The sequence below is a fragment of the Camellia sinensis genome, chromosome 9, assembly GCF_055761805.1.
Source record: "Camellia sinensis isolate YWXY chromosome 9, ASM5576180v1, whole genome shotgun sequence".
NCBI classification, from domain to species: domain Eukaryota; kingdom Viridiplantae; phylum Streptophyta; class Magnoliopsida; order Ericales; family Theaceae; genus Camellia; species Camellia sinensis.
In genome coordinates, this window is record NC_138969.1 from 192,473,620 (window position 1) to 192,545,708 (window position 72,089).

The window sequence follows — 72,089 nt, forward strand, 5'->3', positions numbered from 1 at the left end:
AAATAAATATATAAAAATTAAAACTCACATAAACAAATTCTTGTATTTTCTTATTTGGGTAGCAACATAGAAAAAATAAGAATAAAAATCTAGAAACGCAGCACGAAGTTTTTTGTCAGTGTGCCTAAGTCGGCAACGTTTTTGCTATAAACCAAAAAAAAATGAACAAAATAGTTAAATTTGAAAATGCAAATCATAGTAAAAAATAATAATAATAATAATAATAAAAACCTGATTGTCGGCATAGTGAATGTAGGAGTTGTGGTGGAAATAGGCAAGGCCATTATATTAAAGATAGCTGGTAGGACCATTTTTATAATTAAATACTTTGCCAGCTTCGTGACACTCAAACAATAAGTTCTTCAACCCGGTATACTGCAAACGCCATGTTCAAAGTTCATGATACTATCAAACAATGCAACATTCACCTAGGCGAAGTCCTAGGTTTTGAAAAAGAATTAAAGCCTATGGTTGCAACTGAAAAACGATGCATTTTTGTACACAAAGAAAGTTGTGTCCCTACATGTTAACAAAAAAATAAAATACAATCAAATAAGAAAGTTACGAAAAAATAAAATGAATTAACAAATAAAATTTGAAAAAACTAACAAAAATTATACCTCAACTCTTGACCCGACTTCAATTCGGCATCATTACATAGACTATAAAATAGGCTAAGCGCACGGGGATAGGCTTGATAGTTGGAAGGTTTGTGAATTGACACAACGTGTTCCACCATTCTTTTCAAAACTTTGATATCGTTCTTTAAGCCCTGGTCCAAATCAGCTCCGGAGCAAAAAATATGAAAATATATAATCATAAACGATAGGAAACTAAACAAGTAACAGTAAATGGATAAAAAAAATAAAATTAATCTACATACCATATTTGTTTTGGGTCATGAAACATAACTTTACTTGCTCCCCGTCAACGATTCCAACTCCCTCTACCTTTCACCATTTCACACACCTTTTTCATTTCTTTTCAAATCTCTCACCAAATTTCCAATCAAACCCTTAGGAGATTTTCATGGTACTCATTTTTTAACAAAGTTGCCAAGGCATCACCAATTTACCTATACAAGTATTGATAAACAATTTTAAAAAAAAAAATCATTAAATTGATAATAATAATATTTGAAAACACAAGAAAGATGCAAAATGTAAACTTGAAAACAACACGGAAATTAAATCTCATAGAAATAATCTTCAACATGTCGTAACTATACTTCCATATGGGTATTCCAAGCTTGGACATCAATACAGAAAATAGATCAGGTATCCTCTCAGTCACAGACAACGTTTCATTGCTCCGTATATCCAGGAAATAGGATTGAAGGATCATTATAGCTCCTTAGCCTTTGGTGATAATCAAATTGTCGAGCAAATGATGCCCTCTTGAAAACGTTGATAGAAAGTTAAGAAGGACGAAGAGTATGCATGTTATTGAACGAAGTGTATCCTTGCTTCCCTTTTCTCATTTATAAAATTCGACCATACTAAAAGAAATCATAAATATTACTATTGGTTCAATAGAATTTACATAAATACCAGAAAAAGAAAACAAAAATATAAAAACAAACCCTTCTTTGAGACCCTAAATCCACCATTAAAAGAGAAGCAACAATTGCAAGTTTGAGAACAATAGGATGGAGGGCACAATTTTGGGTAGACAAGAGACTTACACAGAAGATGCAGTGAATAATTTTCCGATGCTACACTGGCTGCAGGAACCAGGCGAAGAGGGAGAGAGTAACAGAGATGATGAAATGAGTTTGAAATGTTGACTGAAATTTTGGGCGGAGAAGAAGAAAAGAAGAGACTGAGGGTTTGAAATGTCTCTTTTATCTTCACTTCAAACTTCACTCATCCAAATGTTGACACAATTTTGGCTAGACAATAGTCTTACACTGAAGATGCAGTTGAGAGAGTAAGAGACTAAGGTATTTTTATTTATTTTATTTAAACATGTAAAACATTTATATTAAAATTAGCAAGTGAACAAGATTCAAAGTCCAAACAAATCATACAAAAAAAGGAAAAAAATAACAAAAAAAATAATAAATTCTCTAAAACGACTAGTTACGATTTTAAAAAAAAAACACATCAATCTTTTCAAAGATATGGTCTGAAAAGTAAAATTTTTTTGAAAACTCGCTATCCTCGTCGAAGTCTTCTTCGTCGCCGCTACCCATCTCCGCCACTGCCGCTGCTTGCTCCGCCAGAAGGTAGAGTTGAAAAGGAGATACACCCACAATGATATAGGAGAAGCCTTAAGAGAGGCATGAATCAATGTGAAAGTAAAAAATCTAAGGGTCTGCTAGTTTTAGTATTATGATTTGAGTGTGGAGTTTGAAAAGAGAAAATTTGTTTGATTATGAGTTTTGAAATTAGTTTTAGGATGATTTGTACTTTTTTTTTTTTTGTGAGAGGAGAGAAAAAGTGATTGATTAATTGATTAATAAATAAAATAAAATAAAAGAGAAGAAAGGAGTTTTGAAAATAATTTTGAATCGTATTTTAAAAATTTGTTTGGTTATAACTTTTGATTCAAATCATGTTTTGAAAACAAAATTGAGTTTTGAAAATTAAACCAATCGCTATTTAAATTATCCCTTCTCATTCGTACACATTCCTACAAATATTCACCTCATACGCCAACTCTCTCTCTCTAAACCAAATTTTCCCTTCTCTCTCAAGCTCATCTTTCTTATCCGCCAACTCCACCACCACCATTGACATCCATCGAAGCTGGTGTTGTCGTAGATTTAGGAATCGACGCCTCTAGATCCATCGCTCAGATCCGTAGCTCTAGATCTATCCATTTTCCATTGATACAGTCACACAGAGAGATTCGAATTTCCCTGAGAAAATTCCATGAAACCAATTGCTTAGTCTCTGATATTGAACAAGTAGCCGAAGACTTCAACAAAAGGCAAGAAAGAAACCAAATTCAGAGCAATAGCGACACTTAGTTTGGAATTGTCTCAAATTTGATAGTTTGATCAGAAACGGTGTTTTAAATCGAAATCATCGCCGTTCTTGGCAGTGATGAACGGTGGATTTTAGCCAAATTCCTTCGTTTAGGCCTTCAAATTGTCCATTTTGCCGTTTTAGGAAAGTTTCGTTTTAGGAATAACTTTATTTTGGGAAGTCCGTTTTAGTGTCATCTGTTTTTGCTCATTTCCAATGTTTCCTAGTATGCAGATTTGGACTTAACTCATATTTTCTATTTTTGGTAATTTTTTTGTTTAGTTTCGTGTCTAGCAAGGAATTATCCTTGTTTCCTTATAAATACGCATTGCCTTGGGGCAAATCATCTTTGATGCAATATAATTTAGTTCTTGAATTTATTTATTTTTTCTTCCTTATGGATTTTGTTCAAGGATTTTGTTCTCTAGCCTTGTGTGATTTATTCTGCTACGTCAAGTGGTATCAAAGCAAAGAGTCACCTGGCTCAATGGCACAAGACAGAGTAGATCATGCAAACCCTACTGGCGGTGATCGTGGGGTCGAAGCCCTGTAGATAGCATATGAGAAATAGTAAGAGCAGTTGAACAAAATTCATGATCTGCTTATTGGCCTAAATCTCAATGCCAACAACCTGTTAACCAGAACAGAGTGCGCACCAAAGGATTCGCCCAAGGTCAACCTGTTCAGAATGCTCCTAGACGTCCCTTCCGTTGTCTATCTGACAGTGAGAAGGACTCTAAACCACTTCCAACCAACTATCAACCTAGAAGGCAACAACAACAAGGGTTCGATGAATACCGAATAAAGATAGATCTTCCCCAATTCAATGGAAATCTGCATATTGAGGATTTTCTTGACTGGCTTTCAGAGATGGAGCGATTTTTCGGGATGATAGATGTTCCAAAATCAAAGATGGTGAAATTGGTGGCGTACAAACTAAAAGGAGGTGTTGCGGTATGGTGAGATCAATTGTAGAAAAATAGGCATCGATGAGGGAAAAAATCTGTACGGACTTGGCGTCGGATGAAACAACTCTTGCAAAACAGATTTTTACCACCAGATTATGATCAATACTTGTTTTAGTTGTACCAAAATTGCACCCAAGGAAGCCGATCTGTATTTGATTATACAACTGAATTTTGCTGACTTTCAAATCACAATAATCTGAATGAGACCAAAGGACAGTGTGTAACCCGGTATCTCAATGGGTTAAAATTAACCATTCAAGAAAAGATGGGAACTGTGGATGAAGCACATAATATGGCTCTCAAAGCTGAGCTAATGAAGCGCAAGACAACCTATTTTGGACATCGTCATTTCCTACTACAGAAAAAAGAAAAGGGGCTGCCCAACCAATAGTTCCAGTAAATCAGTAGAGGAGTACCGTTGGTGGAGGAGGAAAACAGATGACTGGATCAAGTAGTAAGGAGGCACCTCGAAACACAAATCCTTATGCTAAACCAGCAACGGATAAGCGTTATAGACCAGAAAGAAGGACTGTTAATTTAGTTGAAGAAGAAGACGAAATTGGGGATTATAAAGACACATAATATAAGGGTGATCAGTATGATGGTGCTGAATTCGCCAAAGAAGAGAGAGAACAAGTCAACTGTGCAATGAGGGCTCTATTTGCACCAAAAACTGAGGACCTCAGTCAAGGTCACAGTATTTTTCACTCTTGTTATACCATAAATCAAAAGGTGTGTGACCTTATTGTGGACAATGGAAGCTGTGAAAATTTTGTGGCTAGACGATTGGTAGCGCAGCTGAAGTTGTCTCCTAATCCACACCATACAATATCGGCTAGATCAAAAAAGGACCTACTGATCTTCAAAATTGCCCGATACCCAGAAAAAGTCATCATCATTAACGTCCTTATCCGGCGTGTCTTGTATTATCTTTTCTCTACGGCGGCGTATCCTAAGGTAATAAACCCAGCCATCTTCTTTGGAACCTATGGAGTACTGGTGGAAGATTTCGGCTAAACCGAGGTTCAGGCCTGCTTGGCGGTTTAGCTCGGCTATACCCATTATTATCCGGTATGTATTGGTGGATAGCTGAGTTGCGCATAGTCTAGTTTGCCTAAGAAACTCACAAATTAAAGACTGGACTGGGAACCTTAGTCCGATCTCTATTATTGAAAGCAGGGTAAAAGGTACAAAGCCTGCTTCGCCCCAGGGTATGATATCCGGCTTGGCTAGGGTAAGGTGTACATCGTCTGGAATGCCATAATCCCTTTGGAATTCGGCCATACCACCAGGGGTCTCTACTAGATACCTATACTTACCCATTTGTTGTATAATTTACGAATAAGTTATATTGGTGCAAAAATTGTACTCAGTAGCTCGGTTAAGCGCACGCAGGAGTGCCTGAGTAACCTAAGTCTGCAAAGTAGAAAACAAAGGGGTTAAGCACAGATCATTGGACCGTGCTACAAATTAAAAGCAAGGTATATGAGTCCTACTCCGGCCTAATGGACTGGTTCTACCTCGGTTCATCAAAAGGTTTGGTAGCTCGGTTTGAGCAGGTTAGACCGGTTCATCGTCTGGGGACAGCTTTTTGAGTTTGGTCTAAAAAACTGAGAAAGCTGGCTTAGCCCCGAAGACTTAATTCGGTTAAGCTATGTGTTTTGATACTTCGGTTGAGCCTCTAGGGGCAGCTTTCTAAGTTTGGTATAAAAACTAAGAAAGCTGGCTTAGCCCCAAAGGCTTAGCTCGGTTGAAGACTGAAGTTCCTAGTTTAATGTATTCCAACTTTGTTCGGTGATCTTATTTCGGCTAGGATAAAACAGAATATTTTTTAAAGCTGCTGTCATCTCTACAAGTTCTAGTTCGGTTACTGTCTAAGGTGATCTACCTATATAGGACAAACAGTATCCTAGTTCGGTTGCTACATCATTTTGGATCCAAGACTAGTTTTCTACAGGATAATTCATACACGCATGAGTTCTACTGGTTTTCTCATGAAAGTATAGAAGCAAAAACAAAAATGTATAAATATGTTTCGCAAAAACATAGAAAGTGGGATACAAAAGCAAAACAGAGGGAGAGAATGGATTGGCTTACCAGTTTGAAGAAGAGGGAACTAGAGATGGAGCAGTTGCAGCAATGAGAAGCAAGGGCTTGGAAGTAAAGAAATGGAGGCACAGAGAGAGAAGGCGAAGAATAGAAGAATAAGTGATTCAAAAGTGAAAGGGTAGGGATGTTTTGTGAAAAGGACGAAAGGAGAAAAGGCGGGACTGTTCAAAAATTTCGTAGTACGAGGGCGGCGTGACAGCTGCCCCCAGCCTATAAGAGCCCACCACGTGTCATTGGAAAGGGAAGCGTTACAGTCGTGATTGAAGAGACGTTTTGACCGGACAAAACAAAGCCCGGAGTAAAATTAGCTCGGCTGGATATGCTAAAGGGTTTTTAGCTCGGCTGGAAAGGCTTGAAGAACTTCAGCTCGGTTGGAAGACTTGTAATCCCAATCATGCTGTGCAGATGGAATTAAGGGGAAATTGAGAGGGTAATTTTTTGGAAAAATTGGGCCGAGCTGTGAATTGGGCTTTGTGGCCCAAAGTACGAACGACTGAGTAAAAAGGCCGTAATGATTACTCCAGCCCAATAGAAATAGTTACTCCGGCCCAAGAAAGACAAAGTTACTTCGGCTCAAGAATAATAAAGCTACTTTAGTCCGGGCAAGTTGGAGCTACGCCGGTCTCAGAGTTAGTCCGGTCGTGATGTATCTTGAATAGGTCGGTCTAGCCGTATTTTTGAGTTAGACCGACCTAGGAGTAATACCGGTCGCGATTTGTTAAGTTTGGTCCAGCTGTGCTATGGGTTGAGCAGAGAACCGAGATGAGGAGTAAAAGCAGAACCGAACTAAGAATAGTTCGGCCTACTCAGTGGCTCTGCATAGCCAAGCTTATTTCGGTCATATCGTAGTTCGGCCAAAGTAAAAACCATCCCACTTGGTTTAAACAGTGGGGGGGGTGTAAAAGGATAAGCATTATCCTTAGGAGTATGAATCCTAGGAGGACTCTGCATGGAGGAATAAAAGTCCTACTAGGATTGTGCCATTCGAAACTTATAAAAGCTCACAAACATCACCTTGGTGGAGGTAACACACAACTTTGCTTTCTGAATTCACAGAGCTTTGTCTATTTGTCAAGTTTGCTGACTTAGGCATCGGAGAGGTTTCCGGCACACACCCGCCGGCTAGCTCACGTTTGTGTTTTCAGGTGATAAGGCGATATCGTACGGAGGAGCACAGACTTGGTCAACAGGATTATACGAGGAAGTATATTTCTTTCCCGTACAACTGATAACGGCTTATTTTGATAAACAAGTTAAAAAAAATTTTTTTTTTTTTTTTTGCTTTTTAAAAAAAATAAAAAAATAATATGACTCAAAAAAGTCAAAAAAAAATTGAAAATTTAACTGTTAGCCGAGTTTTCAAAAACAATCTTCCCGACCACAATTTTTTTTTAATTTTTTTTCCCCTTCAATATAACTTACTTGGGTCCTTTCCTTACTACTGCAAGCAGCGAAAGAAATGGAAGGTTTCAATATGGAAGGATCAATCCATCATCATCCTCGGTGTGTCTTTGTGTGAGCACAACCAAACCTTCTGGTGAACAAAAAACGCGTTGGTTTATAATCAATTTCAATGACGCAACATCTATCCTTGGGCCCTGTCACAAAGAAAATGTCAATGGAAAAAGAAGCCAAGAGAAGAGCCAATCTGGTTAAGAAGATAACTGAGATGTTTATTAGTGGAAGGAAAGTGGAGGAGATGGAGGAGTTCTTCTCCACCCCGGTCGCCCTGGTGTGTGAGACCCCTAATATGGCAGCAATTGGTTGTTTTTGGACTACATTGGGATCGGTTGTATACTGCTTTGGGGACACACGAGGTAGTCACAAAGTCAAGTATTGGGACCTTGCAGAGATTCAAAAAGGCATGGAGGCATTAAGCCCTGGGGTGGTTCTAGCACCAACTGTGGTTCAGAGGCGTGGGCAGAAGTGTTTGATGCTTCCAATAATGAATGGAAACCATTGAAACAACCTTCCTTCCGTGTGCCCTCTATGTATATGTTTCTGTTACCCATGCATAATGAAAAAATCATTATTGTATGATAATGATCACTGTATAAGCACGGGTTGTATGCTTATCATGTTTGTCAAGATTCATGGGATGTGGTGGAAGAAAAATTTGAGCTCATATCTCCATATTGTGATCCAGTATTGGCTAGTCATGTTGGAAAAATTGGTTTATTATATGGCATATTTTGGGCAGACTGTGAGGCCAAAATTGAGTGGGCCCAAACGTCTTTTGGGGTAGGTCCAAAGAGGTAACGTGTTACTTGTCGCGTGGCAAGTAACACGATAAAGACGGAACGTCAAAACCATTTATGAGTGAATGGGAAGTTGACGTCGTTTTCGGGTCTAACATTAATTTTTTAGATAAAATTCTTTTGAATTTTTTCAATAAAAATTATTGTGGGAATTTAATTTAATTCTAAATTCAAATTTTGGGTTATTAAGTGGTTTCGTAAAGTTTGTAATTGTGGGAATTTAATTTAATTCTAAATTCAAATTTTGGGTTCTTAAGTGGTTTCCTAAAGTTTGTACATCTTTCTTTATTTATTAAACTATTTCAATAGTTTAATATATATATATATATATATATATTTTAAATAGTTTAATTAACAAAGTTCCAATAGTTTGAAACAGTTCCACTAACGGACCACTTTTCAATTGTTTGAATTTTAGTGTTCCTGTTCAAACGGTCAAAATTGTTTGAATTAAAAAAGTGCATCTGTTCATTCAAATGTGTTGTACCTGTTCGGGCTATTAACTGTCACTATGTTGCCTATAAATAGAGAATCTATTCCAGCAGTCTACATACTTAGAGAAATCCGGAAAAAAAAACAGTCTGAAAAATAAATATTGTTGTCCAGAATTTTTCCTTTGCATTTTATTCTTCATTCTAGTTTTAGAATAAATATTCAGAGAGTTAGATCACAGGTTAGGTTCGCCGAACAATTTGTTTTAGAGTGCTACTACAAATTGGTTAAGATCATTGTATCCTGGGAGATAGACGCCACTCAACCGTAAGCACGTAGCGGGGCGAATCTGTCTTAAGGATAGAGTGTCACACACTCGACTTGGTCTTTTATTTTTAATTCGATTCGATAAATAAATTCGGTACATTATTTATTTATTTTGCTTGATTTATTTCAATTTATTGTATTTACACAGAAGATTGTTCCAACAATCGTAAGACAGAATCGAATTTATTCTGTTTACAGAATTTTTTCGTTTGTTTCCTTTTCTCTTTCTTCTTTTAAGGAAAATTATTTTCTGTGGATTTACAAAATAATATTCTAGTTGGAAAAACAAATAGTGATTATATGCTATTTGACAGATAGTAGTAATATACTGTCTATTTTCTTTGACAACTAGTAGTACGATACTGGTGTAATTAACAATTCAGAATATATTTTTGTGAAATTTTTTCAGAAATTAATTTTGGGTTATTTTCTGAGTTTTCATTACTTAAAATTCTATTTTAGTATTTTAATTATTGAAGTGTTACAGAAATTAATTTTCTGTGTGGAATTAATTTGGTTGAATAAAATTTTATTTTATTTTCAAATTAATTGAAAAAATAAAAGTTATTTTCTTATTTCTTTTATTTTACAGAATTTAATTTCCTATGTGGAATTAATTTGGTTGAATAAAATTTTATTTTATTTCTAAATTAATTGAAAAATAAAAGTTAAATTCTTATTTCTTTTATTTTACAGAATTTAATTTTCTATGTGGAATTAATTTGGTTGAATAAAATTTTATTTTATTTCCAAATTAATTGGAAAATAAAAGTTATATTCTTGTTTCTTTTATTTTTACAGAATTTAATTCTGTGAATTTGGTTTAATTTTCTGTGTAGTGTAAATTCTAATTATAATTTTATTTTATAAATTAGAATTGATGGCTACTGAAACAAATAACCAAACAAGTATTACTGTGGTGGCTGTAATTGCACCAACCCCCTCTCCTGTGGTGATAGTACCAATAAATCATGGAGAGAAGCCAGAGAAGTTCTCCGGAACTGACTTTAAAAGATGGCAACAGAAAATGTTGTTCTATCTTACAACTTGTCACGACCCAAACCCGGCCCTATGGGTTTAGCACCGTAACCGGCCAGTAATCCGAGATTACCGAAGGCCTGCTGAACAGTAATACAGTGAAACAGAGTACAGGGCCTGGCGGAAGCCAATACAGTAAATAAATAGTGTCCATTGAGCTGTGACAGTCTGTATGCAAAAAGGCTTTTCATACATTATACAAAAACAGTACAGAACAGTATACACAATATTCACATCCACTTAACTAGGGACTCAACCCCACATAACAGTACAGAAAACATTCCGTCTGTACAACACAGTATACAAAATTAACAGTCACACAGTACAGGGACCTAATCCCTGTATAACAGTACAGTAAACAGTCAGTCTATACAAAACAGTGAAACAGTACAAAAAGGGGGAAATTCTAAAACACCCCTAAGCCTTAACAGTAGGCTCGGAACCTCGCAGTGAGGCACAAAGGCTGGCTTGACAAAACTGGAGTAACCCTGACGCCTCTAGCTGCGGTCTGGTGCCTGTACACCTACATATATATATGAGCAGTGAGCTAAAGCCCAGTGAATAACATAAAGCGTAAAGGGGTTTAGAATGAATGTCCTTACAGTAATGAAAACAGTTCATTTCAATCAGTAATTCAGTTGCTCAGTACAGTAAACAGTCATATGTGGTACATCCATTAGCATAACAGTAACAGTAGGTCTTAAAAGACCGAACAGTAATGATGGCCATCAGTCAGTAAACAGTAGTGGTTCCACAAGGAAACCGACAGAGATCTCTGTGACAGTAACAGTAACAGTAAACCGTAGATACTAAGGATGCCACAGTACAGTTCAGAAATAAAGGACATACATTCATTCAGTAAATAATACCAGTTCAGTAAACAGTTCAGTTCAGTATTCAGAAGATAATCAGTTGAACATATCTTTACACAATTGTTACTCACAGAGTTCTGGGCTACAGTATGCTAGAGCGTGTCTCCCCAGTTGCCAACCCTACACAGTTCACAGGTTGAACACACTAAGCTACACAGTTGGGAAATCTCATAACTTAATCCCTAATTTGCCTTGGTGTGTTCTACAATGATATCCTCATCAAGGTGCCTTAAACTAGGCCTAAGAATGCCTAGGATGGGATGAGGATGCAAAAATACACTTAGAAAACATTTCGCAAAGTTTGCTGAAAATAGGAGCCTCGCTCGAGCGAGACTTTATACGCTCGAGCGTAAGTCCAAAATCAAAGGCTTCGCTCGAGCGAGGAATCCTTCGCTCGAGCGGTCTGCAAAACAGTAAAAGTACTGGATGCTGAAATTTTACGCGCGATGGTCGCTCGATGGTCGCTCGAGCGGAGCCCTGGACAAAGGTGCTCGCTCGAGCGGGGAATCCTTAGCTCGAGCGAGGAAGCCAAATCTGGAATTTCCAGATTTGCCTCCCAAGCTCAAACCAAGCATTCAACCACTCCAAACTCGACCTCTTGGGCCCAAATTCTGGAAAACATCATTAAATTCAATGTATAACAAGTTTCAAAGCTCAATTTATGAATTCAAGCCCCAAAGGTGAGTCAATTAGAACCATATTCAAACCCATTTTCAAGAATATGAAGAACATGCAAACATGCAAGGATTTAAACCAAATCAAAGCTTCAAAGCTTGTTCAAATGAGCTCATTCTTTTCAAAACAAGATGAAAACATGGTCTACTCTTACAACATGGACATGCATGTAACCATTTACCATGAATTCAACTCAAAACTCATTAATTCAACCATGCATGCAAGAAATGAGCTTCAATTCACCATTAATGACCCAAATCATGACTTAGTTCTACAATGAAGCATGAACCATGCAAGAACTAGTTCAATAGCATCAATAAGAAGATAAGATCCTTACCTAGAGCTTGAATTAGAAGACTAGGAGCTCAAATATGCAATCTATACTTCAATTCCTTCAATTCTCCAAGCAAAACCCAAGGTAGAATTCAATTCCTCTCACTCTCTCTCCTCTCTTCCCTCTTGGTCGGCAATGAGAAGGAAAATGGCTGAGGAAATGTTGTTCTTGGCTCAAGTATGTGTGTGAGATAGTGGCCCACTCAATGGCAAAACGGTAATTAAGTCCAACTCTTCAATTGGCTTATTTTAATCTAATTTAATCACACCTAATCAGTTTTCAGATACTTATACCATAAAATCACATTAAATATGAGGGTCACGTAACATCAATCGGTTTCTAGTTCGGCCGCCGATAAGGCCTTCAAATAGCAGTTTAAACATATAACCACGAACAGATAATCAGACAATCAAACAGATAGAATGCAATTAACTAACATATACTCAGTCAATTCAGTTTCAACTTCAGTCAGTCGGTTCAGTATTTCATTCAGTTCGATTATCAGTTAGTTATCAGTCATTATCAGCTTCGTTTAACAGTAATCGGTGATTAACGGTAATCAATCGGTCATAAATCAGTAAACAGTACGAGGGTTGTTACAGTCTCCCCTCCTTATAAAGAGTTTAGTCCTCTAAACTCGAGTTACCTTCATTCTGGAAGAAAACAGGATTCAGTGGAAATAGTTCAGGATATCGTTTAGCCATGTCATCTTCCCTTTCCCAAGTGGCATACACGCCACCATGGTTCTGCCAGTCAACTTTCACTAACGGGATCTCTTTGTTCCTCAGTTTCTTGATCCGTCGGTTTACAATCTGTATAGGCCGTTCCTCGTAAGTGTAGTCATCACTCAACACTACGTGGGTAGGCTCTATTACATGGAAGGGATCCCGGAGATAGTCTCTCAACATAGAAATGTGGAAGACGTTATGCATGTGTTCCATTTCAGGAGGGAGCGCAACTTGATACGCCACCGGATTAATTTTCTCAATAATCTCATAAGGTCCGACGTATCTCGGTGCTAACTTGCCTTTGACTCCAAAACGAGTCTGGCCTTTCATTGGTGTCACTTTCACAAAAACGTGATCACCCACTTCATACTATCTGTCCCGTCTTCTGACATCTGCATAACTTTTCTGTCTACTCTGTGCAGTTTTCAATCTTTGCTGTATCAGTTTCACTTTTTCAGTTGTTTCATATACAATCTCGGGCCCAAGCAAAGGCCCATCTCCAACTTCTGCCCAGCAAATTGGAGATCTACATTTTCTGCCATACAATGCCTCAAAAGGCGCCATACCAATACTCGAATGGTAGCTGTTGTTGTAGGCGAATTCAGCTAAGGGCAAATGGCTTTCCCAGTCTCCCTGAAAATCAAGGACACACATTCTCAGTAGATCCTCCAGAGTTTGGATGGTCCTTTCAGATTGGCCATCTGTCTGAGGATGATAGGCACTACTCAGCCTCAATTCAGTACCCAATGCAGTCTGTAGGCTTTGCCAAAACCTCGATGTAAACTTCGAATCCCTGTCAGAAACAATAGACACAGGCACTCCATGCAGTCTAACGATTTCATCAATATAGATAACAGCCAATTTGTCCGCATTATAAATCGTCTTGACAGGTAAGAAGTGAGCAGATTTGGTTAGTCTATCAACAATAACCCAAATTGAATCCATACCTTTTCTGGAGCGAGGTAACCCAACGATAAAATCCATCGTGATGTGCTCCCATTTCCATTCCGGTATGGGTAAGGGTTGCAGTAATCCGACAAGTCGTTGATGTTCAGCTTTGACCTGTTGGCAATGAAGACATTTGGATACAAAATCAGCAATTTCTTTCTTCATTCCCGGCCACCAGAAATTCTGTTTCAGATCTTGGTACATTTTCGTATTCCCCGGATGGATAGACAATTTCGAATTGTGGCCTTCTTGCAGAACTCTTCTTTTCAGTTCAGTATCATTCGGTACACACAGTCTTTCTTGAAATTTCAGTACATTATTCTCAAATTTGAATCCCGGTCTCGGTTTAGATTCTCTTTCCTCGATGATCTTCTTCAAGAAATCGTCCAGTTGCTGTTTTTCTTTAATCTCTTCAATCAGTGTCGGTTGAGCAGAAATAGCAGCTAAGGTTCCACCTTGTTCTCTCAAAACAATTTCAATTTCAGATTTTTCAAGGTCACAAAGCAACTCTTTCTGTCCTGTAAGCAAATAGGCTAAGTTTCCAATCGATTTCCGGCTCAATGCATCGGCAACGGTATTGGCCTTTCCCGGATGGTACAATATCTGTAGGTCATAATCCTTGATCAGTTCTAGCCATCTCCGCTGTCTCATGTTCAGTTCTTTCTGTGTGAAGAAATATTTCAAGCTCTTGTGGTCGGTATATACTTCACATGTTACCCCGTACAGGTAGTGACGCCAAATTTTCAGTGCAAATACTACTGCAGCAAGTTCCAGATCATGGGTCGGGTAATTCTTTTCATGTGGTCTCAGTTGTCGGGAAGCATAAGCTATAACCTTCCCATTCTGCATTAAAACACATCCCAAACCCTTATGAGAAGCATCACTAAATACAGTATAACCATCCGTACCTGAGGGTAAAGTCAAAACTGGTGCAGTCACAAGTCGAGTTTTCAACTCCTGGAAAGCAGATTCTCTTTGGTCGGTCCAGTCAAATGATGTCCCCTTTTGAGTTAACTGAGTCAATGGTAGGGCAATTTTGGAGAAATCTTTGACAAATCTTCTGTAATATCCAGCCAATCCCAAAAAGCTTCGGACTTCAGTCACATTTGTTGGTCTAGGCCAGTTCACCACAGCTTCAATTTTCTGCGGATCAACAGAAATTCCATCTTTGCTAACAACATGCCCCAAAAACATAACATGGTCAAGCCAAAATTCGCATTTAGACAGTTTAGCATACAGTTTCTGTTCTCTTAAGGTTTGCAGGGCAAGTCTCAGATGATGTTCATGTTCTTCTATACTCTTGGAGTAAATCAATATGTCATCGATAAATACAACAATAAAGTCATCAAGGTATGGTTTAAAAATTCTGTTCATGAGGTCCATGAAAGCAGCAGGGGCATTCGTGACTCCAAAAGGCATAACCAAAAATTCATAGTGTCCATACCTTGTTCTAAAAGCAGTTTTATCAATGTCTTCTGGTTTAACCTTCAATTGATGATATCCGGATCTAAGATCAATCTTGGAAAATACTTTAGCACCCTGTAACTGATCAAACAGGTCATCAATACGCGGTAATGGGTATTTATTCTTTACAGTTACCTTGTTCAATTCACGGTAGTCAATGCACAGTCTCAGTGAGCCATCTTTCTTCTTTACAAACAAAACAGGCGCACCCCATGGCGAAGTGCTGGGCCTGATAAACTTCTTATCCAGCAGTTCCTGCAGTTGCACTTTCAATTCTTTCAGTTCAGTTGGGGCCATTCGGTACGGAGCTTTAGAAACTGGTTGTGTTCCGGGAATCACATCAACGGTAAATTCAATCTCCCTGTCAGTCAAATCTCCTGGAAGATTATCTGGAAAAACATCTGGAAATTCTCTGACTATAGGAATGCAATTCACATCAGTTTTAACACTATCAGTAGTAGACACAGTCAGTACAGAACACAAATATCCCTTACAGCCCTTTCTAATCAATTTTACAGCTTTCACTGACGAAATCAAATACGGAGGAGGTACTACTCCACTCCCATTAAACACAAATTCAGGCAAACCAGGTGGACGGAAAACAACTTGCTTGGTCACACAGTCAATAGTGGCATGATATTTTTGTAACCAATCCATCCCCAATATTACGTCAAAATGATCAATGTTCAATGGCAGTAAATCAATAAACAGATGCATATCCCCAACAATAATTTCACATGCGGGGTACATATAAGCACATGTCATGGATCCCCCTACGGGTGATGATACGGCTAGCAGATAGTTCATGGGTTCTAAGGGTCTATCCAATTTCCGTGAAAAAGCATATGATACATAAGAATGCGTAGACCCCGAATCAATCAGTACATATGCATTTTGAGTACAGATAGAGAGAATACCTGACACAACGGTCTCGGTATTCTGCACATCTCCCGGTACTAGTGCGAACACTCGGCCTTGCCTCATAGGCTCTTTCCCCGTAACTCTGGGGTTAGGCTTTGGTGGAGCATTTGATGCTGCTGCGCTTGGTGCAGCTTTACCACTGGCTTGTGGAGCAGAGGGGCAGTCTTTAACCATGTGGCCCACCTTGCCACACCTGTAACAGGCTCCAGATATTCTGTAGCAAACTCCCTTGTGCTTCTTGCCACACTCAGGACAGGGTGGTATGAATCCACTCCCTTGACTGAGGCTAGTTGTTGTCCCCGTATTCTGTTTCTTGTTGGCTGGGTTGTGCTTGCCTTTCTTAAATTTGAAACCCTGCCTTTTACCATGCCATTCAGTTGTTGGTGTCTCAGATTGTTTCACTGCTGCAATGTTTGACTCGGCCATCAATGCCCGGTCGAGAACACCCACAAAAGTTGGTAGTTTCAAAACATTTATCCGGTCAAGTATTGCCACATTAAGGCCACCTTCAAATTTTCTGGCCTTCTTATATTCAGTATCCACCATGTGCGGCGCATAACGGGCAAGTTCAGTAAATTTTGTTTCGTACTCTACAACGGACATTGTGCCCTGCTTCAGCTGTTCAAATTCAGTCACTTTTCTATCCCTGACACACTGAGGGAAGTACTTTTCAAAGAAGGACTCCTTGAACTGAGCCCAAGTCATAATAGTGCTTGTATCACGGATTAACATCCACCACCTTCTGGCCTCTTCTTGTAGGGTGAAGGTAGCTAACAATACCTTATTCGCTTCTGAGCACGGAAACACTTCGAATAGTTTCTCTGTTTCCAGAACCCAAGCTTCAGCTTTTAACGGTTCAAGGCCTCCCTGAAAGGATGGCGGTTTCATTTTGCTGAACTTCTGGGTCAGAGCAATAATATCCCCATCATTCACATTAACATTAGGTTCCGGCTGTACCGGAGGAGGAGGAGGTGGGGGCGGTTGGTTCTGTTGTTGTTCAAGTCTAGCAGTTATCAGTTCTATCATTCTTTCCATTCTTTCCATTCTTGCCTCAGTAGATGAGGACTCAGGTTCATTTGCATTGTCCATTTCACTATAAGCAGTTATAACGGTTTTAAACATAAGCAGTCATTTGTTTCACAGTTTAACACATTAACAGATATTCAGTCATAACATAACCACACACTTATCATGCTCATGAGATGCCCTAATTACTTTTCTAGGACACCCTATAGCTCATTTGGACACGTGTGTGCGGTATAACTCGTGGTTAACTTGGCTCTGATACCACTCTGTCACGACCCAAACCCGACCCTATGGGTTTAGCACCGTAACCGGCCAGTAATCCGAGATTACCGAAGGCCTGCTGAACAGTAATACAGTGAAACAGAGTACAGGGCCTAGCGGAAGCCAATACAGTAAATAAATAGTGTCCATTGAGCTGTGACAGTCTGTATGCAAAAAGGCTTTTCATACATTATACAAAAACAGTACAGAACAGTATACACAATATTCACATCCACTTAACTAGGGACTCAACCCCACATAACAGTACAGAAAACATTCCGTCTGTACAACACAGTATACAAAATTAACAGTCACACAGTACAGGGACCTAATCCCTGTATAACAGTACAGTAAACAGTCAGTCTATACAAAACAGTGAAACAGTACAAAAAGGGGGAAATTCTAAAACACCCCTAAGCCTTAACAGTAGGCTCGGAACCTCGCAGTGAGGCACAAAGGCTGGCTTGACAAAACTGGAGTAACCCTGACGCCTCTAGCTGCGGTCTGGTGCCTGTACACCTACATATATATATGAGCAGTGAGCTAAAGCCCAGTGAATAACATAAAGCGTAAAGGGGTTTAGAATGAATGTCCTTACAGTAATGAAAACAGTTCATTTCAATCAGTAATTCAGTTGCTCAGTACAGTAAACAGTCATATGTGGTACATCCATTAGCATAACAGTAACAGTAGGTCTTAAAAGACCGAACAGTAATGATGGCCATCAGTCAGTAAACAGTAGTGGTTCCACAAGGAAACCGACAGAGATCTCTGTGACAGTAACAGTAACAGTAAACCGTAGATACTAAGGATGCCACAGTACAGTTCAGAAATAAAGGACATACATTCATTCAGTAAATAATACCAGTTCAGTAAACAGTTCAGTTCAGTATTCAGAAGATAATCAGTTGAACATATCTTTACACAATTGTTACTCACAGAGTTCTGGGCTACAGTATGCTAGAGCGTGTCTCCCCAGTTGCCAACCCTACACAGTTCACAGGTTGAACACACTAAGCTACACAGTTGGGAAATCTCATAACTTAATCCCTAATTTGCCTTGGTGTGTTCTACAATGATATCCTCATCAAGGTGCCTTAAACTAGGCCTAAGAATGCCTAGGATGGGATGAGGATGCAAAAATACACTTAGAAAACATTTCGCAAAGTTTGCTGAAAATAGGAGCCTCGCTCGAGCGAGACTTTATACGCTCGAGCGTAAGTCCAAAATCAAAGGCTTCGCTCGAGCGAGGAATCCTTCGCTCGAGCGGTCTGCAAAACAGTAAAAGTACTGGATGCTGAAATTTTACGCGCGATGGTCGCTCGATGGTCGCTCGAGCGGAGCCCTGGACAAAGGTGCTCGCTCGAGCGGGGAATCCTTAGCTCGAGCGAGGAAGCCAAATCTGGAATTTCCAGATTTGCCTCCCAAGCTCAAACCAAGCATTCAACCACTCCAAACTCAACCTCTTGGGCCCAAATTCTGGAAAACATCATTAAATTCAATGTATAACAAGTTTCAAAGCTCAATTTATGAATTCAAGCCCCAAAGGTGAGTCAATTAGAACCATATTCAAACCCATTTTCAAGAATATGAAGAACATGCAAACATGCAAGGATTTAAACCAAATCAAAGCTTCAAAGCTTGTTCAAATGAGCTCATTCTTTTCAAAACAAGATGAAAACATGGTCTACTCTTACAACATGGACATGCATGTAACCATTTACCATGAATTCAACTCAAAACTCATTAATTCAACCATGCATGCAAGAAATGAGCTTCAATTCACCATTAATGACCCAAATCATGACTTAGTTCTACAATGAAGCATGAACCATGCAAGAACTAGTTCAATAGCATCAATAAGAAGATAAGATCCTTACCTAGAGCTTGAATTAGAAGACTAGGAGCTCAAATATGCAATCTATACTTCAATTCCTTCAATTCTCCAAGCAAAACCCAAGGTAGAATTCAATTCCTCTCACTCTCTCTCCTCTCTTCCCTCTTGGTCGGCAATGAGAAGGAAAATGGCTGAGGAAATGTTGTTCTTGGCTCAAGTATGTGTGTGAGATAGTGGCCCACTCAATGGCAAAACGGTAATTAAGTCCAACTCTTCAATTGGCTTATTTTAATCTAATTTAATCACACCTAATCAGTTTTCAGATACTTATACCATAAAATCACATTAAATATGAGGGTCACGTAACATCAATCGGTTTCTAGTTCGGCCGCCGATAAGGCCTTCAAATAGCAGTTTAAACATATAACCACGAACAGATAATCAGACAATCAAACAGATAGAATGCAATTAACTAACATATACTCAGTCAATTCAGTTTCAACTTCAGTCAGTCGGTTCAGTATTTCATTCAGTTCGATTATCAGTTAGTTATCAGTCATTATCAGCTTCGTTTAACAGTAATCGGTGATTAACGGTAATCAATCGGTCATAAATCAGTAAACAGTACGAGGGTTGTTACACAACTCTAAACCTGGCTCGTTTCCTCCGTAAAGATGCTCCTATCTTGAAAGAGGATGAAATCGACCGGCAAGTGGCTGCTACGGTTGATGCCTGGAAACATGCTGATTTTTTTTTGCCGGAATTACATCTTAAACGGACTTGACAACACATTATACAACGTCTACAATCCAATCAAGACAGCAAATGAACTTTGGGAATCGTTGGAGAAAAAGTACAAAATGGAAGATGCCGGCTCAAAGAAATTTGTGGTTAGCAGATTCCTGGATTTTGTAATGGTTGATTCAAAAACTGTGATCAGCCAAGCTCAAGATTTCCAACTCATTCTTTATGACATTCACGCAGAAGGCATGTCTCTCAATGAATACTTCCAAGTTGCAGCCTTAATTGAAAAATTACCAAAAGGCTGGAAGGAATTCAAGAACTACCTCAAACACAAGCGCAAAGAAATTTCTATGGACGAATTAATTGTGCGTTTAAGGATTGAGGAGGACAACCGCAATTCTGAAAAGCGGGCTGGTAAGCATCCTATGGAGTCTAAGGCAAATGTGGTGGAACATGCTTCAAAAACCAAGAAACGAAAGTCTTCTGGAGAAAGTTCATCACAAGGCTCTAAAGGAGGGAAAATAAAAAGTACAAGTTAAATGGCAAATGTTGCATTTGTGACAAAGAGGGACATCAGGCCAAAGATTACCGTAGCAAAGGCAATAACAAAAGGAGAACAAGCAAGAATCCTGCTCAAGCCCATATGACCAAAGTGGACAATATTTCCAATGGTGTCCATGACATCAATCTTTTTGCAGTTGTTTCCGAGGCAAATCTTGTCGGAAATCCTAAAAAATGGTGGGTGGACACTGGTGCTACTCGCCATATTCATGCCGATAAAAAGATGTTCACATCTTATTTTACAGTGGACAATGGTGAACAACTTTTTATGAGCAACTCCTCAACTTCCAAAGTTGAAAGACAAGGAAAGATTGTTCTCAAGATGACATTAAGAAAGGAACTCACTCTTAACAATGTATTGCATGTACCAGACATTCGCAAGAATCTTGTTTCCAGATCTCTGTTGAGTAAGAATGGGTTTAGGCTAGTATTTGAGAGTGATAAATTTGTACTTACTAAGAATGGGATGTATGTAGGAAAAGGTTACATGTCTGATGGCCTTTTCAAGTTAAATGTAATGACCGTTGTACCCTCAGTTATTAATAATAATACATCTTCTTCTTACTTGCTTGAGTCTTCAAATTTATGGCATGGTAGACTAGGACATGTTAATTATGGATCTTTGCGTAGATTAATTAATATGGAATGTTTACCTAAATTTGACATTGATTCAAATCATAAATGTGAAATTTTTGTTGAGGCAAAATTATCTAAAACTCCTTTTCATTCAATTGAAAGAAGTACGGAATCACTTGAATTAATTCATAGTGACATTTGTGATTTTAAATCAATTCAAACTAGAGGTAGAAAAAAGTATTTTATCACTTTTATAGATGACTATACTAGATATAGTTATGTTTATTTAATTCGAACGAAGGATGAAACTTTGGAAACTTTCATTCAATATAAAAATGAAGTTGAAAATCAACTTGGTAAGAAAATCAAGAAAATTAGAAGTGATAAAGGTGGTGAATATGAATCACCTTTTAGTGAGTTTTGTAAAGAATATGGAATAATTCATCAAACTACTGCTCCTTACTCACCTCAGCAAAATGGAATTATTGAAAGGAAAAATAGGACTTTAAAAGAAATGATGAATGCCATGTTTATAAGTTCTGGATTACCTCAGAACTTGTGGGGGGAAGCAATACTTTCTGCTAATTATATACTTAACAAAGTACCCCAAAAGAAAGTGAATCAAACATCTTATGAATTGTGGCATGAAAGAGTACCATCCTACAAATCTTAAAAGTGTGAGGGTGTTTGGCTAAAGTGGCTATTCCTAGTCCTAAAAAGACTAAGATAGGTCCTAAGACCATTGATTGCATTTTCATTCGTTATGCCAAGAATAGTAGTGCATATCGGTTTTTGATTCATAAATTCAGAACATTCCGAAATGCATGTAAATACTATTATTGAATCTCGGAATGTATCTTTCTTTGAACATGTATTTCCAAATAAGACTGGACAAGAGACTAGTAACAATAAAAGATCTCATAATGCTATTACTAGTCAGGATCAAGAACATGATCAAGAACAAGAGTTAGATCAAAATGAGGAAGAGGAACTTAGGCGTAGTAAACGTGCTAGAACCTCAAAATCTTTTGGTCCAGATTTTCTAACATATTTGTTAGAAAATGAGCGTTTAACTTTTAAAGAAGTTATGTCCAGTCCTGAGGCTCCTTTATGGAAAGAAGCTGTCAATAGTGAAATTAAATCCATTTTGCAAAATCACACTTGGAAATTAGTGGACTTACCACCAGGTTATAAACCTCTTGGATATAAGTGGACTTACCACCAGGTTGTAAACCTCTTGGATATAAGTGGATTTTCAAAAGGAAAATGAAAGCAGATGGGTCAATTAACAAATACAAGGCAAGACTTGTGGTCAAAGGATTTAGACAAAAAGAAGGTCTTGATTACTTTGACACATACTCACCGTTACTAGAATAACATCCATTAGAATGCTAATTGTCATTGCATCTCTATACAATCTAGAAATTCATCAAATGGATGTTAAAACAGCTTTCTTAAATGGTGAGTTAGAGGAAGAAATTTACATAGAACAACAAGAAGGGTTTTCTGTTCCAGGGAAAGAAAAGAAAGTGTGTAAATTGGTTAAATCATTATATGGTTTAAAACAAGCGCCAAAGCAATGGCATAAGAAATTAACAAAGCAATAATGTCAAATGAATTTAAAATTAATGAGTGTGACAAATGTGTTTATATTAAAAATACAGACAAAGGTTATGTCATTGTATGTCTTTATGTGGATGATATGCTCATCATAGGTAGTAATAATGATATGCAAGGTTCTGAAAAGCGGTTGCGGTCGTCGTAACGGTAGCGGTGACGCGGTTGCGGTTGCGAGGTGTAAAGGCCGTAGTGAAACGGTTGCGGTAACCGAAACCGTGAATTTTTTTATTTTTCACACAATTTGAAAAAAAAACTTACCGATACGCATATTTTTTTCCCATGATCATATTTATTGGATTAAAAATAAATATTGATCAATTTTTGTAAATTTTTAAGTATGATCCAATATATTTCATATTTTTAAATCACTACAAAAATTCAATCACTAACTATTATATATAAGATAAACAATGACAAAAGTATGAGAACAAATAAGAGCCTAAATATATATATATATATATATATACATATTTTAACCAAGTCAAATAGATAATGACCACACTTATTATTATTATTATTATTTTCAAACAAAATATAGATAGACAAACACAAACAAAATGGTTTAGTGATAGCAGCTGAATAGAATAGCATAGGTCATACAGCTTTAACAAATCAATAACATGTTCTTCATCTTCCCTCTTCTCTCTCTCTATTTCTTGCTCCTCCATTTTCTCTCTTTATCTTCCCTCTTCTCTCTATCCCTCTTCCCCCATTTTCAGCTTTTTTTGTGTGTATTTTTTCGAAAGAAATAGTTTGGAATCGTTACGTAACGGTGCGTAATAGGCCGTTACGGCTGTTACGGCACCGTTCCGACCGCTACGACAGCCATTACAGCCAACACACCTGTGAATCTCAATCACACTGCAAAAGCGGCAGTAACGGGTGGCGGTAACCGCCAAAACCGTTACGTAACGGCGTTACGTAACGGTTGCGGTCGCTTTTTAAAACCTTAATGATATGATTACAACTACCAAGAAAATGTTGAATAAATATTTTGACTTGAAGGACATGGGCATTGCTGATGTAATTCTTGGTATGAAAATTACCAAAACATCAGAAGGTTATGCTTTGTCACAATCTCATTACGTTGAGAAAATAATTGACAAATTCAGCAAAGATGATGATCATCTTGTTAGAACACCTGTAGATGTTAATTTGTTTCTATCTAAGAATGTACAGGAAAGTATTTCTCAATTAGAATATGCCCAAATTATTTGAAGCTTAATGTACTTGATGAACTGCACTCGCCCAGATATAGCTTATGCAGTAAGTAAATTAAGTAGATATACGAGTAATCCAGGAGTAGAACACTGGAAAGCAATTATAAGGGTTCTAAGATATCTCCGATTCACTCGTAACATTTGGCTTAATTATACTAGATATCCAGCAGTACTTGAAGGATACTATGATGCAAATTGGATATCGGATACTAGAGACTCAAAGTCCACCAGTGGATATGTCTTTACTCTTTATGGGGCAACTGTATCTTGGAAATCTTTCAAACAGACTTGCATTGCTAGGTCTACTATGGAATCAAAATTCATAGCTTTAGATAAAGTAGGGGAAGAAATAGAATGGCTTCGTCACTTCCTTGAAGATATTCCAATATGGCCTAAACCGATACCTGCTATATGCATACATTGTGATAGTCAATCAGCTATAGGTAGAGCACAGAGTCATATGTATAACGGTAAGTCACGACACATTCGTCATCGATATAACATCGTGAGACAACTACACTTTAATGGAATTATTTCCATAGAATATGTTAAGTCTAAAGACAACATAGCGGATCCACTAACCAAAGGGTTAGCAAGAGAGTTAGTTGAGAATTCATCGAGGGGAATGGGACTTAAGCCTATTAAATAAGAGTTACCACAACGACAACCCAACCTAGTTGACTGGAGATTCCAAGATCTAGGTTCAAAGGGACAACCGAGTTGTGAATGACTCAGAAGGATCACTGGGGAGTCTAACTCCTACCCATTTCTATGATGAAATAGTGATGTCTGCAGTGTTTTAGGTTAAGTAAAACTTTTAATGATTCTTATATCTAGATATACCTAGTGGAGTATGGCAAGATACTCTTCATAAAAATCACCTAAGTGAGTGTGAACTGGGCCGATTCTATAAGATTTGTGAAGAGCTACAAGTCTTTAGAGTACTCATGAATGACCAAGTTGTTCAGGGCCAAAATGAACACAATAGTGAGAACTAAACTGTGTCTGGGGATATACTGTGTGAGTTCTATTGTCTTGGTTTACACAAACGGCTGAACAGTTCAAGACATCATGTTCACTGGTTAGCTAGTAAATCCGATAGTGTCTCACAAGGGAAGGTTCAAAGCCAAAAGCTACCTATCCTTTGCAGAATATTTTTTTTAATTTCTGTACTCTCTATAATTTAGATCATGTTGTTGCATTTTCTCTCCGTCAAATTCCTTTCATGTGGGGGATTGTTGGAAAAATTGATTTATTATGGCATATTTTGGCAGACTTTTAGGCCAAAATTGAGCGGGCCCCAAACGTCTTTTGGGTGGGTCCGAAAAGGTGACGTGTTCCTTGTCGCGTGGCAAGTCACACAGTAAAGACGGAACGTCAAAATCATTTATGAGTGAATGGAAAGTTGACGTCATTTTCGGATCTAACATTAATTTTTTAGATAAAATTCTTTTGAATTTTTTCAATAAAAATTATTGTGGGAATTTAATTTAATTCTAAATTCAAATTTTGGGTTCCTAAGTGGTTTCCTAAAGTTTGTAATTGTAGGAATTTAATTTAATTCTAAATTCAAATTTTGGGTTCTTAAGTGGTTTCCTAAAGTTTGTACATCTTTCTTTATTTATTAAACTATTTCAATAGTTTAATATATATATATATATATATATATATTCAAATAGTTTAATATATATTTTTTAAATAGTTTAATTAATAAAGTTCCAACAGTTTGAAACAGTTCCACTAACGGACCACCTTTCAATTGTTGGAATTTTAGTGTTCCTGTTCAAACGGTCAAAATTGTTTGAATTAAAAAAGTGCATCTATTCATTCAAATGTGTTGTACCTGTTCGGGCTATTAATTGTCACTATGTTGCCTATAAATAGAGAATCTATTCCAGCAGTCTACATACTTAGAGAAATCTGAAAAAGAAAATAGTCTGAAAAATAGATATTGCTGTCCAGAATTTTTCCTTTGCATTTTATTCTTCATTTTAGTTTTAGAATAAATATTCAGAGAGTTAGATCACAGGTTTGGTTCGCCGAACAATTTGTTTTGGAGTGCTACTACAAATTGGTTAAGATCATTGTATCCTGGGAGATAGACGCCACTCAACCGTAAGCACCGTAGCGGGGCGAATCTGTCTTAAGGACAGAGTGTCACACACTCGACTTGATCTTTTATTTTTAATTCGGTTCGATAAATAAATTCGGTACGTTATTTATTTATTTTGTTTGATTTATTTCAATTTATTTTATCTACACAGAAGATTATTCCAACAAATCATACCATTTATTGGGTTGGAGATGAGATCATTCACATGTTTGAGTCAATGAGAAAAAAATATTTTTGCAATCGTATTCATTTTTGGGCATTGAAAGATGTTTTGTTGGTTTTAAGTGATGATCCATGCTTTCCACTACTCTTTTTTCACTTACATGATGAAACATTTTGCCTGATATGGGAGGATTATGAGTATTCTGCTGGATGTCAGCGTTCCGTGCTTCTTGTTCATCAGTTCTGTGTCTCCAAGCGCATCAAGAGAGGAGTACTCGGTTTGAGTGTGAAGCCGGTGTTTACCGAATATTATCTCCCTGATGGAATTGTTATCAACTCCTTCGATGGCATAGTGCTGTAAGTTCATCATCTCTTTTGCTTCTTCCTTAGCATTTTTTTCACATGAACTGAAATTAAATTAATTTGATGCTTGAAAATTTGGAACAACTTGACAAGCTGATTGTTCAAGTTAAGTTTGCCACAATTAGATAATTTTCTTCCTTTTTCCTTTCTAATCTCTATCTCATGCTCTAAGCAAATTACTTTTTGTATGCTGTTTATGAACATATAATGTCATTATAATCCATGTTATCCATATTCTCATACCATTTTGTCAAATTCTTACATAAAGTATGTTATGCCAAATAGATAGTCGACTTTGTCAATCATAACATTGCATTAATTTATGGCGAGATTTAGATGTCCATTTATTTATTTTTGTTGTATGGTTTTCCATGTTGTGCTCATATTGATTATGTGCTTTAGAGGTTAGTTTGTTGTTGCCTGCTGCTGCAACTACTTTTATGTGTGGTTTTTAATATATCGATGCACATTTTGCAGTAACATGGGTGGAATGGGGGTAACTTCTGGTTCTGGAGGTAGAGCATCTACCATTGCATTGTGGGAATGGTTCAGGAAGGTTCTTGTTTCAAGACACTGCATGACTTATTTGATTCTAGTATTTGTTTTTGTGAATTTGTTGAACAATCTGTTTTTGATGCTTTATTATAAGGTATGTGTAGAATCTTAGTTTTCATTTTCTAAGTAATTTCAGATATGTGTAGACATTTTGTCTCTTTTTTTGAAGGAGTGAAATATGTTTATTTTGTTATGATGCTATTGGAAGTACATTGAAACGCTGATAAAAAAAAATGAATGTGTTCACACACTTTTAAAGTGTGAATAATATACCGATTGTGATTGGTCTAAATTCGTAAATTTTATATTCAAAAAGTGCATTGATCCCACTTCAAGTTTTGGACTCCACTGGTTTGATCCAATAGAAATTTGTGTATTATTCTCCCATTTTTTGAATAAAATTGGACCTAGTTATAAACAACTAAGGCTTATTTTGGTAAGTGAGTAAAAAGTCACTTTTCAACTTATTTTGGCTCACATCACTTCTACATTTTTTTACACATTTTTTAAAAAAAAGTTAAAACAAGTCAAAAAGTCATATTTTAATCAACCTCCCAAAATAATCCTACATGAACATATTTATGTTCTCAGCTATAGTCTTGTTCAATTTTAGGACCTTTGTTGCCAAGAATGGACTTGTACAAGGAATGGTCATTCTAGAGAGGGTAAGAACAACAAATTTTAAGTGAACTAAATACTATCCAAATCATAGTTAATTTATATTGAAAGTCAATCTTCATTGCATTACTGAGCTGCAAGCTTGTTTCCATCATTGAATTTGGACTCCTGAATTGAGCTTTTTAAATTACAAGTAAATTAAAATTTGAATGTTTATGATATCGCATCATTCCTTGAGTAATTTTATTTTAATAATGTTACACTTACCATCTTTTTACCACTTTCAATGTACTTACCTTATGTGTTAATCCATCATTGGTGTAATGGGTCTTCATCCATGTTTATGTCAAATGATATGCTAACATGAAGTGGTATATTAAAGATAATATAATAAGGTGATAAGTGTAACATTATTTAATTTTGCGGTAGGAACCATATCCTGATTGAATTAATGTTAGATAAGAGTCAACCATGGTTACTTAAATAACCAAACTATAATTTTCCCGCTGATCAGCTTTAATACTTTTATGACATGAGCTTTTAGAAGTGTAAGATCGAATTGTAATATATCTACTAATCTATCGTTTAGTTAAAAAAGTAAAAAATAAGAGTAACAGCCAAACACATATCATTTGTTGTCAAATAATCTAGAAATTATTTATTGAAGAACTAGCAATCCATTCCATTGCCATACTCCCTTAAATATAATCATATTTTATAATGAATTAATATTATACAAATTGACCTTATTGTTTGTGGAGCTAATCATATTATGAATTTATTCTTTTGCTTTGAATTCTAAAGTTTATTATTATAAATCAATTGATTTGTTAATTTGCGTAATTTTTTTCTTCATAATAAGCTTCCCTTAGTAAGTAAGATCAATTTTAATGAAACATAGATAGTCATGTTGTGCAATAAATAATGGTGTTACGTGATACAAATTGTAATTATCAAAACAATTCGATTTATTTTTACTAAATATATTCAATATTCAACTTTAAATACTGAATCGAGTTATCAAAATACCACACACCCATTACAAAACTCAAACAACTTGAAATCAGACCAATACTTCTATACCACACCACATTCATTATGGAATGTTCACAACCATAAAGCTCATCAATCGAGTGAAAAAGGGTTAGCTTTCTACATAGAGCTTTCATATTAGTTCTCACCAAATCACCCCAAACACTCTGAGTGTACAAAAGAATGTTTAGCAACAGAATACAAGGAAAATATGTTCATTACAATTTACAATTAGCACCTGCCAATCAACATTTCAGACAAAAGCACAACTTTCTATGGTTTAGAAATTTCTCTGCTGCAAATTGACTTGGTCTATGTTGTGTAGACTTTCAATCTTCATACATGGGGGCACTACTGGATGCCTGCCTTGATGTTTTGGGGCTCCAATATGACATTCAAAATTTTACCGGGAACATAAATTCTTTTTCTGACATTTCTACCGTCCAAATATTTGGAGAGTTTTTGGTCAATTGAAGCCAGTTTGAAAGCGTCATCCTCTGTACATGTTTCTTCGACCTGTATTGTACCCCTTGTTTTCCCATTAATCTGAACTGGTAGGACCACTATGGACTCTTTTAGGTAAGCAGGATCAGCCTGCAAGGTCTCATAATCAATATGACAGAAAACTCATTAATTAAGTTCGACAGAAAATGAGTCTAAATTCTTCAGAGACTAAACAAATCTATTCTCGTCTTTAATAAATGTTTTAATATAAATAAATAAATAAGAAAAAGAAGAAAAAAGAAGATGAATTTCAAGTTCTAATAACTGACCAAGACCCCAGCCAAAACCATATATAAAAAGATACAAAATAACGGGCAAGTTTCTGCATTAATTTGGAGATATAAGTGGTGTCTCCTTATTACTCCAACTTCTGTACATTCAAGCCATACGTGCAGAAACTTGTCAAAACAATGAAACAGTAATATTTTATGACTAAACATTCTTGATCTTTCAAGATAAATTGACGTAAACGTGACTTGTGTGCAGCTTTCTAGATTCACTCTAATTTCATCTTGACAGATGTTTAAGAACTCGAAATACAATCTTTTTTAGCTCGTGGTCTGCAATATGGAATAAAACAGTATGTCTTATGACTCATGAGCATAGTCAATCTTTCCACCCAGACAAGCAGCAAGGGGACATAGTAAATCTTTCCACCCACCCACCCATGGAGGGGGAGAGATTTACTTGATGTGAAAGATGAACCACACACAATGCCATATTCAAGAAAAATAGAAACCCGTACCTTTGGAAAAGGCTCGTATGCCAGCGAATTTGAGTGTCCCAGCCGAGACCAAAGCTCCTCAGCCATGTGAGGAGCATATGGTGAAAGCAATAAGACAAATGGTTCAATGGCTGACCTTGGAAGTTTATCCCACTACAGATGCGAAAATGCAGAAAACTGATTAGATAATTTACCAAAAAATTATATAATTGACGGACAAATAAAACATAATTCAGGCCATTAAATGATGTGAGCAAATCAAACATATGGTATAGCACACCAAGACTACCAAACAAGCAACTGGTTCACATGTAGACGACGCTTTCTTTCTTAAAATGGGCGTACTCAATGAAGAAGACTCCTGCTTACAGGGAAAGGTAATAAGTGGCCTTACTCTCACTTTCTTTTCACTTTTTTTTTAGGTTCCTTGGGTTGGGAGGTGAAGTGTTGAGTTGAATTGCATGTTTCAAAAGGGTATTATTGTGAACAAGAGCAATAAGACAGAGAACCCACACTCTCTCATTTCAGCCATCACTTTCACCAACTTCTTCATTTTTCATTTTGCTTTTGTGCCTCTACAATAATTTAAATGCCCCATATTCCTGGTGTGAAGTGTCTCACACCTTCACAGCAAACAAACCTTCCAGTACAATTAATTTGTCAATGGGAAGCTACTAAAAGTGTAAAACAAGTTACTGTATCAGTATCCCAACATATTACCAACGACCTAGGGAAAGTATCAATTGCAGTAAATCACATGCCCATATCAAGAACAACTTGTTAAGGAGCCAAATGACAGAGATAGATAATAGAGACCTTATATGCTGCATTAATGAACTCCATCATTGCAGAGATTCCAGTGTTGAACCGTGTCCCTTCAATTTCTTCTGTGACCTACAAGTCAAACCAACTAATTGGTCAGAGCTTCATATTATGTTCAAACTACACCACCTAGGGGCATGATGACATCTAAAAGACATATCTGCTTTAGAAATGCGCCAAACACTAAATTGAAAGCACTTGTATAAACTGTCTTTACTTTTCATTTCTCCATTTAAGCATCAAAATCCCCACACATTATTATTATTATTATTATTTAAATCTTTGCTCCCCTTCACACATATTACGCGTTTTGTATCATGCAGCTTTTTAATTTCAATTTCCAAAAATTCAAAATTTTCAAATTCAATGAGTGTGACACTATACACCCACCTCAAATTTTACCACCCTTACCCATGCCAATGCAACATATTAATATGCATTGGTAAACAGTGTCCAATAGCATGGCTAAAAAGGGGTGACCCAGGAATCAAGTCTCCAGCTAATGTGGGGCTTTAGGTAGAGCATGCTCAGTAGCATGGCTACGAGAAATTTGATTACAGAATTTAAAGAAAATAATAATAAATTCAATTTTGTGCTCTCAACAAGATTATAATAGCATAGTTTTATTAGAAGCTTAAAGTCAAATATCAGAAACTTAACAAATATACAGAACTGTTCTCATGATCACAAGCTTGAAGTTATCTTAATAGAGATTAACAGAGATTAACTTAAAAGATGAATACCATGCTCATTCCCACCAACGGGCTTTGTAATAATCACCTTAACATGGTAACTCACTGTATCCCATGAATTATGCTCGGGTCAAAAACTGTGACCCACGGACAGCAGCCAAACCAGTTATAACACTACATCTCATGGTAAGAAACCAGGGCATGCAGCCAATGAGAATGGGAAGGAACAAATATTGTGGCTGCTGCACAAATGGGATTTAAAAAAATTTTGAAGAGAGAGAGAGAGCAACAAACTACAATGCAAAAATGGATAACTAGACCACTAGCTTGGTGAGTTGTGACAACAATGACCAAAATGGATGTAAATAATAAGCTTATTATTTTTAACATTAACATTAAAAGGCCATGCACAAAATCTAAAAACAGCTCCCTTCTAAATTTAGAAAATAGTACACACTGCTATACGTATTATTTTGTTTTAACATTGACTGCTTCCTTTATTTTATAAAAACGGCATGATGTCCATAAGAGCAGCTTCTTTCCATAAAAATTTTATTTTTATTTCAATAATTATTTGTAGACTTAAAAAACATGGTTCCTATATCTTCAGATATGGTGGTCAGGTGACTTTAGATTTAGAACCATACATATCTTCGACATTGATGAGAGGCATCACTTAGTATAAATAAGCTTTAGCAATATTGCATAGCCTTCAGAGAGCATCTTTTAAACACGCGCGCACACACTTTCACACACACAATGTAATAAACAAAACACAGTAGTCGTGAGCTCTATTGTATATTCTTTCGTTTGGTCATAAAATTGCTTATTTACCCAAAATAAATAAATAAACAATACAAAAATTCAAAACATATATGTGCCCTATGGCATTCCAATTTCTAACTAAATGAGACCTCAAAGAGTAGAAGAGGCAAGGAAGAAAAACTAATAGCATAAAAAAATAGAAAAAAAAAAAAATAATACCTTATCAATGCATTTATGGAGAGAACGAAGTTGTTCCAATAGAGGCTCATTGTCAATTATGACTGTTCCATCTCTGAATGTACCATTGGGTAAAGGTGAACCAACTATCAATCTCCAAACTCTCCCCAAAAATCGATGAACGCCTTCAATACCACCAGTATTCCAAGCTTTCGAGTCTCTAGAACAAGAAAGGTCATGCAAGAAAGGAGCAGATATAAAAAGTGAGCTTGCGTATAAAAATTGCAAGACATGTTCTCAAGTTTAAAAAAAATAAATAAATAATTATAAGATACTTTTTTTTAACAGAAACCTACCTAAATGGGCCCATGAACATCTCATACAAGCGAAGAGAGTCTGCACCATACTCAAAAACAACATCATCAGGATTCACAACATTTCCCCTGCTTTTACTCATTTTATGAGCCCGGGCAATCAACCGAATTTTGGGATTGTCTTTTAACACAAAAGAATCACCAGATTTCATTACCTACATAAGGGGAAAACATAATTCCAAAAACCAAAAATAAAAAGGTGAATGCCAAAAATAATAGCCTTGTCTCTACTAATTTTAGTGGAATGCATCAAGATGGGTGAGAAAATATATAACACATGCAGAAAAACACACTTTTTCATCGGGTATTCTTTCTTGATGATGCTCTCCGAACACATCAACAGAGTCTGCAGATATGAAATTCCCATCTGAATCTCTGCATGCCATATATTGAACCTGCCACTTAAATCATTAAGAACTAGCAACGGGCAAACATTACTTTGTGACCAAGCAACTTTACTTACTTCCCCTAGGATAATCCCCTGGTTTATGACACATTTGAAAGGTTCTTTTGTTGATACAACACCAATGTCATAGAGAACCTGCAACAGAGTTTGAATTAGAAGCATTCAAATATATGTATACAGCACCAACAAAAGAAATACGGTCACAAATTTGGTATCAGAAAACAACTATGGATGGCAGCAGGCTTTAATTACTAGCCAGCCTTTGATCATAGACAGCCTTGTTTTCGAATTTCGGTGCTTCCTTCATCACAGTGCTTCTCAAATACATACCTTACCAATTGGGCTCTCCATCTCCCCAGACTGGCTCAGATTACTATGGTAAATAAACTTTTCTTGAAAACCAGAACACAATCAACCTACAATTTGGCTTGACTCATAACAATCCTAGGTATATCTTTTTATGATAACAACAATTAGATGTGTTCCAAAAAAAAATGAATATTGCCTATAATGCTGCATGGAAAGGGAGACACCAACCAGCAACAAGGACACATCAAAATACAGTACAATACAATTTGGAGCACAAACCTTGTGCCAGAACCTGGAATAAAGTAAGTGAAGAACAGCATGTTCAGCACCGCCGACATACACATCAACAGGGCTCCAATACCTGCACATGAAAGATGCTAAATAGAACTCTGCATCGCATATAATCATCTCTTAATAGCAAATGACATATACATAAAACAGATCCCCTGTAAGAGACCAATGTAGCGTCAAACTACAGAGATTTGTGTTAGCAAAAGTGGTCGTTACATTTCTTTCATCTTATCAACCAACGCTTCGGAATTGTTAGGGTCCATAAATCTCAAATAGTACCTGGACACGAGCAGAATGTAAGATGACTAAGAATCTAATTTATAAAAATAAATAAATAAATAAAAAATGAGTGTAACTAAAATGAGAATGTTGAGAAAGATGAACAATGCTATGAGAAAATATAAAATAAGGCATAAATGCATTAGGGAAAACATAGAAGTGACACCATAAAATGAGCGAAAGCTGTTTGAAATGGAATGGCCATGTACAATTTAGACCAATTAACATGCCTGCAAGAATGAGCGGAAGTCTTAGAGGACCTCATGTCCTCTGAACTTACTTCTTTTATTTAATAAATTTCCTCTTGTTGCAGATCAAAATAAATAAATAAAAAGGAGTGATTGCTTCATGTTAAGTGTGCTTAAAAAAATAAAAGAAGGCCAAGAAGGACTTGACTGGGACATGGCTTTTAATAAAGCCAACAGCAGAAAAGAAATCCATGTAGTTGACGCTAAGTAATTGGAACAAAGGCTTGTTGAGTTGACGAGTAAAGTTATATTATTTTTCTCTTCTCACACATGACCACAGACTAGCAACAGCTAAAATACTGATGATGCCACCTTCCTAAAATGACAATGATATAAAACAAGATTTTTAAAATTTAAGGTGTTGTTCCTGCTTATTGATACTAAAATTGTATGCACCTTTCTGAAAAGAATAATTTATTTCAGACAGCTCACACATGACTATAGTTTAGATCATACAAATAGCATACAGCTGATAATCAGTAAACTGACATTCAACAAACATGTCACATTATTAAATTTCTCCTTTCCACTTCTAATAAGTCCAGCATCCACTCTCCTCTCTCTCTTTTGACAAGTCCAGCATCCACTCACCCATTCAACCAAAGTATGTTGTTTTTGTGCCGGGCCACAAAAGTGGAATATATACGATAGAAGACATTTCTTTCTTCTTTGCTCTTAACTCTTTGTTTTCTTCAACAAACCACCCTCTATATCCTATGTCCCTTCGGGCGTCTCCATGTTGCACTCTCAGGTTTTCCTTTCTATTCATCTATGAAGCACCGACACTTCAAAACAAGTGCCGTATTCGTGTTGGACACACGGACACTTCGGGGACACGCTAACACTTCGGGGACAAGTATGGGACACACCACATGGCGTGTCCCCTTATTTAATTAATTTATTTTCAGGAGACACGCCAGGGGACACACTTAGGGACATGCCAAGTTGTCTTTTCTCCCATTTTATTTAGTGCTTTTGATGAATGTTGAATGTTTATTATTTTTTTCTTAGATTTAAATTCGTAATAGATCATCCATAAAAAAAGATATAAACTGTAAGAGTTAATTTAAAAGTGTTTTTAAAAATAAAAAAATATAATTAGAGTTAATTTTTGTTAATATTGATTGTTTGTGGATGTAATACTAATCTAGATAGCAAATAAAAATATATGAAAACATATTTTATTGCCGTGTCCCCGCCGTGTCCGTGTCCCCATTTTTTAAAATTGCCGTGTCCCGTGTCCACATCCACATCCGTGTCCCTGTCCGTATCCGTGCTTCTTAGCTATTCATCTTCCCTGAACTTAAAGTACTTCAATGTTTATCAGAAAAAAAGAAAATTCTGGTAAAAAATACAGCGCTCATAAAAAACAAAGAAATCTCAATACCATTGCACCATTGGCACTAATACAGTAAAAATAAATAAATTTTAAAATTTGAAACAACAGATTACCAGCATGAACCAGCCCACTGCGGCATGGTATTTGTTTCGCGTCTGGCAGGCTTTCCCAACAAAGGATCAGTGGTCTCAACCTGAAAATCAATCATCCAAGTTTACATGTATGAATATTAAAATGAAAAATAGCTAGACAATTGCTAACAATTCAGAAATAAATAATATGAGAAGAGCCAGCATGCTGGCTAAATTGGTGTTGAGGGCGTTAATAGTGGACATGTAGTCCAAAGTAACAATAGTTTGTTTGAAAGATAGGTATGACTGAATTTGCAATACTGCAAATGAGAGCAACTGATCAAATAGGTGTTTTCATTTGCCTACTCATTCGTGATGGCAATTCATGCTCCATACAATAGTAGAGAAGTTACAGAAAAGAAAAAATTTAAAATCAGAGTAACATCCACTTCAACTTTCTACAGGATTCCAAGCATTTGTTCGTTTTGCATGTCTTCTCAGCTATCAGACAAAACTAATGACTAGCCAGACAACAATTTTGCCATGAAGAGTTTGATTTTGAGATCTTGGAAATGGAAATTCAAGCACACGTGTGTTTGATTTGAGATTATTTGAACAAAGATGTACACAAGCAGGGGGTGGTGGTGAACTAACAGTGCTAGGTAAGCGTTTTAGGCAATTACTGCCATTTTGACATCTCCAAGTACAAACTCAGATAAGTAAAATACTGCAGAACTCATCAATCCATCTGTTAACATAAATGACAAAACAAAAAGGACAAAGAAAGGAAGAACACATCAAGAAACTGCTTTTGAAAGATTTTAGCCAATTATTAACATTTTCACATCTCCAAGAACAAAATCAGGAAGTAATGTAATGAAGAACTCATCAATTCATCTGCTAAACATAAATGACAAACAGATAAGAGAATAAAGAAGGCAAAACACACCCAAGAAACTGCTTTTGAAAGTGGTGGTTCTCCTGTCCCAGTGGGAGTGAAATCATCCAACTCAGGAAGGGCAAGAGGCAGCTCACTTTCAGGAAGTGGAACACCCTCACCTGTGTCCTTCAAGAAAACAACTGGGATGGGCTCCCCCCAGTAGCGTTGCCGAGCAAAAAGCCAGTCCCTCAACTTGTAATTCACCTAAAGGAAGACAAGTTTCACACAAGATCAATTGTATTGAATGGTAGAAGCTAAAAACACCTCCAAATTCCCTCTCCTGCCCTCCCATCACCCCTCAAAAGGGGAAAAGAATACTTCAGACAAACTAAGAAAAGTACACCTTTCTAGATAAACAACCACTAAAAGTTACCTTTTTGTTCCCATTTCCAATTTTCTCCACCCATTCAATGACTTTGGAAGCAGCTTCTTTACTAGGCAAGCCATTGATGTCCAGCCCCAAAATTGGACTCGACGAATTTACACTAATACCTTCACCTGAGTAAGGTCTTTCAGAATCACCAGAACTTCCACCATCTGGCATCACAACCCAGCGGATTGGAATATCATATTTCAAAGCGAACTCATGGTCGCGCACATCATGTGCTGGTACAGCCATTATTGCTCCTGTACCATAGCTGCAACAGAACATGCTTAATATGTTACAGTCAATTCAAATCCTAATACTTCACTTTATATCCTACAAAATAGATTAGACAGATATCGCTATTAAGCATAATTCATTAGCCAATGCTAAAAATAAAGAGAATATAAGAAATTAAGAAAAGGGATTTACAGACCTCCCTAAAACATAATCCGCAATCCAAATAGGGATAGCTTCACCATTAGCTGGATTTCTTGCATAACCACCACTAAAGACTCCAGTTTTTTCCTTCTGAAGCTCAGTCCTCTCAAGGTCACTCTTTCTAGAAGCAAGCTCTTTGTATTCCTCCACCTGTGCATAATATTTATCATCTCGTTTATTATCCATGGTCAACAAACCTTTGGGATAAAATTGTACAAGGAAACATATGCACATACATATTTGCTTTGGCCCTTGGATACTATTGATGACAACAAAGAATGCTCTGGAGCCAGCACTAAGTAGCTGCACAGAAAGAGCAACTAATTGCAATGGGCTGAATCATCGCAAAAGAAGTAAATAAATGAACAAAAACCAAGACATATACGTTGCTCCAAAGATGGTATCCGGCCTGGTTGTATAAACAGTAATTTTTATGTCACTGGCCTGCCCATCTGTGTCAAGAACGCAAAACTCCACCTCAGCCCCTTCTGACCTCCCTATCCAGTTCCTTTGCATTTCCTTCACGCTTTCAGGCCAGTCAAGATCATCTAGATCATCAAGGAGACGCTCAGCATATGCAGTAATCCTGAGCATCCACTGCCGCATTGGCTGCTTGGTAATCAACAATGATACTGTAAAATTATAAAAACATTCAACAAATAAAAATACGAGCAAAGTATCAAAAGAGGGACAAAATGCTAACACATGACAGAGCTTTTTTATTTTTTTTTTGATCAACAACGAAATTTTATTGATTAATCAAAAAGAGGAAATGAGCATAAGGCATCCTCTACAAAAAGAAGCAAAGAAGAAAATACATAACCCAAACAAAGACCATCCACGAAAACAGAGCATCAAACCGGCATACCTTTCTTATAACTGGATGACCCCCACGCTCACTAACACCATCCACCACCTCTTCATTTGCCAAGACAGTCCCAAGAGCAGGGCACCAGTTGACGGGCACTTCAGCCTGCACATAATATTAAAAGAGTGTCAGCTCTGCTTTTTCATTAACCAAGCTAAGAAACACTGAACTAGAAATAAAACTGACCTGATATGCCAGCCCTCTCTTTAAAAGCTGCAGAAAAATCCATTGTGTCCATTTGTAATATTCTGGTTCTGTTGTAGAAATTTCACGATCCCAATCATATGAGAAGCCTAATGATTTAAGCTGAAAAGTAATTTGACTGTTAACAACTCGAGAAAGAACAAAACCATTTGGAAAGTTAAGGGAGCAATATTCTATATGCAAGACTGAATTGTCAATTCAAAAGAGAAGACATTTTTATCCATAAAAGGAATGCCAGTTCACCATGCTTTCAAAGGGATCAGGAATATGCTCCTATTACAGTTAGTAAAGTTCTGCATCCCCTCTTCATATGTGCTGGACGAGAACACACACTATTGAGTAGAAGAACCCAATGCCTTCAAGTTTCTTGGAGAATAAGTTATTAATTTCTTCACATAAGAAATGTTGCAGAGTCCAAAAAAATGATCTACCTTCCCCATTCCTTTTTCTATGCAAGAAAGGAAGAATGTGGGACAATGGATAAGCTAAGTCTTTGGTTTATATTTGGAAAGGAAATCTTTGGTTTACAATTGAAAAGTAATTTCAGATCATTTTCTCCACAGCTAAAAATGCAATAAAATTTGTGCGTAGAGGAAAAAAATTGTGCCTGATTTTGAGATAACAGAATTGATTGGAGTTTATCCATGGTTTCTCAATTCATGCTCAGTGATTTTTCACGAAAACTTTGTTTGCTTTATTTCGGCCCTCTTTGATTGATTCCCTTTAGGGTAGATTTGTCTTGTTATCACTCTTCTCTCTCCATTTGGCTAAGAAAAGAGGAATTCTTTACAGCTTGCACAGCTGCTGGAAACTATATAACTTTCTGCAACTTAAGTTCATAAAAATTGGCCCATGAATTGGATCACTTAAAGTTTTATTACATAGGCCACATTTGGTTTGCATTAATTTAACCAATTCAATCTTTAATTTAGTGATTAAATCAGTCCTTGGTCAATCCACAAATAAAATTTATACTCGATTCATAACATATGCATAATATATTGAACCAAAACCACAAGAAAATGCACTGAATAATTGATTAATTATCACCTATACATTTTTATTGGATAATTTAACGAAAGAGATAGAAGAAAGAAAATGACCTGGGTGCGGAAGCGGTCAATATTCCTCAAAGTTGTGAGTTTTGGGTGGGTTCTTGTCTGTCAAACACAACGTAGAAAATTAAGATCAGTATTAACCATTGTTGAATCACCAAAATGTAAACCACTTGTAGTAATCGCAAAGACAACCTCAATTGCATATTGCTCGGCAGGCAGCCCAAACGCATCCCATCCCATCGGGTGCAAAACATTAAAACCCTGCATACGTTTAAATCTAGCAAGAATATCGGTGGCAGTATATCCAAGAGGATGACCAACATGTAGCCCAGCTCCACTTCAACAACAGTCAACGGAACACCAAAACCTCATCAAAACAAGGCAACTCGCAAAAATATAGTAATTTGACAGTAATTAGCAAATCAAAATTACATATATCGAGTATTAATCAATCCAAATATCTTAAATTGAGCACTTAGCAGAACCATTGAGATACACAACTATGCAAAGTCATAACATCCACGTAACGCAAAGGCAAAACAGACCAAAGATGACGGGGAACTCTTTATTTAAGGGAGTTCCAATGGACTTGTGCTGTCTTTGCAACTTTTTGGGTGCTATGGTGGGAGCGAAATCAGAGGTTGTTTGAAGATAAGCTTCGGGAGGTGGACTGTTTATGGGATCATGTTTGTCACTTATCTTCTTTTTGGGCGTCGGGGAACTCTTTATTTAAGGGAGTTCCACTTTTTTTGTTAGCTAGAGATTGGTTGGCGGTGTGTGCTTTGTAAGCTTTTGCTTGTTTTTAGTCGGTTAGGGATTTTTTTCTGTTGTCTTTTCATTGTTTTGTATTTAGAGGATGCCTCATCCTCTTCCCTCCTTTTTCAGTTTTATCAATAAAGCTTTTGTTGTTGATCAAAAAAAAAAACAGACCAAAGATGACCTGGCCAGTCATGATTCTAACAACTAATTGCAGAGTTGATCATTCAGACCTTTCAATTCATAGATGTAGATCTCGGACCTATGAATGGGGATATTCCCAAAACTCACAAATAATCTAATTGTGAGTTTCTCTAACAAAATGCAGTTGACACTCTTCTCCACACCTAATCTTGTTGTGTTCCTTGAATGTCATGCAAACCGAGCCCACACAACCAGCATTATACATCTCTCTTTCAGAAGTCTGTAAGAGTTTTCCCCTAAATTTTAACGAATAACACTTCTCACACTATAGCACCCCTAAATTTTGAATTTTGAGAAATTAACACATATGGCTCCCCCAATACTCTGGCTCCTCCACCATTTTTTCTTTCCTCTAATAAGGAAAAGTTCTCAAAAATTGATTCTGTTTGAGGTTAATTCTTCTTGTTTTCATTTTCTTCCACACCAACTCTAGTCATTCCTGTTCTCAAGCATACGCTTGCTTAAAAATTAAAGGCATTGCTTTCAAGCAAAAACCTTAATAAGACCATCTCCAATCCTTCACCAATTTCTTCATCTAATTTGATTCTAAGTTTGAGTAAAAAGCTTGATTTGATATGAACTACTCCAATCCTCACGTCAAAATCTTCTAAAAATCTCTCCTTTTATCCCAAATTTCACTTTCCACCAATTTTTTTATTTTTATTTTTTATTTTAATCTCCAATGCTTCATCTTTTTAAATTTTCAAATCAAATTCAAATTTTAGGAAGGATTTGATGAAAAAAATGAAAGGATTAAAATTTGAGATAAAAGAGGTGAAGGATTGAAGATACGCTAAATTGATATGGCATATCACAAAGCTCACAAAAACAAAGTTTTCCACTAATTCACTTTCTTCCACACACACACACACACAGACATATATATATATATATATAGAGAGAGAGAGAGAGGACCTAGGGTAAGGGAACATGTCGAGAACATAGAACTTAGGTTTAGAAGTATCGACATCATCAGGCGTTCGAAAAGTGCGATTGTCCTCCCAAAAACGCTGCCACCGAGGCTCAATTTCATGGAAAGGGTAAGCCCTCCTCTGTTTCTGCTCCTCGATGACTTCTCTGCTCAATTCCTCACTCACAACAGTACCTCCATTACTACCCAAACTACACACTCCAACACCAAAACAACTTCTTCTCCTTCTTCCTCCTCCCCCGCCGATTGTGTGTCTCCGCCGCCGGGTGGACAACAGGAATGTGCGGCAGCGGAACGGAGGCGGTTGCGGAAGACCGTGAATTTGGAAATGAGATTGTGATGCTTGTAAGTTCATTGTTGATAGGGTGGGTCTGAGGTGTGAGGATTGGAGTGGATTGGTTATGTTGAAGATTGAAGCTTTTGTGTGTTTGTGTAAGAGATAATGTTGGTGTTTGGTGGTAAATTGAACCGATCGGCCCGAATGAGTTGGGCCAACCCTTGGGAGGAAGTGTCACCATTGATCGGGTGAAATAGATATAGGGCAAGTACACATTTTATTATATTTCAATCTCTAGTTTTTTTTTTTTTTTTTTTTCAGGTTTTTAATTGTTACACTTTAATCCTTAATTTCAGAGTCAATTCAAAATTAGTAAGGAAAAGAAATTGTGAGTGGTAAAACTTGAACTCTGACATTACACAACTATCATTTTGATAATTAAACATGACACGTAATAAAATAATTAAACAGTGCTCTTAATGGGATGATTGAACTTTGAAGTTGATCGAATAATGGGTAAAAGAAATTAGAATAAGTTGTTTATTATTACTTGTAATATTACAAAGATGAGACACGATCTCATCTAAAGTGAAACAAAATAGAAAGTAATACTTAAATCTCTCAATAATACTCAACCGATAATCACAAATAAGCAATACATTTAAAAGCAAGGTAAAGTCCTTAGGCATGTAATTTTAAATCTACAAAAAGTTCTTTTAAGATTTCTAACTTACAAAACTTTGGTATTAAAAAATCCCACCTAATCATCCAGTCAGAAAGTCATCTACTTAGTTTGGTTTTTGCAAGTTCATTAAGTAAAGTCAAACAATGTGTTTATATTTGTTTATATTTTTTTGATAACCATGTGGTAATTTTTCCCCACACAAGGTATTTTGAAATTTTACATAAAATGGTCTTAAAATATACATTTTGTAATATACAAAAACAAAGAAATGAAAACAGTTTCAAGCACATGTATTTTTCCCCCCTTAGGGGTATGTGTTTGTCCATTTCAAATTGTTACATTGATAGGTTTTGTGCACACTCAAGTCTAGGCAAGTTCTCTTGTTTTTCTTGATCTAGAAACATTTGAAATTTCTTCATTTTCATTTATCTTGTTCTTCCATGCACATCTCCAAATTCATGAAGGGCAAACAGAACAATAAGCAATGGCTAATCCTTTCTTAGGAAGGAGCAAAATGCCTACTGAGGCTGGTAATAGTTTTACAAAATCATCCTTGGAGTCTCACAATAATTACAAAAATCCAAGGATCAAAACAGCCTCTCAAAATTGACTACTATAGAGGAGAGAGCTATATAAAAAAGCAAATATACGTAACAAAAATGGTTTGTCCATAGGCAGGCCAGCAACAGATTCCACAAAACATCATTCACTTTGCCGATGTCAACGCTTCAAAATCTTCGACAGCTTGGTTCATTGCATGAAGAATCATCTTCTTTATCTGTTTTTCCACACATAAAAATAAATAAATAAACAAGACAATGAGGTTAACCAGATTGAGTTTGCTGAACTTAGTGCATTCACCCAGCTTGTCAACCACACAACAGGAGTATTTGTTTGGTTGCAGAGAAATAAGAGGAAAAGAAAGTAATAGCGAATCTAGGTTATAGTTGTATAATTGAACTCGTTGAGCCAGGATGATCAGATTAGGATTCAAATTTACTGAAGTTTTTTTCTTTTTTCTTTTTTTTTTCACTTTGAGGCAAAATGGAGAGTACATACAATTGCGGCCAATTAAACAACATATGCTAAAGTAAAGAGAGATCATACCTCCAATTTGTCTTCTCTAACCTTGTGATCCTTTGGCAGTCGTCGAAACTCCTCTGTTAATCGCAAGCACTCATGGACATTTTCAGGAGAAACAAAATCCACTGCAACTTTCGTACACGACTGTGTGTAAAGCAGAGAATAAACAAGTTAGATTGAATAAAATAGATATATAATATCAATCCAATATATATATATATATATGATAAGCATGTTAGTGAATTGCATGCCCAGCTGAAATTTCAAAAAGTCAACAAAGAAAATTTTTACTTTGAGATTCCTGACTTGATGTGGGCAACCAGCAGGAATAAACACCGCTTCTCCAAGTCGTTGCTCAAAAGTCCATGGTTCTATCCCTGTAACGTTTTTAAAAATTCTGTAAGTTGCCAAGTTTCAAGGTAATGGTTTTAAACAGCGGTATTAAACAGTATTAACCGATATATCAGTGAATAACAGTATCGGAAGTCCAAAATCTCAATACGTATCGGCCCATATTTAAAACCCCATAGTGAAAACAATGCTGCATTATATTAAATACTGACCAAATTCCTCCTTGAGTTTCCTTTTATGCTCCAAAGTCAAGTAGAAGCATTGGTCATGAATTGGATGAACAACCTAAATCAAAGCAAGAAGCTTTCTCAGAGCTCAATACACATTTGACATGGCTAAATTGAAGCTTCATTAGTTAAAAATTACCTGTTCAACCGGAGAACAAAAAGTGTGCCTAAATTCAATAGAATGCTTCCTGAGATACTCTTGTAACTTCGGTACATCTTCCCTCCTAAAGATGTCCCACAGTGCACCGGCCGTTTCATCTAATGCTCCTTCAAGTAAAGCCGAGCATCCTTTGTGCTCGCCTACTGGATCTGTGATTACTTCACTAGTTTCAGATGGCTGTTTCACGTCTATCTCATTACCCACATGCTTAATATCGGAGGCATCCAATTCAAGCTTTTGTTCACCAATGCCATTACAAGGTCTGGTGAGATCTTCATTCATCTCTCTAATGAGGCGCTCTCGTTCATCTTGAGCTTGGTGATTCTTTTTCAACTTTTCAATTGCAGCACGCTGCTGATCATCTGAGTCTATTTCTGCAGTGTGCATCAAAATATTCACCTGCTCCAAATAAAAATTTGCAAGCTTATTTCTTCAAGTACAATGGTTATATAACATAATTACAGGAAGAACCGTTATCAGGGAACTTATGCATAACCAATTAATGTGAGAGACAAAAATTTGTAACCATTTAAGAAGAAATAACCATGTAGAACCCCACATCGCAACAACACAATAAAATGCAAACAAATCATCATTTCAGAAAATGCAAATGTTATAATATAATTCTGACAGGTTGTAAAACCCTACCGCATCTGACATATCACAATGAAGCTTAGTTACAGAATCTCCTCTGCCAAGTTCTTCGGCAATGCCATATGCAATATATGTCTTTGGACCTAAGTCGGGCTTTAGGGCACCTTGAGGCAATTTCACAGCAAGATTAAGAAAACCATCCCTAGGATCCGTGTATCCCTGGAAAGGCAATGCACTAATAAACTCGTCACAGTGGCGTGGCAACAAATCCTCAAATTTGTCAGAAGGCGGCCAATCCTTAAGCTTGAGCATCTCAGGCCAGAAATTTCCATATCTTCTTCCTTCTGTATAACCTTTGAAAAATTGCCGCGTATTTATCTCCACCTACAAATTGTAACAGAAAACAAGATTCAGAGAAAAGAAAACCATTTGGCAATTGCCGCTGATATTTCACATAGGTATGATTTGAAAGGAACAAGAGAAACATGTGAGACAGTAAAAGTATATGGTCAGACATAGGAATTTAGTATTAAACCCAGAATGAAACCCATAGTATAATAGTAATACAACTACTGATACATAAGTTGCAATTTATATTCAAGACAGCTATGACATTAAGACCAAGAGGTGTGCAAGATGTTTATGCACATTCCGTCAAACAAATACTTCCTTCTGCAAAGTAGTGGACAAAAAAATGACAATCAAAATGCCAGAAGAGAAGATAGGACTAACCTCACAACCAGCCAGGCAATCAATAGCCTTAACTTCTGACATCTTTGAACTAATCTTTGAATCCAAATTTTCACAGAGTGCACGCCACATGACCATTGGCTCCCAGCTTAAACCAGTCGTCTGCTCAAGGGCATCTCGAACAATCACTGGTTTCCCGTTTGCCCAATGCATCTGGAACTGCAAGTGCTCTTCCTCCTTTATGGCATCCCTTGAATCGGGGCAATACAAATAGTTGTCATCAGAGCCTTCCCTAGAAGCTGCTCTCCGTGACATCTTGCTCCACTCATCAAGATAATTGGGCCTCGTGATTGTTTGCTCTACCTCACAATTCTTTGATATTTCTTCCGCTTTAGCCTCCAAGATCGAAGTCCAACAATGTGGAAGAATACGCTTGAGCTCTAGCACACAATTCCCACATCCACCCATTTCTTTTGGGGCGCAAGTTACACTTCCATCATCACCGGCAACCCATTTCGTCAATGGCTTATTATGATCCGTAGAAGTTTTCACTTGACAAGAATTTGGTAGAGGATCTCCACCATGAATGTAATCGTAGCCTCTATTCATATATTGAAAAACTACTTTGTTGCCACCTCCTAAAGCCTCTCCATTGCGAATCTCACGGCAACAACTAAGACAGAGCTCAAAGGAGCAATTTGGGCAGCTTCTATGAAGGTCAATGATTGAAGTTGCACAGTAGTTACTGCTCCGGGGCCAAGAAAATAGTTTAAAATTAAGGTACTGCAGAATTATAGATACAAATAAAATCACAGTTGCTCTAAAGCAAAGAAAAGAAGACAAGCTTACCAATACACACGCTCATCATTGGAACAAATGGACTCTTGTATCTTAATGGAAGATGATTCCACCCCTATATGAATATATTATTAGTCAGCAACATAATTCAAGTACTTAGGACTCTTTGAACGTTTGAAAGTTATATAACCTTGAATCAGAGACTCTATCTCCATCTCCTCAGTTTGTTCTTGATTAATTTGTTTTACAAATGGAAGAAGTGACTTGATCAAATAATGAAGATGCTGAAACTTCTCCCGATCAGAGAGATCCCTCTTTGATGTCTAAAGAATGAAAACTGTCAACAATTTCACCCAAAAAAAAATCAAGACACTTTTCAGTATGGCAGAATCCCACCTTAATCATGCCATGCAACTGCAAACACAAGTTACAATTGCAATTTCCACGGCAAAATGGGCATTTCTCTGCAACTTCTTCTTCTGACAAGTGTAGGTACCTATTTACCAGAGAGAGAGAGAGAGAGATAGAGAACAAATGAAATTATTTAAAAGAAAACATTGTAGCAACTAAGAAATTATCATCAAAAGAAAAAGAAAACACGTAGAAAAATTACCACTGCTTGATACACTGGATACAATATAGTTTCTGTTTGCAGTTGGTACAAGGAACCACAATTCTTCTATCATTCCTCCTGCACTGATGGCACTTCAAACGCTCTTCCCCATTTTCCTGCTGACAAGTATGCTAGTATAATTCAGTCAATTCTTTCTCCAAGAACCCACGAAATATATTAAAAAATATTCAAAATATATGAATACAAGAGAGTTCTAACCTTATGATTCTTTGTTGTGCATCTGTCAACACTATTTCGTTCACTTTTGATAACTGATGAGCAGGAAGAAGAGGAAGAAGAAGATACGCTACAAAATAACAAGTTCCCAGACTCATAGATTTTCTCTTTCATGTCCCTTGAACTTTTTCTCATGTTCAAACCATATTGATCTATACTTTTGTTCTTCATGCCTTCAACTTCAAAATCACCAAAAAAGAAATCACCCCCATAGATTTTCTCTTTCATGTCCCCTGAACTTTTTCTCATGTTCAAACCATATTGATCTATACTTTTGTTCTTTATGTCTTCAACTTCAAAATCACCAAAAAAGAAATCACCCCCAAAGCCACTATTTTTGTTCAGGACAGCACGCCTTCTTTCTGAAATCCTTTTACCATGTGAGCTTTCAAGTTCTTCAGGCAATGAAGTTTCTGATCTTGTCAATGATGACCATTCATTTTCCTTTCCCTCATCTTCACATTCATCATCTTCCCAGTCACTCACAGAAAAGGCATCATTAAGAATTCTTTTCTTGTTTAAGGAACCATTAAGCTTCTGTGATTTTTTTTTCCTGTTGCATCTTTCATTTTCTTGGGCTATCCTTGTTTTTTTTAATGCACTTTTTGCTCTCGCGGATGATGTACCCTTTATGTTCTCTTCCACTTCCTCCTCTTCATCAGCATCATCATTAGCAGCATCTTCAGTATTATCACAGCTAAATTCACATTCAAGAGTCCTTTGCTTACTTAAGATACCCCGACGCTTCTTAGAGGTTCTTCTATTACTTGACCCTTCACTTTCTCGAGCTCTCTTTTTCCTAAGCGAAGGTGAGGACCCCACACTGTGTTCATTCACATCATCATATTGGAATTTACTGGTAATAGATTTATGTTCAAGGCACCTTTTTTTGTTTGAGGAACCCTGGAGTTTCCTAAAGATTTTTCTACCATTTGAACCCTTGCTTTCCTGAGTTTTCTGTCTATTCATATCTGAAGACTTTGTTCTTTCTGGTGATAATCCTGCACTGTACTCCTTGTCACCACCACCACCACCATCATCATCATCTTTGCACTCACCCACGATGCGTCCATGCGCAAGGCTTATTTTCTTATTTGACGCACCCTGGAGCTTCCCTGCTGTTCTTCTACTTCTTTTCTTAATTAAATTCTTTGTTCTGATTGGAGATGATCCTGGACTATCCTCCTCCTTGCCCTCCTCTTCTTGTTCTGTTAATTGAACATCATAATTCCTGATCCCTTGAACTTTTCTTTTCCTTGTAACCTGAGAAACAGTTGGGCTTTTAGGAGCGTAGCAGTTCAACTGCTCTTGCTTCTCAATTAACAATGACATTCTCACTGCACATTAAAAGAGATAGCAATCACATTAACTTTGAAGAGTAATTCAACAATTTCAACTTAAAACATGGTTTTGAGTCAAATCAATTACATCAATTCAGCCTATTACATTGCGGGCAACATGAATCAAAACGTGTCGTGTGTGTTTGTGTTAGCATGCATTCACTCGTGCTCACCATCAAATCAAAGCCTGAATGTAGCATACATACATCAACTGAAGATAATACATGGAATGGAAGAATAAGATAGCTGGGTTGGCTCAAGTCAACCGAACTGGGTCAACAAATTCAACACACTTTACCGTGCATAATTTAGTAAAAACCTTATCTAAACTAATTCACCGTTCTGAAGCACCAGCATTGATTCATGATGAAATATCGAATATTTCACATGCAATCCATGTATATACATCATCATCATCATCTATACTATTATATACTGTACACACAATTTGGTGTTAACACAAGTTCTTTCAACTTTTTTTTTTATTTCCCAAAATTATGCCCCAAAACAAACCCACATTCCAAACGATTGTAACTGTCATCCATTTTTACACATGCATGTGTACACATCTGCTAGTATCTATCTATCTATATCTGTACTACTATAAAGAGAAGCCTTCTCGTGGTGTTTATGTCTCGTATTTTAGGTTTTCCAAAGTACCCTTATATCAGTTATGTGGGTAATTATGCCCTAAATTTATTTATTTATTTATTTTTCAAATCTCTCAACTTTTCATTTTTTCAAATCCATTTCAATTTTCAAACTTTTGAATTCAATCATCATACAGTTTATAATCTTATTTTCTGAAACAAAATGACCATATGTGCACGCATCATGTGCCACTTCTAGTATATATATATATATACACACAGGTATATGAAATCAAAGAAAAACATTGATTGATCGAATCAATGATCGATGGTGGCCTTACCTAATCAATCGAAACTTTCAGTCCATTTTTGTTTCAGAATCTTAAAATTCAAAACATAGTTTTCACCGATTACAGCAATTCAGCCCATCACATTGGAGGCACATTAATCAAAATCTCTCATGTGTGTTTGTTTCAAAGCCTACATCACCTGAAGATAATCCATGGAAGACTGATAGTTGGGTTGACTCAAGTCAACACAATTCAAACTAGGGTTTTTTCAGAGCCTAAAATCTACACAAATCAGTGAAAAAACTCATCAAAACCAATTCACAGTTTTAAATCACCAGCATTGATTCATAATCCAAATATCAAATATTTTACGTTTAATATACGTATACTCACAATCATATATATATGAAAACAGAGACCCCCCCCCAAAAAAAAAAACATTGATTGATTGAATAAGAAAGGTTTAGAAGACCAGTGATCGATTGTGGACTCACCTGATCAATTGAAACTTTCAATCAATTTGTGTTTTCGGAACTCAGAATTCAAAGAAACACGAATGTTCGAAGTATGGAATTGAAAAAACAGATCTAATCTTGAAATTCTGAGAAAACTATTAGAGTCCAGTGAAGATCGATTGATAGAAAGAAGAAGACGAAGAAGAAGAAGAAGATGGAAATAAAACTGTAGATAGAGAATATATATATATATATATACATATATATCTTCTGCGTGAATGCGTGAGTATATATTTAGAGTGAGAAAGGTATATATACCATACTAGAGAGAGAGAGAAACAGTGGGCTGATGGGGGAAAAAGATTCTTTTCTTTTCTTTCCTAGGAAACAAAGTTATTACTATAATTATACGTGGAGTCATTGGGAAAGTCAGAATAGTGTGGGCGTTTTGTTGGGATATGAATATGATCATTAAATTTGAAGATTTTTTTTGGGTAACGGCCATTAATTATCGATTTGTATTCCTATATTTGTTAGTTGAATTATAATTAATTTTACAAATTTGATAAAATTACATGAAGTTTTTTTAAAATTAATTACATAACATTTAATTTTATTTTTATTAATTATATAATTAAAAAAATAAAATTGTTATCATTTTTTACTTACTCATGAAAGTAAACCACACTAAAAAATTTTATCACTAATGTTACTCAAGTTTATTCATGTGTCTATAAATTATTTGTATTAGTTTCAATCATTTAAATTTTACTAAAAAAATATTAGTATTTATTTGGTCATATTTATCTTTTATTATGTGATACCATTGATCAAAAATATCATATGCACATAATAAATGAGAATATATTTTTTTTTGTCAAATTATGCTTAATTAATAGGAAAAATTACACATAAGTGGAAATTGGACAAAATATTTACAAATTAATGAAAAAATTTATAAATTTAATTATTAATATTTAAAATTTCTATTAATTTGATTTTTTTTTTTTCCTGAAAAACTACACTAATGTGTTGTTTTCCCTGATTAATAGATAGCATATATTTATCTATACGATATATATAAAGGGAATACAACACCCTAAGGTCCTGTTTATTTTGGGAGATAGAAGGGGAATTGAGATTGAGATGAAGGTTGAATCCACTGATGTTATGTTTGTTTTGGGAGATGAAGAAGGTATTCATAATCCTCTTCGGATTATGATGGGTCTTGGGGGAGGAGATTAGGATGGAAGCTTAAGACTTGGTATTAGAAAATAGTCCACTGGACTAATTTTTTTATTTATTTTTTTATTTTTTACATGTTGGGTATTTTTTTTTTTTTTTGAACATTAATGCTTAATTTTTTGTATTTTTTGTTAAGTAAAAATCATAGTTTTATTTTATTTATTTTTTACATGTTGGGCATTTTTTTTAACATTAATGTTTAATATTTTTTTATTTTTTTATTTGTTTTATTATTTTATATTTATTTTATATAAAAATAATTTAACAATCTCTACACCAACAACTATTATCAAAACAAACACAATTTTACTTAATCCACTCACTATTAATCCCCTCACTACAAATCCCCTTTATTCTACTTCTAAAAACAAACGGACCCTAATTGATGTCCTGAAACCATCCTCTCTCCTTAAAATGTCAAGTGGAAAAAATAGAATGGCACACTTATCACTTAAGTGACACACACTTACACACTTATCAATTGAACCTAACACCTTACGGTTGAGAAAGAACATACTTATCACTTGAGTGGCACACAAAATATAATATTGTGTTTGGTTTCAATTTTCTGAATCTAATTGTTTGAAAATTTAATTTTTTGTTTATCATATTTTTTTATTTTAGTCAATATTTTAAAAAATTTAAATATTTTTTTACTCTTTTATATGCACATTACTTAAATATATTTTAAAAATAAAATATTTATATAAAAATATTTTAAAAAATCAATAAATATATAAGAATATGAAAAATGTATTGAATTTTTGTATTTTTTTATATTTTTGGTATTTAGTGAATTTTTAAAATATTTTTTTCACAAATATTATACTTATAAAGTATATTTTATGTTAGGTGTATTTAAAAATAAAAATAACAATTGCTTAAAATATTAAAAAAAATTAGCAAAAACAAGAAAAATAAAAAAAATTAAATTTTCTGAAAAGTGAATCCTGAGTTATGAAACTAAACAAGTTGAATATTATTATTATTTTTTTTTTTATACTTATTTGAATTACACACATATCGCGTGTGTCAACTACTAATATTCAATGTTCTGAAACCGAATTATTAGTTAATTAACGTAAACTACATTCTCTGTACAGTAAAAAAATATTGTAAAAAATGAACTAATAAGAGAAAGATTATGAGTGAATAGTTTAGAGGAAGAAAAAAAACTAGGAGTGAAGATATTTTAAGAAAAATGAACTAATAAGAGAAAGATTATGAGTGAATAGTTTACAGGAAGACAAAAACACTGGAGTAAAGATATTTTAAAAGTTTGGTAAATATGAAAAAAAAAACATAATGTAATATATTCACACACATAGTGTGTGTCACTCATGAGTAATTGTGGGGTAGCAAAAAGTAATTTTTGTATGCGGATAAATTATATGTCATGTGGTACCTTTTACTATTGTGATTTTGATAGTAAAATTCATTACATTTATATTGGATATTTGAAGAATAGTAAGGGACATAAAGCTAGATTGGTGTTTAGTGAAAAATAATGTGACATGATATTCTATTAACATACAAAAATTTCTCGATAGTAAGAGATAGGCATTTATCTGACTGGATTTAAGTCACAAAAAATAAAATTTAAAAAATAAAATATTGTGCCTAAGCTGAACACTCCAAAGTTTAACCCCAAGCCTAACCTTAATAATTACATTATATGAAGTCCATCCAATAAGGTCGAGTATTAATTTAAAAAATTAATTTAATAAAAAAAAATTATGGTCATGATGGCACAAATATCTAATTATTATTCATTATATCTTAAATTTAAAGTTTATCAGGTATATTTTTCTTATTCGGGGTATATTTTTATTTAAAAAAATAAATAAATAAATAAATTATATATGTTAATTATATAATATATTAATAATCGACTCGGGTCAAATACTGTTTTTTGGCTTAACTGAGGCTGCGTTTTTTGCTGCAAAAACGCAGCTTTTAATTATGTTGCCAAAAGACCACAAAGCTATTACTATAATTATATTTGGAGTCATTGGGAAAGTTAATAGTGTGGGCGTTTTGTTGGGATATGAATATGATCATCAAATTTGAAGATTCTTTTTTGGTAACGGCCATTAATTATCGATTTGTATTCCTATATTTGTTAGTTGAATTATAATTAATTTTACAAATTTGATAGAATTACATTAAGTTTTTTTTTAAAATTAATTATATAGCATTTAATATTATTTTTATTAATTATATAATTAAAAAAATAAAATTGTTATCAATTTTTACTTCCTCATGAAAGTAAACCACACTAAAAATTTTTATCACTAATGTTACTCAAGTTTATTCATGTATCTATAAATTATCTGCATTAGTTTCAATCATTTAAATTTTACTAAAAAAAAAATTAGTATTTATTTGGTCATATTTATCTTTTATTATGCAATACCATTGATCAAAAATATCATGTGCACATAATAAATGGGAATATATTTTTTTTGTCAAATTATGCTTAATTAATAGGAAAAATTACACATAAGTGGAAATTGGACAAAATATTTACAAATTAATGGAAAAGTTTATAAATTTAATTATTAATATTTAAAATTTCTATTAATTTTTTTTTTTTTTTCCTAAAAACTACACTAATGTGTTGTTTTCCCTAATTAATAGATAGCATATATTTATCTATACGATATATAAAAAGGGAACACAACACCCTAAGGTCCCGTTTATTTTTGGGAGATAGAGGGAGGATTGAGATTGAGATAAAGGTTGAACCCACTAATGTTATATTTGTTTTGGGAGATGAAGAAGGTATTCATAATCCTCTCCGGATTATGATGGGTCTTGGGGAGGAGATTAGGATGGAGGCTTAAGACTTGGTATTAGAAAATAGTTCACCGGACTTTTTTTTTATTATTATTTTATTTTATATTTATTTTATATAAAAATAATTTAACAATCTCTACATCAACAACTATTATCAAAACAAACACAATTTTACTTAATCCACTCACTATTAATCTCCTCACTACGAATCCCCTCCATTCTACTTCTGAAAACAAACGGGCCCTAATTGATGTCCTGAAACCATCCTCTCTCCTTAATGTCAAGTGGAAAAAATAGAATGGCACACTTAGGATATGTTTGGTAACGTTTACGTTTTCAGTTTATATTTACAAAAATTTTATAAATTAGTTTTTGTTTATTTTTTTGTTTATTTTTAGAAAAACATAAACTACAAACTCGTTTGGTAATTGATAAAATATTTTTAAAAATTTACAAATATAAAAAAAAGTGAGAAATGGCAAGTAGTGCAAGTGGCGACAAAAGACGGTAGTGGAAAGTGGTGACGGTGGGTGGTGGTGGTGGGTGGGTGGGTAACGGTGGCGGGTGGTAGGTGGCGGTGGCGAGTGGTGGGTGGTGGTGGCAGGTGGGTGGCGGATGGCGGGTAGTGGCTGGTGGGTGGTGGTGGCGGCCAGTAGGTGGCGGGTGGTAGTGGTGGATGGGTGGGTGACGATAGCGGGTGGTGGGTGGTAACGAATGGGTGGTGGTGGTAGCGGGTGGCGGGTGGTGGTGGCAGGTGGGTGGCGAATGATGGGTAGTAGTGGGTGGGTGGGTAGGTGAGAAAGAAAAAAAACTAGGAGTAAAGATATTTAAAAAAAAATGAACTAATAAGAGAGATTATGAGTGAACAGTTTAGAGGAAGACAAAAACACTAGTGTAAAGATATTTGAAAAGTTTATATGAAAAAAAACATAATGTAATGTATTCACACACACACATCACTCATGAGTAATTGTGGGGTAGGAAAAAGTAATTTTTGTATGCGGATAAATTATATGTCATGTGATACCTTTTATTACTGTGATTTTGAAAGTAAAATTCATTACATTTATATTGGGTATTTAAAGAATAGTAAGGGACATATAGTTAGATTGGTGTTTAGTAAAAAATAATGCGACATGATATTCTATTAATATACAAAAATTTCTCGATAGTAAGAGATAGGCATTTATCTGACTGGATTTAAGTCACAAAAAATAAAAGTTAAAAAAAGAAATATTGTGCTTAAGCTGAACACTCCAAAGTTTAACCCCAAGCCTAACTTTAATAATTACATTATATCAAGTCCATCCAATAAGGCCGAGTATTAATTTAAAAAATTAACTTAATAAAAAAAAATTATGGTCATGATGGCACAAATATCTAATTATTATTCATTATATCTTAAATTTAAAGTTTATCAGGTATATTTTTCTTATTTGGGGTATATCTTTATTTTAAAAAAAAAAGTAAATAAATTATATATGTTAATTATATAATATATTAATAATCGACTAGGGTCAAATACTGTTTTTTGGCTTAACTGAGGCTGCGTTTTTTGCTGCAAAAACGCAGCTTTTAATTATTATGTTGCCAAAAGACCACAAAGCCTCCGTTTAGGAAGTGGGTTGGTTTTTTTGGCTTTTTGACTTTTCTGTCTATTTTAGTCTGGGTTTAAAAGTTTGGTTTGGGAAGGACTTTTTGACTTTTTGGCTTTTTTGTGAGAGAAGAGTGTAATGATTATGAGTTGAATGTGATGTTTTGTTTTTTGTAGTTAAAATAGTCTATTTTATCTTTTGTGACTAAAATAGTCAAAAAACCCCACTTTAGTTCTTCCCAAACGGACCCTAAGTTATTACTATAATTATATTTGGAGTCATTGGGAAAGTTAATAGTGTGGGCGTTTTGTTGGGATATGAATATGATCATTAAATTTGAAGATTTTTTTTGGTAACGGCCATTAATTATCGATTTGTATTCCTATATTTGTTAGTTGAATTATAATTAATTTTACAAATTTGATAGAATTACATTATTTTTTTAAATTAATTATATAACATTTAATTTTATTTTTATTAATTATATAATTAAAAAAATAAAATTGTTATCAATTTTTACTTACTCATGAAAGTAACCACACTAAAATTTTTGGTCACTAATGTCACTCAAGTTTATTCATGTGTCTATAAATTATCTGCATTAGTTTCAATCATTTAAATTTTACTAAAAAAAATACTAGTATTTATTTGGTCATATTTATCTTTTATTATGCGATACCATTGATCAAAAATATCACGTGCACATAATAAATGGGAATATTTTTGTTTTTTAGTCAAATTATGCTTAATTAATAGGAAAAATTACACGTAAGTGGAAATTGGACAAAATATTTACAAATTAATGGAAAAGTTTATAAATTTAATTATTAATATTTAAAATTTCTATTAATTTGATTTTTTTTTTTTTCCTGAAAAACTACACTAATGTGTTGTTTCCCCTGATTAATAGATAGCATATATTTATCTATACGATATATAAAAAGGGAACACAACACCCTAAGGTCCCGTTTATTTTGGGAGACAGAGGGAGGATTAAGATTGAGATTGAGATGAAGGTTGAACCCAATGTTTTGGAACCCGGACCGGATCGGCCGGTCGAACTGGTTGGACCGGACCTTTGTCCGGTCCGGTCAACCCCCTAAAACCGGACTAGGAGCAAAATCGGCCTAGAAATGAAAAACTGCCGGACCCGGCGGTCGAACCGGGAAAACGAGTGACCTGGACCAAGTTTGGCGGGTTGGACCGTTGATTTTTTTCTTTTTTTTTTTGCTATTTTCTTTCTTATATATATATATAAATATATTTCAAAATTTTGATTAAAAATTCTTACTTCAATAATCTCCTCTCATAAGGAAGAGTCATATTGGAAATTTGAGAAGATTATGAAAGTCTATTCCTATTTATAGGAAAAGATTTTTCAAAGAGAACCTACAAAATTCTATGTGGGATTCAATCAAATTATTTGAAACATATTGATTGGAGGGAGAGTTGAAAATTTCATTTCCCTCCAAAATTAAACCTAGCATTCAATCAATTTGTTTGGAGAGAATGTTTAAAAATTTTAATTTCTTTAAAATAAGTGACTTTTTTTTTATCAATTATGACTTTATTAAATACTATTAATAAATACTATATAACAATTTTTATTTTTATTTGAGTATTGATATATATTTTTATTTATTTATAATTTTTAATTATATTTTTTTATTATATAATATTAATTATGACGTCATGGCTCGACCGCTTTGACCCAACGGTTGAACCGGTGACCCATCCACCCGGTCCCTTTTCAGGTTCGCTCACCAGTCCGATTTTCAAAATATTGGTTGAACCCACTAATGTTATGTTTGTTTTGGGAGATGAAGAAGGTATTCATAATCCTCTCCGAATTAGGATGGGTCTTGGGGAGGAGATTAGGATGAAGGCTTAAGACTTGGTATTAGAAAATAATTCGCCGGACTAATTTTTTTATTTATTTTTTATTTTTTACATGTTGGGCAAAAAAAAATTTTTTAACATTAATGTTTAATTTTTTATATTTTTTGTTGAGTAAAAATCATAGTTTTATTTTATTTATTTTTTTACATGTTGGGCATTTTTTTTTAACATTAATGTTTAATGTTTTTGTATTTTTTTATTTATTTTATTATTTTATATTTATTTTATATAAAAATAATTTAACAATCTCTACACTAACAACTGTTATAAAAACAAACACAATTTTACTTAATCCCCTCACTATTAAAATCCCTTCACTACAAATCCTTTCTATTTTATCTCTAAAAACAAACGGGCTCTAATTGATGTCCTGAAACCATCCTCTCTCCTTAATATCAAGTGGAAAAAATAGAATGGCACACTTTTCACTTAAGTGACACACACTTATCATAACACCTTACGTTTGGTAAAGAAAACACTTATCATTTGAGTGACACACAAAATATAATATTGTGTTTGGTTTTAATTTTTTGAATTTAATTTTTTGAAAATTTAATTTTTTGTTTTTCATATTTTTTTTACTTTTTTAGATACACCTTACTTAGATATATTTTAAAAATAAAATATTTATATAAAAATATTTTTAAAAATCAATAAATACATAAAAATATGAAAATTTTATTGAATTTTTGTATTTTTTTTTATATTTTTGGTATTTAATGAATTTTTTAAATATTTTTTTCACAAATATTATACTTTTTAAGTGTATTTTATGTTCGGTGTATTAAAAAAAATTGCTTCAAATATTAAAAAAAATTAGTAAAAACAAAAAAAAAACACAAGAAAAATAAAAAAATTAAATTTTTTGAAAAGTGAATCCTGAGTTATGAAACTAAACAAGTTGAATACTTCTTTTTTTTTATATACTTATTTGAATTATACACATATCGCATGTGTCAGTCACTAGTATTCAATGTCCTGAAATCGAATTATTAGTTAATTATCTTAAACTACATTCTCTGTACAGTAAAAAAATATTGTAAAAAATGAACTAATAAGAGAAAGATTATTAGTGAATAGTTTAGAGGAAGAAAAAAAACTAGAAGTAAAGATATTTTTAAAAAATGAACTAATAAGAGAAAGATTATGAGTGAATAGTTTAGAAGAAGGCAAAAACACTAGGAGTAAATATATTTTGAAAGTTAGGTAAATATGAAAAAAACACATAATGTAATATATTCACACACACAGTGTGTGTCAGAGACAAAGAGAGAGAGAGAGACTAACAACAAGAGACAGACAGACAAAGACAGATCATGATGGTTTAGATCGCGACGACGGAGTTGGTTCAGATCGTGATGGCGACGAATCAACGCCGCGACGAACCAACGCCGGAGAGAGAGACAGAGAGAGAGAGAGGCAGAGAGAGAACATCGCGACGACGACATTGGTTCAGATCGCAATGGGCGTTGATTCAGATCGCGATGGCGATGAACCAACACCGGAGACAAAGAGAGACGGAGAGAGAACAGCGACGAACCAACATCGGAGAGAGAGAGAGAGAGAACAACTCGAAATCTTAGCCAGAATAGTCGTTGGAAATCGCCTCTCACGCTCTCTCTCTCTCTCTAAACATGAACACTGTTTGATTGTTAAGTTTATATAGTGGTATTTTGGTAATTTTTGAATTTTTGAAGGAGCATTTAAGTCATTTCGCCCTTCTATTATTAGTTGCCCGCATAAGCTACAAAAAGAAGTACCTCTGAGGCAGCTTACAACTTTTAGCTCAAAATCAATTAATTTAAGTTATAATCTATATCTTATAAACTCAACCAAATACTCCAAAATGACTTGTTTTAAGTCAAAAGCTAATTTAAGCTATTTATAAGCTCTACCAAACAGGCCCAATATCAAGTCCATCCAATAAGTCCAAGTATTAATTTAATAAAAAAAAATTATGGTCATGTTGGCACAAATATCTAATTATTATTCATTATACCTTAAATTTAAAGTTCATCAGGTATATTTTTCTTATTCGGGGTATATCTTTATTTAAAAAAGAAAAACAAAAGTAAATAAATTATATATATTAATTATATAATATATTAATAATCGACTCGAGCTCAAATACTATTTTTAAGCCAAATCGAAATATTTTGGAAAGTTTGTAAAAAGTTGATTTTTGATTTTTTACCAAGTTTTTTGACTTTTTTTGAAGTGATTTGGGAAGTTAGTAAAAAACTGATTTTTTTGATTTTTGATTTATGATTTAATATTTTATAAAAGTGTCACATCACTCTAAATGACCAAAATATCCTTATTTTTTAATTAGATTTATAATTTTGCCCTTTGGCATGTCAACACTATTTTGAATTAATTAATAATAATTTTTTCAGAGGATAGTTGGGTAAATGAAGAAGCTACGTTTTGGGATCTTCCCAAATGATGGATTTTGATTTTTTGCATGGTGCTGCGTTTTTGTTACTGTTGCCAAACGTTGCGTTTTCGGCTCGTTTCCAAAACGGCACTAAGGCCAAGTTTGGGGACTTCAAAAAAAGTCAAAAAGTTAAAAAGTCAAAAAGTTACTCAAAAAGTTAAAAAGTTAACACTATTCACCAAAAGTCAACAATTACGGCTGCACAACTCCCAATTCAAATTTTTTCCTACAAATCAATTTTTACAATTTTTTATTACACATTTTTCAATAAAAAGTCAAAAAGTTAACCCAAACATCCATATTTTCGACCTCAATTTTTTAGTTCAAAAAGACAAAAAGTACACTTTTTTAGTCTTCCCAAACTTGGCCTAAATCCGCTTAATCAAGTCAACTCAAGCCAATCCTATGATTAATTCCAAACCTTTAAAAAGTACGAATGGAAATACAAATGGAGTCTGGTTGGTTGGGTGGCTGTCCACCCCTAAAATAGGAAGAAATTATAATTTGCTCCCATAGCAAATACATATGAAGCCTTCCTTGAATTTTATTGAGGCTCATTTTGGGAACATGAAAGTAAATAGTTATTTTTAATTTATTTTGGATTATATTATTTCTCACAAAATACATTAAAAAAAATTTAAAAGTTAAAAAGTTAACTTTTAACACTATTTTCAAAATACTCCTGAATAAAATAATAGAATCTATTCTTTTTGTGTCCTTTTTTAAAAAATAACAGCGTAAGCCTTAGTTTGGTAACTTAAATTGGATTAGGTTGGGTTTGGAGCTATTTTAGTTACAAAAAGACAAAATATATTTTTTAGTCTAATAAGATAAAATGTTAAATTCAACTCATAATCGTTACATTCTTTCTCTCATAAAAAAAACAAAAAAATTTATCATAAACGAAATTTTTTAGCCCCAAATTAAAATAGCCAAAAAATTAAAAAATTAAAAAATCAACCCACTTCGTAAACGAATTCTCTTCAAATAAGTTGTGTAGAACAATCCTCCAACTTCTCCTATTAGGTCTATTTGGTAGAACTTATAAACTACTTATTTTAGCTTTTAACTTAATTTAAGTTAAAATATTATGTTTGGTGCGGCTTAAGTTAACCAGCTTATAGCTTAAATTAAGCTATTTCTCAGCTTATCTCAAAAACTAGTCAGGGGGTGCTTAAATTTTTGACTTAAGGGCGCAGCTGGTATTGGAGGGCTGAAATTACTTTCCGTTTGGCAAGTTGGTTTATGGGTTTTTTTAGTTATTTTAGCCACAACAAACAAAACATCATATCTAACCCATAATCATTACACTATTCTCTTACAAAAAAAGTCAAAAAAATCAAAAAGCCAAAAAGTCCTTCCCAAACCAAGTTTTTTAACTCAGGTTAAAATAGTCAAAAAAAGCCAAAAAGTCAAAAAGCCAACCCACTTCCCAAACGAAACCTAAATGCCCTCGTTAATATCCAAATATTAAGATTATTAATTAATATTAATTAAAAAATAAAAAATTGTATATTTCTGAAGAAAAAAAAATCAATATTAATATTTGGATATTAACGAGGGCATTAATTGAAAAATAAATATTAATTGGGATTAATTATTAATAAATTCATATTGTATATTTGTTTATTAATTAAAAAATAAAAAATTGTATATTTTTGAAGAAAAAGGAAAAAATCAATATTAATTGGTATTAATTATTAATAAATTAATATTGTATACTTTTGTAATGAATTAATTATTAATTGATACAAATTAATAACAATTGTTGATTATTAATATTAATTGATACTAATAAAAATTAAATATTAATATTAATTTATACTAATTAATAATTTTAATATTAATTGAGACTAATTAAGTCATTAATTGATACTAATTAATAATTTTAGTATTAAATGATACTAATTAAGCAATTAATTGATACTAATTAATTTATAATGGAAAATAATTGCGACAATAATATTTTCATTACATTTTTAGCAAATGTATCAATTTTTATATTAATTGATACTAATTAATACTACTTATATTAACTTTTATTAATGAAATATTTAAAAAAAAAATTAAAACTGAAAAAAAATGACAAAATAATCATTTTTTTATCATATAAGGGTAGAAAGGATAATTATACAGTAAAAAGCTATTTTACTGTTTATTAACCAAACACTACTCTGCTGCTTAAATCCATAATCTCACAGCTGCACCAAACAAATTAACAGATGTTCACAATTATAAATTATAATTTGTTAAGTTATAATCTATAATCCTTTTTACACAGATTTACCAGACGGGATATAACCTTATTTTACAAGGGTTCTTTCTGCTAAAGAAAGTCGTAAGATTTTTAGTATTTTTGTCTTATGATTTGAAAATCATATGTTAAATAAGTTTTTTTTTTTTTTTATAAAAAGTAAGATAAATAAAAAATTTAATAATATCAATTTAAATCATAAATTTTTATTTTATTTTTAATTTAAACATTCATTTATTTTTATTAAATAAAATTAATAAAAAAAATATTTTAATTATGAAACTCGGTTTTTGCTTTTTTTAGTTAATTTTTTGACTTTTTTAACTTGTGACTTTTTTAATAGTTTGGTATTATTGTTTGACTTTTTAGCGTTAGAATGACAAAATTACTCTTAATATAAAATGATGCTTTTTTAACTTTTTATTTGTATATGAAGTAATTTGGTACTTTTGTAATTATTTTTTATCTTTTTGTGATTTTATAATTTTTTTTTTAGTCTTTTATAATTATATATTGCTTACAAAGAAAACTAAACGAAGGCTATAAATGAAGTTGTAACCGCACGTGGTTTTGATTTATTCTTTATTCACCCAAAAAAAGGTTTTGATTTATTCCAAGTCAAAGTACGAGTTATGTGTCTGTGGCTGTGATTGGATTGCTGTGCACGTTCCACGTAAAACTGTAAAAGATATCTTTGCTTCAAAATTCTACTTTAAATAAATATTTATAAAATTGCCCTTGACAAAGTCAAATCACTTTCTTCCACCATGCCCTTGACTTTAATGTTGTAATTTTCTACTATTAAGATGTGATTTGATAAATAATTTTTTTTAACTTTTTTTTTAATACTGAAAATGCTAATAATGTATTTTGAAAAATAGTTTTTTAATTGTTCATTTGATTTTACAAGTAAAGTTACTATTTTTTTTCTTTTTTTTTCTTGGAACAAAATGACTGTTATTCTTTATTCACTATCACTATTTTGAGTAATGCAACTTACGGGTAAAAATTAAAAAGAAAGTAAATTTATTATTATTGCTTTTTTGATTTTATCTTTTAAATAAACGTCGTGAAACATGGGTATATTTGGTAACGTTTACGTTTTCAGTTTATATTTACAAAAAATTTATAAACTGATTTTTGTTTATTTTTTGCTTATTTTTAGAAAAACATAAACTACAAACGTGTTTGGTAATTGACAAAATTTTTAAAAATTTAAAAAAGAGTGAGAAATGACAAGTGGTGGCAAGTGGCGGCGGAAGGCGGTGGTGGAAGGTGGTGACAGTGAGTGGTGGGTAACTGGTGGCGGGTGGGTGGTGGTGGTGGTGGTGGATGGGTGACGGTGGCGGGTGGTGAGTGGTAGCGATTGGGTGGTGGTGGTAGTGGGAGGTGGTTGTGGCAGGTGGTGGTGGGTGGTGGCGAATGGGTGGTGGTGGTGGTGGTGGTGGTGGCGGGTGGTGGTGGCAGGTGTATGGCAGATGGCGGGTGGTGGCGGGTGAGTGGTGGATAGATGGGTGACGGTAGCAGGTGGTGGGTGATAGCGAATAGGTGGTGGTAGTGGTGGTGGCGGGTGGTGGGTGGTGGTGCAAGTGGGTGGCAGATGGTGGGTAGGTGACGGGTGGTGGTGGTGGTGGTGGGTGGGTGACGGTGGCGAGTGGTAGGTGGTAGTGAGTGGGTGGTAGTGGCAGATGGGCGGCGGGTGTGTAGTAGGTGATGGTGGTGGTAGTGGTGGGTTGTGGGTGGTGGTGGCGGGTGGATGGCTAGTGGTGGTGGGTGGCTAGTGGTGGCAAATGGTAGATGGTGGTGGCAGGTGGGTGGTGAGTGGTGGTGGCAAATAGGTGGCGAGTGGTGGTGGTAGTTGGCGGTGGATGGTAATGGCGGATAGATGGCAAGTCAGTGGTAGCAGTGGTGGTGGCAAGGGGTGGGTGGTGGTGGCGAGTGGGTGGTGGCGGTTGTGGGTGAGTAGTAGTGACAGGTGGTGGTGGCGAGTGGCTGGTGGCTAGTGGTGGCTAGTGGCTGGTGGTGGCGGGTGGTGGGTGAGTAGTGGTGGCTGGTGGTGGGTGAGAAGTGGTGGTGGGGGTGGGTAGTAGGTTGTGGTGGTGGAAGACGGTGGTGGCTAGTGTTGGGTGGTAAAAAAAAAAAAAACTCAAAACTCAAAACGGAAACACAATTTTTGTGTTTTCATTTTTTGGCCAAATTTATAAACTGAGACCACTGATTTATAAATCAAAAATTTTACCAAACAAGTTTTTATTTGAATTTTTAAAATTTTTATAAATATAAACAAAAAATTAAAAATATAAGTGTTACCAAACGGCATAACCAACATGGAAATTTATGTAGAGCAGTTTCAAGATTAATTAGGTTTAAAAAATTTAGAAGGGGGAGGGGGTGAACGTATGGTGATAAGTTTAAAGATAATTATCAATTAATATTAATATCAATTAATATTAGTATAGTAAAAGAGTTACTTGAAATCGTATGGGTCAGTTGCCTCCCCTTTGTAGTTCCATCCTGTGTCTACCTATTAAGGGCTTGTTTGGCATAATTTAAAAAATTTAAAAATTTAAAAAGTCATTATCCTATTTAAATCACATCATCTTATTTAGGTTACATTGCCTCTCTAACATATCACTTCAAACCCAACTCATATTTTATAAAAAGTCAAAAAGTGCACTTATTAAATCATCCCAAACCACCCCTAAAGACAAGGAAAAATAAAAGATAAAAGACTTATTTTGGCAACTCAAAAAAAAACTCATCTTATAAGTGGGGAGATTTTTTTTTTTTTAAGGTTTTTAATATTAATTTTTTTTAAGGTCCCTAATAATAACAATTTAGAGCATAAAGGATACCCAAAAAAATAGTGATGCATCAGGTAGGGGTGAGCAGTGGATATACCGATCCGCCAAAACCGACCGAACCGAACCGATTCGTTGCATTTTGGACGGATGCGTGATGATGAGCGGACGGTTGCGAATTGATTTTCTCCAATCCGCCAATTTGGCGGACGGATGGCGGATTTGAGATTTATTTGGCCGCAACCGAACTGCTAAACCGCCAAACCACGAGCACTCCTAGTAATTTATAAGACTTTGTGTTTTCAATTTGTTTAAATATTATGTTTGTGTTTTCAATTGAAAAATAGTTTAAATATTCAGTTGAAAAAAAATTTTCAACTTGAATATATTTATTGAATTGAAAAAAATAAACATATTATTTATCTATATTTTTTGTTTTTAAATCTAAATCTAAAAATAATAAATAGAAAATATGATATATGCTGGTTGGTTTTTGTTTTTAAAAACATATATAGATGTAATAATACAGAGACATACAATCTCTACTACTTCTCTGTTCATGGTTTTGGTGGTTTGAATTGTTATTATATTTTAAGAACCACATATTGTAATACTTTATGTGGATGAATCATGCTGTGATTATAATATGTGGATGAGGCATGCAGTGATCGTGATATTTTAAAGTTTTAAACTTTCTTTCTTTAGATAAGGCATACAGTGATTGTAATATTTTTTTAAGTCATTGATTGTAATATTATCTTTCTTTTTTTTTTTTTTGAGAAAGTGCACAAGTTGAATTATGTTGAAAATTTATAAAATTTTAAACCGCCAAACCGATTCGCATCCATCTGCCAAACAGCCAATCCGCTCAATCCACATCCGCCGGATTGGCGGACAGATGCGGATTGATTTTCTCCAATCCGCCAATCTGGCGGACGGATGGCGGATTGGAGGTTCCGTGGCCGCAACCGACCCGCGCCCACCCCTAGCATCAGGTCTCTGAACAACTTGGCGCGCGTTTTTAATTATTTTGTGGACCAAAATACCCTTGCCAAAATCAACACAGAAACCAAACTCATTCCGACGTCTGAGTTCCATTCTAAACATCCAGCATCTTCACGAACAGAAGAACAGCAGAATTAGGGTTTCAACATCATCTGCACCATCGACATTAAAGCGTCGTTATCTTCTCCAAAAATCATTCACATTCCTTCCTCACAAATTTCTCTGACCTAAGTTAAAGCTTCGTTTTCACTGTTCATCATCATCTCAGTTCATCATCGTCACGTCGCATCTTCATCTCGGGCCTTATCAACTCGTCATTCAAGTTTCATCCTAACTCTGGTCAGTTTTTCTACAATACAACTAGATTTTCTCTGGAAACACAGTTAATAGCATTTTACAATAACCTTCCATAAATTAGGGTTTCAATTTCGTAATAAAAAGCTACTTGAATTTGGAAAAAGTTATTTCTATGTGTTTTGAACTTATTCTTGAACATGTTTGTGTGATTTTATCTGTAAATTTCTCTGGCATTTGAATTTCTCTGATTTTTGCTTGATGTATGTTTCTTCTTTCAATTTTCTCTGGCATGTTTATTTTCACAAAAATAATTTTCTGTGTTTTTATCTTATTCTTGAACATGTTTCTGTAATTTTGCCTATAAATTTCTCTGCTCTGTAAATTTCTTTGTAATATGTATTTTTAATTGGAATGTCTATCTTTTTCTGGAATGTCTATTACTCTCTTGCATCTGTCTAAGTTTCTCTGGTATTTATAATTTTCTCTGACCACATCATATCACTTTCCTCCCTTGTGTGTCTCTATCATTTTTAATTTTCTCTGGAATTTTAATATTATGGACTGGAATGAATGTTTCTTCTTTGAATTTTCTCTGCCATGTGTGTTTTGAGAAAAAGTTATTTCTCTGAATTTTGATCTTATTCTTGAACATGTTTCTTTGATTTTGTCTATGAATTTCTCTGCTTTGTAAATTTCTCTGGAATATGTATTTTTCTCTGCAATGTCTATTACTCTCTTGCCCCTGTCTAAGTTTCTCTGGTATTTATAATTTTCTCTGACCACATCACACCACTTTCCTCCCTTGAGTGTCTCTATCATGGTTAATTTTCTCTGGTTGTGTATGTAAATTTCTCTTGCATTTTAATATTATGAATTGAAATTTTCTCTAGAATGAAAATTTCCTCAAGAATGTGTAATTTTCTCTGGTATGTTTATTTTGTTCAATTCTTGGTTTCAATATGGTGTAATTCTCAGTGGCATGTTTACATTATTTTGTTTATTTTACTTTGCTAATTGTGGAATGGGAATTTTCTTTCGCTTGCCATGTTTACTTTTTTCTATCATTCATTTTCTCGGGTATGTTTACTTCTATATGTAATTTTAACAATTATTGAAAATTTCTCTTCCATGTTTATGATACTGTGTTGATTTTCTCTGACATTTAATTTTTAATGTCAAATTTTCTCTGGCATGTCAAATTTTCTCTGACATGTCCAATTTTCTGTAATTTTCCCTTATCTGTAATTTTCTCTGGCATCTCCAATTTTCTCTTTTCTGTAATTTTCTTCCTTATCTATAATTTTCTCTGACATGTCCAATTTTCTCTAGGATTTAATGTTGACATCTTTATGTTTTAATCATTGTCTATAAATGGCAAAACGTAAAAGCAGCGAAACACCGGAAACACCAAGCAAAAAACAGAAACTCTTTCAGTCTTCTTATGGATTAAGATAAAAAAACCAGCAGCAAAACACTAGAAACACCAAGCAAGAAAGAACAACTCTCTCAGTCTTCTTATCATCTAAGATAAAAAACCAGCAGCAAAACACCACAAACTCCTTACCAAAGCACACAAGTCCAAGCTGATGAAGCAACTAACATCCAGATGAGTACCCCAACTTCAAAAGACTCAAGCTCAGGGGGGAAAAAACCTGTTAAACTCCACAGAAAGAGAGCTCACTACAACATTCAATTCTGATCCAACCTCTCATATGTCGTCTCCTTTTTTCAAACACTTAAATTCAATTCAAAACAACTTCTAGAGCTTCAAAAGACCCCATTCTAGTATTTGATCCAAGCTCTAACCACTGGAAGGATGGATCCAAAGAAATCTAGGAAATTCGATGATGATGTAGTTGCCATAATCCAATGTTACAATGAAAAAACAAAAGCATTCATAGTTGGTAATAAGAACCTGACCTTTACAACAAATGACATGACCTTGATTTTTGGTTTGGAAGGATGTAAAGGAGCCATGTCATTAAGATACTCTAAAAAGCCAAAATCTGCATTCCTTAGGAGAAGATTCCAAAAGGACACAAGGCTCACTGGTCCCGTTCTTAAAAATGCCTTGGTCAAAGCAATGAAAGGCAAGTAACCAACTAACTTCAAAGATGTAGCAATCATTGTTACATTGTACTTGTGTCTCACCCTATTTTTTGCAACAAGTGAGAATTCAATAGGTTGGGTTTTTATAAAGTATGTAGAACCTCTTGAATTAATGAAGCAGTATGATTGACCGGAAGCAATCACATCAACATTGATTGATTTTATCATGGCATTGCACAAAACTCCAGAAAAAGTTACGGGGTGTGTCATTGCATTGCTGGTAAGTATAATATCCATTCAAATTTGCAGTTATCATACTTACAAATTTGTGCGTTTAGAAAATTTTATTTACTTTCATTTTCATCACAGTATTGGCTATGTGAACATACAACTATCATTGACTCGGAAGACAGTAACACAACTGACTTCCCAAGATATGCCAAGTGGAACGTGCAAACCTTGACGAAACAGCTGCAGAAGACACCAGTCCACTCTCTTGCACCTCGGCAGTTTAGATTCCTATTGCTACTGAAATCTCAGTGAAATTCTAAAATTTTTCTGACCACTGCTTTGTTTCCCTCCTTGTGCATTGATTGATTAAGATCAATTTTCTCTGAACTATCAATTTATGTTTTCTTCTTTGGTTACCACTGGTCTATTTCTGCTATTGTAATCAATTTTCTCTGCCATCCAAATTTCTCTGACCACAATTGTAACACATTAACTTATATGCCCTGATTAATTTTTTCTGATATCTAAATTATGTTGGTTGTTTCATAATTTTCTCTGGTCCATCAAATTTTGTCTCCTTGTGTGTAATTTTCTCTGCCCATAACTTATGTGCCTTGCATCTTTGATAAACACTGTTTATTTCTACCCTTCTAATGAATTTTCTCTGGAATCCAAATTTCTCTGACACAATTGTAGTAAAATATTAACTTACATGTCTTGATTGATTTTCTCTGATATCTAAATTATGTTGCTTGTTTCATAATTTTCTCTGCCTCATAAAATCAACTCCATGTCTCTAATTTTCTTTGGCCCATACAATTTTCTCTGAAGTTTGTTTCCCATTAATATCATTTAGATGAATTTTATTTTCCTTATTTGAATTTTTTCTCTCAATGAATTTTGTAACATTTCTCTAATAAAAGAGTCTCCTGTTACAGATAGATAACAAAGAGCTAGTCAAAAACCCATCAGAGGAGTTCTGTCTTGGCAAAAAGACGAAGAAAAAATCAAAAAAGGCAATTGTCAAATTCAAGGAGACAATACAAGATTCATCTGAAGATGGAGGGAATGAACAAGCAGAAGGCAACATAGAAGAATACGAAGCCAGCAATGGACAAGAACATTAAGCAAGCAGTGGAGAAGAAGAAACCAGAGAAGAAAGTTAAGAAATAGAAGCAGAAGACAAAGAACAAAATGAATAAAAAGAAGGCACTTTCTCAATCTAAAAAAGAAGAAGACAAAAATTGGATTGAATTACTTGCTGAAAAGGATATTTCAATAAGAATCCTAACATCACTTAACTCAGAATTTCAAGAAAAATAAAGCACAATCCAAATGAAACTAAGGATGTTGGAGGTTGAAAAAGCAGACGATACAAAAATAATTCAACAGTTGAGGTGTTCAAATTCAGAGCTTGAAACTGAAAATGCTAAATTGCATGAACAAGTTCAAGAACTATCCGTCCAACTAGCAACACAACCATACCGAACACCAACACAACTTCAACTACAAGGTCAGTGAAAATCTTGAGCCACAAAAAGTTATGTCCTTGTGTCAACATAACTTAGAGAAATTACTATTTATTATAATTTTTTCTGTCATTGGTAATTTTCTCTAGAAGTTATATTTCTCTGAACACATTAGTTATATTTCTACTGCTCATTTCATTTTCTCTGTATATTTTCTTATTCCATTTTTAGGGCTTGTTTGATTTTCACTGTGTATAGTTGGAATGCAAGTGGAACAACAACCAACAACCCAACAAGAACAAATGGCACACAATGAACAACCGAAACAAAAGACAAAAGGCTATGGTAACTGCAAAATATTGAATCAAATAAATTTACATATTGAAATATCATCTGTTACTTCAGAGAAATTTCACTTTTCCTAATATTTTCACTGTCTACAGTAAAAAAAGATCCGACGTCAATGATAAAAAATTTAAAGGCAAAAGAAAGGAAGGAAAAGCAGCATGATCCAGAATTCCAATATCCCAAAGTTGCGAAAGTGACTAGTGCTTCAAAACAAGCTACAAAGCAAGTTGAGCAAAGTTCGAAGGACAAAGAAGTGCTTGATGCTGATACGTACATCTTGCCTCAACCTATAAACATCAGAAAATCTTAGGTCTTTCCACAAACTCTTCCGATTTCAAGATTGATAAAAGATCATGTAAAAGACATCTTGCAGCACATATCAAATGTGTCTGGGCTTGAGTAAGTACAACAAACAAAATAGAACATAACAAACAACAAATTACAAACTTATATTGCATTAACAACAATTCAATCCCTTCTTTGTCATCTTGTAGAGCTTTAATTTGGACAAGTGAGTTGAATCTCATTACCTTTGAAGACATTGAAAACCTAATAAAGCAAAAAGAAATTGCCAACAATGTAAGTCTTTCCCTTTCATCAAAATTTCTCTGCAATGTTCCATCAGCCTTTATAAACCAATATTACAATTATAAATCATATTTTTCAGGTTATTGATGGCTATGAAGAGATCCTTTTGGCTGACCAAATGAGAGAAAGACAACAACCAACCTCATTTTTTTTCACATCCATGAGCTTAGTATGTTACTACTATTTTATTTGATTTTCTCTGGAATTTACTAACTATTTTCTCTTCTTAATATACTTCTTGAAGCCAGTTATGTCACTAGTCATAACAAAACCATTTTTTGATTTTCTCTGAACACAGAATTTCATCAATATGACAGAGCCTCCATTTGGGAAGTGGGTTGGCTTTTTGGCTTTTTTAGCCTGGTTTGGGAAGGACTTTTTGACTTTTTGGCTTTTTTGACTTTTTTTGTGAGAGATGATTGTAATGATTATGGGTTGGATTTGATATTTTGTTTTTTGTGGCTATTTTAGCCAAAAAAGCCTGGCTTTTTTCTTTCCAAACGGAGCTAGAAAATTAAACTTTTCGAGTGTCCTTATTTGACAAGCATATTGAAACAGCATGAAGGAACTACAGGTTCCTCCATTTCCCAATAAATACTAAAGGTAATGAGAAGTTCACACATAGAAATCACTGGACCTTGCTTGTCCTGGACAAACAAGACAATTTATGGAGGTTCTACAACTCACTAAGGCCAATGAGGGATGATGCAGAAGACAAATATGTCAAAGATGCAAAACAATTGGTAACGAGTGCAAATTTCTCTGATCCATCACCAGCTTTATGTGATGATAATTTTCATAGAATCCCATTGATTTGTCCGTAAATTTCTCTGTTATTTAAAAATTATTTTTTTGCAGCAAGATTACGTGGAGATTTTTTTGAAAGCTTGCCTTGAAAGAGACGCTCAATCACAACCCTCTTTCAAATTAATAAACTCACAAAACACAAGTTACGACTTTGAGTATGTCAACAATGCTCCACAACAAGAAAGTGATTCGTAAGTTTCATACATCTATAAATAAGATAATCTAATTTGCATGTTTCTTAAAACTAACCATACCTATAATTTGTATGCAGTCTGGATTGTAGCAAGCATGAACCTATCAGCTCCAAATTGTCCACACAAGAGATAAGGTTGATGAGGGTAGAACTCATAGAGAGATTTGTGACCGAAGTTGGC

The 72,089-nt window shown here is 34.7% G+C and overlaps 2 protein-coding genes across 10 annotated transcripts; both read right to left on the reverse strand.

Moving 5' to 3' along the window:
* Positions 1-28,759: 28,759 nt before the first annotated feature.
* EMB2369 (tRNA synthetase class I (I, L, M and V) family protein) lies at positions 28,760-42,076 on the reverse strand. 5 transcript variants are annotated; one of them, XM_028207344.2, is made up of 20 exons: positions 41,486-42,076; positions 39,803-39,947; positions 39,656-39,712; positions 38,535-38,654; positions 38,349-38,453; positions 37,866-38,089; positions 37,717-37,783; positions 37,476-37,630; positions 37,049-37,313; positions 36,685-36,879; positions 35,778-35,857; positions 34,015-34,077; positions 33,787-33,868; positions 33,256-33,333; positions 33,086-33,187; positions 32,775-32,947; positions 32,461-32,638; positions 30,779-30,856; positions 29,984-30,115; positions 28,760-29,328 (listed from the first exon to the last, which is right to left on the reverse strand). In XM_028207344.2, the coding sequence occupies exons 1-20, from the start codon at positions 41,854-41,856 to the stop codon at positions 29,086-29,088; spliced, it is 2,913 nt and encodes a 970-aa protein (XP_028063145.2). In that variant the 5' UTR covers positions 41,857-42,076; the 3' UTR covers positions 28,760-29,085. The 5 variants fall into 5 exon arrangements, with proteins under 5 accessions (XP_028063145.2, XP_028063144.2, XP_082744430.1 ...); XM_028207343.2 differs by having other exon boundaries at positions 28,760-29,337; XM_082888304.1 differs by lacking the exon at positions 34,015-34,077.
* An 863-nt stretch (positions 42,077-42,939) lies between these two features.
* Positions 42,940-50,271, reverse strand: LOC114266443 (lysine-specific demethylase JMJ26). Of its 5 annotated transcripts, none has more exons than XM_082888302.1 (13): positions 49,931-50,271; positions 47,199-48,553; positions 46,980-47,095; positions 46,763-46,862; positions 46,557-46,689; positions 46,418-46,481; positions 45,611-46,313; positions 44,933-45,262; positions 44,264-44,683; positions 44,110-44,182; positions 43,838-43,923; positions 43,571-43,690; positions 42,940-43,241 (listed from the first exon to the last, which is right to left on the reverse strand). In XM_082888302.1, the coding sequence occupies exons 2-13, from the start codon at positions 48,546-48,548 to the stop codon at positions 43,170-43,172; spliced, it is 3,567 nt and encodes a 1,188-aa protein (XP_082744428.1). In that variant the 5' UTR covers positions 48,549-48,553; positions 49,931-50,271; the 3' UTR covers positions 42,940-43,169. The 5 variants fall into 5 exon arrangements, with proteins under 5 accessions (XP_082744428.1, XP_082744427.1, XP_082744425.1 ...); XM_082888301.1 differs by having other exon boundaries at positions 46,980-47,098; XM_082888299.1 differs by having other exon boundaries at positions 46,980-47,110.
* Positions 50,272-72,089: the final 21,818 nt, after the last annotated feature.

Bases quoted from the DNA above. Each gene is read 5' to 3' on its own strand.
- EMB2369 (XM_028207343.2), bottom strand. From the start codon at position 41,856: ATGAACTTACAAGCATCACAATCTCATTTCCAAATTCACGGTCTTCCG. The intron at 39,948-41,485 runs GTCCTCTCTCTC...CTGTTGTTGAAG, and splicing joins GACATGTTCCCTTACCCTAG to TGGAGCTGGGCTACATGTTG. The intron at 38,090-38,348 runs GTATGCCGGTTT...ATTACCAAGCAG, and splicing joins GTCATCCAGTTATAAGAAAG to CCAATGCGGCAGTGGATGCT.
- LOC114266443 (XM_082888299.1), bottom strand. From the start codon at position 48,548: ATGTCATTGTTAATTGAGAAGCAAGAGCAGTTGAACTGCTACGCTCCT. The intron at 46,863-46,979 runs GTAATTTTTCTA...TCTGGTAAATAG, and splicing joins ATCCAGTGTATCAAGCAGTG to GTACCTACACTTGTCAGAAG. The intron at 44,183-44,263 runs GTAATTTTTAAC...GCTTTGATTTAG, and splicing joins TTTGTTCTCCGGTTGAACAG to GTTGTTCATCCAATTCATGA.